We start from the raw sequence: 72089 nt of genomic DNA on the forward strand, positions 1-72089 counted from the left end.
TATCATATGGCTCTTTTTTGTGTTATTTCTTTCTTTCTCATCTTCATAATTGTCACTGGGTTAATTTTTGGTCTTAAAAATTAACCTCTTAATCATTCAAATTAAATTATATAACAGTGGCAAAGTGAGTTATCCACATCCACTTTGGGTGAATAATTTTTCGGCAAAAAAAATGTGAGGGAAAAAAGTAGGATGTAGAAATTTGGAAGAAAATTGCCAATGTTAGTGGACGACTTGACTCTGTACAGAAGTCATTATGGACACGTGTCATAATATTAATCATTAAAAAAGAATAATTCAATAACGCGTTGTAAAGGCATCCACAACCGGATAGTTAAAATTGTTTGTTAAAGTGTGTTATATAATAAAAAGTAATAAAATGGGATCCAAAAATGTTTGTTAAGATGTGTTAAGAGTTTGTTAATTTTAGAGAGTAAGTGGTGGTGCAATGGATGTATTAAGGGGTGTGTTAAGGTGTGTGTTAAATATATATATATATATATATATGTGTGTGTATAATAAATAAAATAAATAAATAATTTAGTTTAATAAAAAATTTGAAGCCCAAAATTAAATTTCAAGTCAAAAAAAAAAAAGTCCCAACATGTTTAAAAAAAAAAAAAAAAAAAAATTCTGTTGACTGGGTCAACCGGCCGGTCAACCCGAAAGACAAAAAAATGCGTCCCTTTGCTAGCTAAAACGCTAGCTGCAGTTAACAAATAACTTAACAACTGACGCTAACAAAACTCACTAAAACACACACTAACACCTCCATTGCAGCCCCAAACACACACCACTGCTAGCCAAAACTTGGCAACTGACACTAACAAACACGTTAGTGTGTCCATTGTGGATGCTCTAATCACGTTGGCGTTCATGCATGAAGCGGTCACAAAGCTTGTAAATGTATAGAATTTTGAGTCTTTGTATATTATTTATGGTAGGGGTGAGTAGCGGATATATCGATCCGTTAAAATCGATCGAATCGAATTAATCCGCCGCATTTTGGACGGATGCGTAATGAACAGTGGACGGTTGCAGAATGAAGAGTGGACGGTCCGAACCGCTAAACCGTGAGCAGCCCTATTAATTTGTAAGACTTTATGTTTTAAGTTTGTTTAAATATTCTGTTTGTGTTTTCAATTAAAAAAGAGTTTAAATATTCTGTTAAAAAAAAGTTTTCAACTTGAATATCTTTTTTGAATTGAAAAAAATAAACATATTATTTATCCATATTTTTTAGTTTTTAAACCTATCTCTAAAAATAATAAATGGAAAATATAATATATGCTGGTTGTTTTTGTTTTCAAAAGCAGATATAGATGTAACAATATAGAGACATACAATCTCTACTACTACTCTATTCATAGTTTTAGTGGTTTGAATTGTTTTTATATTTTAAGAACCACAGATTGTAATACTTTATGTGAATGAGACATGATGTGATTGTAGTATGTGGATGAGGCATGCAGTGATTGCGATATTCTAAAGTTTCAAACTTTCTTACTTTGGATGAGGCATGCAGTGATTATAATATTTTTTTTAAGTCATTGACCGTAATACTTTCTTTCTTTTTTTTTTGAAGAAGTGTACAAGTTGAATTATGATGAAAGAAATTTAAAATTTTAAACCGCCAAACCGATTCGCATCCATTCGCCAAACTTCCAATCCGCTCAATCCACATTCGCCAGATTGGCGGACGGATGCAGATTGATTTTCTTCAATCCGCCAATCTAGTGGACGGATGGCGGATTAAAGGTTCCGTGGCCGCAACCGACCCGCGCCCACCCTTAATTTATGGTGGAGGATCCGCCAGTCCGAAATCTAAATTGAAAGTCGTTTTTTAAGTTTGTGGCGTTCAATATGTTCTTGTTTTAATAATTTAAATTATTTATTTTATTGAATATTTTATATATTTTATTTACATAAAAAATTAGATTGATTTAATAATTATTACATTTGTTGCCAAAAAAATCTATACTTTACTTTTGAAAATATAATTGTCGTTCATTTTTTTAACGATAAATGCAATAAATTGAATATATTATAATTATCAGATTGATCTAATTTTTTATATGAATAAAATATACAAAATGGCCGATAAAATGAATGGTTCAATTATTGAAATAGGACCCATATTGAACCCCACAAGCTCAAACAACGCCCTCCAATCCAGATTTTGGACTGGAGCGGATTGTTTTTGTATAAGTTCAACTTTTTATATTTAGATCTCAACATGACAAAATTTGAGGGGTTTATAAAGCCTACTACGAATCCCGTTTCGATAATCCGAACTGTTTATTTTGTAGGATTCTCAATATATATTATCTATAAAAAAATTAGTTCAATTTAATAATCGTAATCTTTTCATTTTATTACATTTGCCTCTGGAAAAATGAACAGGAAAAATATTTTTGAAACAAACTATTCATTTTTTTAGAGACAAATACAATAAAATAAACATATTACTAATATTAGATTGAACTAAAATTTTTTATGAATAATATAAATTAAAGATCTTACAAAATGAATGATTTAAATTATCAAAACAGGACCCGCCGTGAATCCTATAAAACTTTTCAAATTCTCTCATATTAAAATCTCAAAATAAGAGAAGTTTAGGTACGGGTATCGAGTGTAGGCATCTAGGAGTCGGACACTTCAAAATTAGAAATTGAAGATACGTATGGATTCAAATTTAGATACGGGTATGGGGATACGTTAAATAGTTTTTTTTTAAATATCTTTATTATATGAAGATGAGTTTAAAAATAAAAAATAAAAACGAAGGAATAATAGATTTTGTTAAAAAATAATAATAAAATATAAATAACAAATAAAAATTATAAAAATTATTTTAAATATAAAATAAATTATGTTATATATAATAAAATAAGTTATTTTTATTTTAATAAAGATGTTGTGAGATAGAATACAAAACACTAAAAGACTAAATAAGCCCAAACTTATTTTACTTAGACCCAAAACACTAAATAAGTCAAAATAAAACACTAAAACTAAAAGACTAAATAGACCAAGACGAAATAGGCCAGATACAAAACATTAAATAGGCCCAAACTTTCATTTGATTTATTTGGGTCTAGCCCAGTAGCCAAACCTAGCAAAAATGCTCTCCAGCTGTATATCATTACCAGCTAGTCAAACTCTTTGTCTTCTTTCTCCTTTTTTCTCCTCTTTCCTCTCTTTGAAATACGCACGCACGATCAAAGCTATCTCTGTTCTCTTTCTTCTCTTTCCCACTTGGTGATTATGACTCTCTCTCTTTCTCTCGATTCTAACTCTAGATGATGTGGTTATTGTAGTTGACATTCACTCGTCGATGAGCTATGATACAACAAATCCAGATCTCGAACTCAACTCATCCATGTAAGTACCTCAATCTTCTTCTTTCTTTTCGTTTAGTCGTGTCTGAGAGAGAGGAGGGGAATCCGACATAGATCCTATACTCGCACCCATGTTGTGTCCTATTGACATGGGTACTTCACCTCCAACTACCAAGTCCATGTAACACATCTTATAATTATTGGGTTCGGCTTTGGTGTAGTCCGAGATCGGACTAGACCGTGCTGTTGGGCCGGTGGAGGACCACCCTGGGTCCCGTTTTGATAATTCGAACCGTTCAATGTGTAGAAATCATCGAGTACTATATGCTTGTGAAAAATCACGTTGATTGGATATCGATAGCTATGTGATCAAATCAGTTTTGTATAAAAAAAAAATGGACGGTGAACAAACTAACAGTTGACCAAAAACTGTTTTGATCACATAACTATCGATATCCGATTAACGTGATTGATTACAGACATATAGTACTCGACAAGTTCTACACATTACACGGTTTAGATTATCAAAACGGGACCTATGGTATGCCCCACAGACCCAACAACACGATCTAATTCGCTCTTGGACTGGACCAAAGCCAAACCCATAATTATTAATCTATCTTTCACCGAAAATCTTGATAATCTTGATGACAGACGTATAATTGACTCCACATGGCCATTATGTTGTGTCCTGTCGACACAGGTATTTTTTTTTTTAAATATAATTATTTTTTTAATTTTTTATTTTTAGGTTTTATTAGATTAGATGACGAGAAAATTTAAAATATACATATATATATATATATATATAGACAAAAAGTCTACTAATTATATACGACAGAGCCTCTTTCTATTATTGGAAGTCTTCAATGAAATTCTAAAAATTTTATTAATTAACTTTAATAATATAATTGAAGACATAAGTTTTCAAATAATTACGTTCTTTTTTTTCTTTTTTTTTTTTTTTTTTTTGCCGAATGTTGCTAGGGCTGGTCCAGAGACAAGGCGGACAAAATCACTGCCTTGAATCCCTGAATTCAGTTTAAATAATAAGACACCAAAATAATTTTTGATCTTAAATTATATTTGATTCATTGAAATGAAATGGAATAAAATAATTCTATCATAATGTTCATCTTTACATTTAATTTACTGAGAATAATAAAAAATATGACAAATAAAATCACCATCTACCATTGTGAGGAAATAGTCATTCTATAAAGAGACTAAAGAATAACAATTCCATTCTATTGAATTTCATTTCAATAAACCAAAGTCATATTATACTATTAGCAGTTTAAAAATGAAGTTTATGAATTATTTATTTATTTATTTTAAACAATTGAATTGGTGGATTACCTAGAAATAATAGATGGTTGCTTGCCAAATGTATGAATTGTTTAATAGAATATTATTTGACTATACCAGTAAAAATTATCTATGGAGAAATTTAAAATAAAAAAAAATAAGTTGAAATTGATTAAATTTTACAATCTAATCCTCTACTTTAAGGAAAATTATGAATAAGTTAATAATGTTAACAATAAAAAAATATTTTAAAATTTATCTCAATAATTATGATTTATGTTAATGTCAATAACTATGATTTATATCAACCATAAAAATAATATAAAATTGCTTAGCAAATATAACTCCTGTGAAAAATAAATTATAATTGATTTAGTTATTAATACAATATTTCAAAATTGGATTTCTCACTTAATATTTATAAGTGATTTCCATAAGGAAAAAAATTAGTAATTTTAGTTTTTATTTATATAAGCAAATTTTGTGTAGGTACAATCCAAAATAAAAATGAAAAATTAATACTATTTTATCAATATATATTTGTAAAAGTATGTTTGCTTGTAAATCAATTCTCTCATTATAAATTCATGATTAGTTTCACAGATGACCTTCCCTTCAAATATAATACTCCATCTCTTATTAATATATAATGCATTAACAGTGACATTTATGTTGTGTTTGGTTGAGAGATTTGAAAAGGAATTTAGAAAATAAAAGGAAAAAATTGTGTGAAATTAGGTGAAATGTGTTGGAAATGGTTATAAAATTCTGGATAAAACCAGAATTTTTTTCCTAAGTTCGGTCTATTTTTTAGGTGGGCCCCGAGTGTCGATTTACTCGGGTCAAAGTGGTAACGCGTTCTATGCCGCGTTGTGATTCACGTGGTATATTTGGTTGCTCAAAACCATTACCGAGTGAATTGGAAATTGAAGCCAAAGTGTGCTCCATGGAAATGGAGTTTTGGTGGAAATTCCTTAAGGTTGTAAATTGGCTTGTCCCACATTGATTTAGTGGGAAGTTTTGAAAGGGTTTATAAGGCTTAGGGTGAGATACTTGGAGTGTGCCCCAAGGGGTACCCAAGTGTTTTAGAGAGAGAGAGTTATGGGCAAAATGGGCTAGACCCATTGGACCCAAAAATCACCACACGCGTGCCACCGTCCGGTCGGCTGGGCCGGGCCGGGCCGGGCCTGGGCTTGGGCGCGGGTGCGTGGTGTGTGGTTGGGTTGGGCTTCTAATCTTTTTGGGGCAAAAACATTTGAATTTAATTTTATTTTTTATTAAAATAAAATCCAGAATTCAAATTAAATTGGTTTGGATTTTTTGTTCATCCAAACAGGGCCCTTCCCGTTTTCAAACAGAATTAAACGGATTTGGATTTATTGCTCATCCAAACAGAGCCCTTCCCGTTTTCAAACAGAATTAAACGGATTTGGATTTATTGCTCATCCAAACAGAGCCCTTCCCGTTTTGCTATCTGTTTGAATTCAAAACCAACAGGTATCATACCTGTTCAATTCAAAACAAAGAGCCACATACCTGTTCAATTCAAAACCAAAAGCCACCTTCACATCTATAAATAGGACCACCCTCATTTGATGTTTTCCATTCAGAAATTTCGTATTTCACTTCTGCTATTTATATTCTTCATCTTGCTGCATTTTATTTCCGAAAGAAAGAGTGTAAACACTTAGTGTGTTCGTAAGGCAAACAATTAGTAGTGCTGCTATTGTTTGTGGTAGATCATTTCATCATGGGAGATAGACGTCCGAATTCTGAAAGCACCGTGGAGAGGACGAATCTGTCTTAAGGACACAGTGTTAAACACTAGTCTTGATCAAAAAAGTTATTCAAATAAATTAACCAAGTAAGTTGTTTAATTTTATTCTGTCTTTATTTGTTTATTTAATCAGATTTTAATTTTGTTTTTGTAACAAAATAAAATCTGTAGTTTTATTTATTTATTTTTATTTCGAGTTTGATTTTTGTAATCAAACAAATTCTCTCCTTTTATCTATTTCTTTTATTCTTGTTGTTGTTTTGTACACAACAGAATTTAATCTATTTAAATACAGTGAAGATTGTCCAACAAAATGTAAGTATATTTTATTTACATTTTAACTACTTTTTCTTTTTTCCTTTTCATATCTCTTTCCAAATCCCCTAATCAAACAAACGTTATAGGGACATGTCCACCTGCAGCAAATGGTTTCACAAAAATAAAAAAATAATAATTTTTTTTTGTTTAAAAATAAATAATATTTGTATATGCATTTTTAGAATAAATTATAAATACACTTCATTAGATTTGTTTAAAATACAAATTATTCTTTACAATTTTAAAAATTATAAATATTTCCTTGGACGAGAGAAAATAATGCGAAATGACCCTGACCCCCAATCTTTAACATATTTGCCATGCAACTGCTATTGAAGCAGGTAAAAATTGACGAATTGCTCCGAAGATGACTTTTGAATTTGGACTGCTGGAAGTATCCTGCAAAAACCAATCTTTGACATATTTGCCATGCAACAGTCAAACATCTTCTAAAGATAAACTTTGATCTTTGTACATTATTTTTTAATTTTTTGTGTATAAATTAAGCTTTTTGTTTGGCAATTAAAACTATTAATCAAACTTTCACAGAAATTGTTGATGACAGCCATATAATGACCCCATATGGCCACTACCACTTGTAATTATAAAATCACATTCCTCCTCCTTAATTAGCACTAATTCAGTATTATTTGCAGTGTCTTAGAATCACAAAGTCTCTCAGGTCATGGCTTCGACACAACAAAGGTTGAATACGGCTGCTGAAGAAGGAGACATCAATGGCTTGTACGAGTGCATAAGAGAAGACCCACATATTTTGGATAAAATAGATAACATTCCTTTTGCTGATACTCCTTTACACAAAGCCGCCGCTGCTGGAAGTACCGATTTCGCCTCAGAAATGATGAACTTAAAGCCATCATTTGGTATGAAGCTGAACCCAGATGGGCTAAGTCCCTTGCACTTGGCTTTGCGAAATCGGCACTTTGAGACTGTGAGACAGCTCATAAGTTTTGACAAGGAGCTCATACGCGTCAAAGGAAGGCAGAGCTACACTGCTTTGCACTACGTAGCCCTACGAAATGAATTTGATTGGTTGGCTGAATTTTTATGTGCTTGTCCGGCAGCAATAGAGGACCGGACAATTCGAGGGGAGACTGCATTGCATATTGCTGTGAGAAGATCGAATTCAGAAGCTTTTGAAGTGCTGTTAGGATGGATGCGCAGAACCCAGAGACGAAAGATCCTAAACTGGACGGATAATGAAGGCAACACCGTGCTACATATTGCAGTGTTTACTTTACAACCCCAGGCATGCTATCTATCTATTCTTCTGTTTTCATACTAGTTAATTTTATGGATCAAATTCGACATTTAGTGTCAAATTATTATTCTTTTAGGACTAAAATTATTATTATTATTATTATTATTTTATCAGTAAAGAAATTTTTTTATTAGAATAAGAAGGAGAAAATACAAAGAAGGAACAGAGAACAAGAGGAAAGATTACAGCAACCATTTAGGGACAACCCTCATGGTTACAAGAATTGATTTCTAATTTTTTTTTTTAAATAAAATTTTTACTTTTAAAAACAAAAATACATTATCCCTAAAATTTTATATATTGTAGCGAATAGTTTAATCTCAATGACATGATTTTTCTAAAAAATTTCTATCCACAAATTTTGTGCACTAATCTTTACTATTAAGGCCTATTTTGAGAAGTAGGTAAAAAAACTAATTTTTAGATTATTTTTTATTTTTTTTTAAATATACAAAAAATAAAAATAAAAAAATGATGTGTCTCAAAAAAGCTAAAAATCCAATAAACTCCCACTCAACCTAATTGCCAAAAGAGACCTAATACACAAAAGTCAATAGATTCCTGCATTATTAATGTAGGTTACAATAATTTTGTGTTTTGTAATAATAAAAATGTATATGTTTATGTATAATATTATTTTTATTTTATTTTTTATAAAATTTTTGGAAGTATGTTCACCTACAAGCAGGTAAAAACAAGAAGAAAACAAAAAGGTTTAGGATTTTGTATAAAACCATACCTCATAATATTAAAATTGAGAGTTGGGTTTCTCTCCGGTCCACAAAGTGAACTGGAGGGTAGTGTTAGGCCCGTGGGACCCCACTATGGGTGCCATTTTAATTATTCGAATTGTTTAATGTGTAGAGCTCGTCGAGTACTTCATCTTTGCAAAAAATCATATTGATCGAATATTACTAGCCCCTTGATCGGAACACATTTTTGTTAACAATTTATTTTTCAAATTATATTTACTATTGATAAAAATGTGTTCCGATCAAGGGGTTACCAATATCCAATCAACATTATTTTTTCATGGATGAAATAATCGATGAGTTCTACACATTGAACGGTTCGAATTATCGAAACAGAATCCGTAATGAACCCCATAGGCCCAACAGTATGCTCCAATCCACTTTATAGATTGGAGAGAAACACATTCCTAAAATTAAACGCAATTGAGTTGTTAAGGTGCCGTTTGGTAACACTTACGTTTTCAGTTTTCTGTTTACATTTACAAAAATTTTAAAAACTCAAATAAAAACTTGTTTGGTAAATTTTTGATTTATAAATCAGTGGTCTCAGTTTATGAATTTGGCCAAAAAATGTAAACTAAAAAAATGTGTTTCCATTTTGAGTTTTCAGTTTTTTTTTTTTTTTTACCACCCAACACTAGCCAACACCCGCCACCATTTTCCACTATCGTCTTCCGCCACCACCACCCACCCCCCACTACCACCTACCACCACCACTCACCACCCACCCACCGCCTCCACCACCCACCACCCGCCACCACCACCCACCTGCCACCCACCAGCCACCACCAGTCACCATCACCCACCTCTCGCCGCTGCCACCACCACCACCCACCACCTACCTGCCATCCACCCGCCACCACCCATCACCCACCACTACCATCCACCGCCCACAACCACCACCCGCCACCCACCTGCCACCGCCACTACCACTCGCTACCCACCTACCACCACCATCCACCACTCGCCACCACCAGCCACCAGCCACCTGCCACCCACTCATTACCACCCACCACCCGCTATCGTCACCCATCCACTCACCACCACTACCACCTACTCGCCACCACCCACCACCACCCGTTATCCGCCACCCACCACTACCACTACCACTACCACCACCACCCACTCGCTACCACCTGCCACCATCACCCACCCACCCACCCACCATCACCACCCACCACCTACCCGTCACCACCACCCACCCGTCACCACCCACCACCACTCGCCACCACCACCACCACCACCCACCATCGTCACCCACCCACCTACCACCAGCACCCGCCACCACCACCTGCCATCCGCCACCCACCCACCACCACCACCCACCACCTACCACCACCACCAGCACCCACTCGTTACCACCCATCACCCGCCACCGTCACCCACTCACCCACCACCACCACCTACCACCACTTGTTACCCACCACCCACCATCACCACTTTCCATCACCGTCTTCCGCCGCCACTTGCCACCACTTGCCATTTCTTACTCTTTTTTATATTTTTAAATTTTTTTAAACATTTTGCCAACTACCAAATGCGTTTGTGGTTTATGTTTTTCTAAAATAAACAAAAAATAAACAAAAATCAATTTGTAAAATTTTTGTAAATATAAACTGAAAACGTAAACGTTACCAAACCGACGCTAAATGTTTTTTTTATTGTTTCTCATAGATAAATAGACCCTTATGGAAAAGAAACTCAAGAGAATGGTATATATTTTCCAAATAACTACCTATTTGCAAATGTTTTTGTTTCCATGATTTTCGTATTTGGTTTAGAGCATTTTTATTAAATTAGGTTTTTTTTTTTCTATTAAAATAGCGAGAAAAACACCAAATTTCACTATCATCAAACTATCCATCAAGTTAGTCATTTTAGTTTGGATAGTTTTGATGCCACAAATATAGCTAGTGGTTTTGCCTAATGAAACATTAAAAAAATATAACCTCAAGGGACTGGTTCAGTGGACACAACTTAGGGTCTAGAATTATACTCCCTGTTAGTCTCAGGTTTAATATTCACTAGCTGTAATAAGTTCTTTTGGGGCCAGTACATACGGGGTATTTCCTCTGACTTTAAATGGGCTTTCGTAAGTAGGCGGTGAGATTGGTTCCCCATGATTAATGAAGATCGGTTATCAAAAAAATATATTTAAAAAATATACTTTTCATATTTTAGAATTAATTGTGTTAGGTTTGTAAAAAACAATTCTAAATTAAAATGAACAAAATTAATATTTAAATAGTGTAGAGAAATAATAGAAAGTTTGTTAGAGAATATTTAAAAAGATGTATAGACAAAATTTAAAAAATAAAAAAATAAATTAAAATTAAAATGTAATAAAATTTTAACTAATTGGATGGAGATGTTCTTATATTAAAAATATCTAAGAGCACTAAAAGTATAGTTCTAATAAGAGCTCTACTTATGTAGCAGTGAAAAAATAAGACACATTCATCAAATTATTCATGAGTAAAGTCATTGTTAGAATTTCAAATTTAAAGTTACGAATGAATTCTTTTCTTATATTGTAAAATGCCAAGTCATTGCTACGGCAGTGCTAAGTATCAACATAGAACCACGTGCTATTCACATGTTCATGTGTATCAACATTTTAAACACGTTTGATTTGATTTTTCAAAATTTATTTTTAAAAAAATTAAAAATTAAAAATTTATTTGGTGAAAGAAATTTAAAAAAAAAAAATACTTATCATTTTTATTTTTTGTGAGGTTAGAAATAATTTTTAAAAATTTAAAAATAATTTTTGATATTTATTTTTTTTAAATTAGTTTCCATTTTTTGAAAAAAAAAATCTGAATTTTTTTTCCCAAAAACAAACCGAACATATAATAAATTAGAAAATTGTTGTATGTCACTATTTATTTATTGGAAATAATTATTAATACATTAAAACAAACAAATAATATCTTATTAAATCAATAATATAAAATAATAAAATAAATAAGTGTGGTTAATAAATTATTGATTTTGTGCACATCTGGTTTGTGCAGATTGTGAAGTCAATACTTGACCAAAACTACATTAACAGAAATGCACAGAATTTCGAGGGTTTGACGGCCAGAGACTTCGCTATTGAACTTGGTGAAAGTGAAGCGAGAAGAGAAATTCTTGATATGTTATTCCCAGAATTTTTACATGGTGCTAATATTAATAATACGTATAGTCTGGGTGATTTTTTAAAGTCGGGCGATGGTGTTTTGGAAGGAATATGCGGATGGATTTTTAGAATGCGAAGTGGTTTGTCATTGGGGGATCCATTTCTCAGTTTGGTACGACTAGTATTGAGTGTTTTGGAAGTTATACATGGATGGATTGCTAGATTGGGACGAAGTATGAAATCCGCAATTTACAAACGCCCACTCATACCAAATTTACTATTGGTAATCTGCATGTTCCCAGTTCTAATCAAGAATTTTAACACCATCACGTCCACTTTCGGACTTAGCCTTCCAAGCAGAGTCCTTGATAACAATCATAATCTTCCTATTTCCAACACCACTGCTTACAACATCTCGAGTTCAAGTCACACTTTAGGGTCACTTGAGGTTTGTCCGGTCGTTAACTTCAGTCATACCTTAGAGTCACTGGAGGTTTGCCCGGTTGTTAATTTCAGAGCTCCGAGATTAGTTGAGGTGATCGAAAGCTGGCTCGGACCCTCGGATATCAAAAAGAAAAACACCTCTAATGGAGAAGCTGTTACATTCGGAAACAACTTCTCATTATTATTTCATAATGAAGTTGCATTCCGCATTGCGTTGTTAATCATGATGTCTTTAATTTTCAGACCAAGTATTGTCTTCCTATACTGTTTGACGACTATCTTGAAGATATCAAATGACTACATATCAACATCATTCTCAGCCGGTGACATTATTGACAGACTACCCCTTTCTGCACTTTTGGCTTGTGTATTTAGTTTCTTTGTCAGTTCATACTGGAATGAAATGATAGACCTGCCATCCCATCGGATGAAACGCTTTCAGATGTTGCAACGTTTGTTTGATGAATTAAATTAAAAAAAATTCATTGCATCTGTGGCAAAATCAGGTGAGCCGAAGAATATATATGGGAGTGGTGGTCCATAGATTCTTCAACAAGCGTTCATCTCTGATCATAAGTTGCTGCTGCCTGTAATTGTCTCCTGTAGATTACCATATGTCTTTTTTATGAATTGAGTTCTCCGCCTCTCCTTATTGTTGGTTTATCATTATCCTCTTTGTATTTTGATATTTTTATCAATAAAGTTTGTTTTTGTTGATAAAAAAATTGAACTCTCAATTTGTGCTTCACCGGGGGCAGTTTATATGATTTTTCTATTTTTTTATTTTTTATTTTTTTTTTAAAAATAGAAAAAGACCCAAATGGACTATAGATTATCATTATTTTTTATGATAAATGTAGACAAATAGTGAATAACAAAAAATAAAAGTTAATTGAAAAAATTATTTCACAGCTTATTTAACAAATACCACTTAGTAACTTAAATCTATAATCCAACAGTTACACAAAACAAATTAATAGCTCCTCATTAAAGTCATAGTCTATAATCTGTTAAGCTATAATTTATAATCTGTTTTAACAGCTATACCAAACAGGGCCTTAGTTTCTTAGTTTTCAAGAGGACCAAAAAATCCTCATTTTTAATGTAGGGTTTGGCTTGAGTATTTGAGTTTGGTAGACTCATTTTGAAACCGATTTCAGTGATCTGAACCGTTCACTCTTTTAGATTCATTGGGTAGAATATTTATATAAAAAATAAAGATGATTAAACATTAGTAGTTATATGTTTGAATCATATTTATTTTTAAAAAATAGACAACAAATATAATTTCAAGAATAACTATCCATTTTTTGTAATACAAATTTGATTTCAACATATAGCTATCGATGCGATCTCATCTTGATTTTTTGTAAGAATATTCTACTTAATGAGTCTTAAAAAGTGAACGGTTCAAATTATTGAAACAAGACCTGTGGTAGGCTCTACAACTCCTCATTAGAGAGGAAAAAAAACAGAGCGACAAAACTTTCATCTGTCATCTCTTCCTCATTAGCAACAAAAACTAGCAATGCATATCATAGTTCTAAATATCGGCCGATACGCTACGTATCGGCCGATACGTATCGGAAAAATGGGGTGCCGCGACGGATACAGGCCGATATACCACTGAGATTAAAAATCGCAGGAGTATCGGCCGAGTCCCGATACGTATCGGCCTGTAAGCGTTACACAAGCCGTTACACAAGCCGCGACGGGCCGATACTCACCGGTTCGGACCGGTACGGGAAAGAAAAAGTTGAAAAACCTTTGAAATGATTTTTAAAATTTCACCACCGCGACACTCGATTCCCGATACGTACCGATCGATACTACCGATACCGATACTCCGCGATCGATACCGTTACGTTACCCGATACCGCGATTTAGAACCTTGATGCATATTATTATTAAGGAATTATATGAGTCATGCTTCCCAACCCCTCAAGAGGGTGGCACGTGCAACTCGGCTCACTCCCAAAGTGAATGTACACATACGAAGGTTGCATCCATGGGTACTGCACATCGCCTTGATTTCATGAAAAGTTCTCCTCAAGTACTTCTCAAGCTCATGGTTCACTTTCTCCTCATCCCACATGAACCCTTGAATGTTCTGCAGTACACACACACACACAGAGATCAAATTATGTCATGGACTTAATAGTTGCATAATTTAAAACACACGAGTAGATTTTCTGGCTGTTCGTGTTACCTGAACCCACTTGAAGTAACTCACAGTCACACCACCAGCATTTGCATATATGTCAAGAAGTACAACAACTCCTTTCTTGGATAAAATCTGCATAGGAGATGTATTATGAGATAGTCTTTATATGTTTGAAATGTCGTGCCTCTTCACAAGGTATGTACTAGAAAGAACCATGGATGCATCATTACCTTATCAGCTTCAGGGTCAGTAGGATGATTTGCAGCTTCTATAACAAATTTTGCTTTCACATCAGCAACATTGTCCCTTCAAACAACAAAACTTGTGTCATTAGTGGTTGACAAACAAGTCAAAACTAATATCTACAAGACATTCTTCTATTCTAGTAAATGAGAATTTCAAAACATGTATCACTGACAAGGATATACTAAATCATTTTTTCTTGTTGGACAGGCCATAGGATATGTTTTACTTGTGATAATTTATTTTTGATGGATTATGTAAAGCTAAAGAAGCACTAATGCACCTATGCAACAAGGAAGGAATAAGCAAAGAATACGGGTTTCATAGATTGGCAGAGGACATACTTGATGAGAACGCCACCTAGAGCACATGAAATGAGAACATCACATTCTTGAATTAGCAAGTTGTTTGGATCCATAGCATCTCCACCATTGAACCCCTTCAAACTGTTCGTGCTCTCCTTGTGTTTCAGGAGAGCCGGAATATCAATCCCGTTGGGGTTCTCAACTACCCCAGTAATGTCACTTACTGCCACAATCTTTCCACCTCGCTCATGAATAAGCTTTGGCTGCCCAAGAGCCCATATTTCCAAATCCCTAAGAAATTAATCATTGTAACAAAATTAATAATTAGCATTTTTTTTTTGATCAACAAAAAAGAACCTTTATTGATGAAAAACTATACAAGAGATGAGATTACATCAAATAAAGGGAAGGAATTTGGTGAGGAACCAAACCCGAAAGGAAGAGGATCAAAACAGAACAGAAAAACTAAACAGTACAAGCACAACACACACAGCAGTAGGAAGGCCTACTATTGCATACAAGAACCTAAGCCAAAAACAATTCAACATGCAAGCTTAACCCTTTGTCATCAGCCCAGAATTACACAGCAGATTCAACCATAGCATATTAGCAAACCTTAGCTTAGCAGCCCAGAGTTCACCAGCAGACCACCAATAGACCAGCAGATCCAAACAATGTAACAACAGACTACCAACAGACCAGCAACATAGCAAATCAGATAAACAGCACCATAGCAGAACACCATATCAGAACACTAACCAGGACTTATACTTTTGCAGCCAATATCAAGTTAGAATAGCTACTGTTTGTGGAATTGCTACAACCTAACTAATCAAAACCTCAGAAGCTTGATGGCTATTGCACAAGCACACACTGATGATCCTACAAATACATAAATACACTGATGATCCTTCCCACTATTAGATCCTTCTCATATCACAACCTCAATATCTTGATCCTTCTCATTCTGCAAACTCAGTAGAATTTAGTGAGCTTCTGTTTTGAACTCCAGTCAATAACCCAGCACATTAAAATGCACCATACTAGAACAAAAACCTTCACCCTCCATTCTTGATACAATATTTCACCTGAGGCAGATTAAAGACCAAATCATTAATGGAGAAATCAACCTGGATTTTCGATGCTTTGAACCACATAGCAACTCTAACCTTCACTAAATCACACAAAGCTTCCAGATTTTGTTGAGAGCCATCGAAGACACACTCATTTCTGTGCTTCCATGTGGACCAGAGAGTGGCCAAAGGGATGGCCATCCAGATTTTCTTCTCCAACCTCTGCATCACACATCCGGACCACCATTCCAGCAACCCATGCACAGAACCTGGAATCACCCACTGCAATCCCCACCAACAAATAATATCTGACCAAAGCCGCCACACAAAAGGGCAGTGGAGCAAAATATGTTCCACAGATTCAACCTCAATATGACAAAAAACACAGCCAAGGTTTACATTACCTGTGAGAATTCCAATTCTATGAAGAAAATAAGAGGTTTTAACCTTACCAAGCCAAGCTAACCACCCGAAAAATTGCACTTTTGGAGGCGCAAAGTTGTTCCAAATTGAGGCAGCCATTGGAATTGCAGATCCCAGAGAAGATTCAGTCCATTTATAAATTGATGAAACAGAAAAGAGCTTAGAAGGGTCTGCACACCAAAGAAGCTCATCAGGTTTGGTACTACACAGTATTGGTGCAGAGCTAAGCAAATAGGATAATCTATATGCTTCTTCCTCCTCCCAAGCCATCAAAGTTCTTCTAAATCCCAGGTTCCATCCACCATCCTCTGCCCTTCTTTCAAAAAACACACTAACCACACCATCTTTATCATTAGATAATAAGAAAAGCCTTGGAAATTCATCCATTAAGCAAACATTACCCACCCACTTGTCCCTCCAAAAAAGAACTCTTCTCCCATCCCCCAGAACTATCTTAGAATTATTCATATAGAACTGATGCAGCTCTGGATTGGAATGAACAACATGAATTATATCAGTCCAGAGTTTTGAACCTCTACCAAACAGCTTTGGGAACCATCTTCCATCCACTGGCACATATTTTGCACAAATCACTTCCTTCCAAAACGATTTATTCTTCACACCAAATCTCCACCACCATTTTAATAGTAAACATTGATTCAAAGTTATAATCCTCCTCACACCTAACCCTCATAATTTCTTATTTTTAGTAATTACCTCCCACCGGACCATGTGAACTTTTCTTCTAAGATCAGAGCCACCCCAAAGAAAAGTTGATTGTAATCTCTCAATCTCCTTAGCCACTCCAGCCGGAATTTTGAACAAAGATATATAATAGATTGGTAAAGAGGACAATACATATTTGATTAAAGTTAGGCGCCCGGCAAAGGATAACATCCTTCTCTTCCATGTGGACAATTTCTGTTTGAACTTGTCAAGAACGGGTTTCCAGGTGCTCCTCCTGCTAGGATTTGCCCCCAAAGGTAGTCCCAAATATTTGAGAGGCAACTTTTGGTGAAGACAATTTAAAGAGAAGGCAAATTCCTGCACTAATTCCTCATCCACCCCAACCCCACAGATGACACTCTTGTGGTAGTTAATTTTCAGACCCAAAACAATCTCAAAACATCTTAGAATTCTTTTGATATTGGTCACCTCCACCCTATTTGCATCACAAAACATAATCGTGTCATCCGCAAATTGCAAATGAGTGACTCTAAGGCCATTAGAACCCACCTCGGCCCCTTTAATTAGGTCCAACTCCTTAGCTCTACTCAGTAAAATATTGTGGCCCTCTGCTACAATGTTGAATAAGAATGGTGACAGCGGATCTCCTTGTCTGAGACCTTTTTGTGGACAAAACTCAGATGTTGGTGACCCATTTACTAGGACAGAGATCTTGGCAGAGGAAACACAAGCTTTCATCCATCTAACCCACCTAGAACCAAAGCCAAACTTTGACAACATATCAAATAAAAATTCCCAATTAATCGAGTCATAGGCCTTTTCAAAATCCAACTTGAGCACCAAACCTTTTCGGTTAGATCTCTTCCACCCATCCACTACTTCATTAGCTATCAGAATTCCATCTAAAATATTCCTTCCCCCCAAAAAAGCTGACTGGGCCTCACCAATAATCTTGGGCATCACCTTTTTCAATCTGTTAGCTAACACCTTAGCTAAGATTTTGTACAAAGATCCAATCAAGCTAATAGGCCTATATTCATTCAAGCAAGAAGGGCTTGAAACTTTTGGAATTAGGGCGATAAAAGAGCTATTAATTCCACCAACCAGACTAGCATTCTGATGGAACTCCCTCATAAACTGTAATACATCAACCCGCACTATTTGCCAACATTTCTTAAAGAAGGACATGTTGAACCCATCAGGCCCAGGAGCCTTATTACCATCACAACACTTTATAGCATTCCGGATCTCCTCCTCTGTAAAACCTGCCTCCAATTGTGCCACAATTTGAGCTCCTCCTATACTCTTAAAAGGCCCAGACAATTTGGGACGGACTTTCCAATCTTCCGAAAATAGCCTCATAAAATGAACTTGAACTACATCCCTAATTTCCGAAGGCTCTTCAAGCAACATACCATCCATTGGTAATGAACACAGAGAATTCCTACTATTTCTGCTACATGCCATTATATGGAAGAACTTAGTATTTTTATCCCCTTTAGCCGCCCAACCTGAAGGGTTTAGGACCCCAGTCCTTCTCATCCTCCATTAAGATAATAGGACAATGATCAGATAACAATCTAGGAAGTCCCCAAAGTTTGAAGGAAAAATTCTACACCCATTCATAATTAAGCAAAAATCTATCAATTCTGCTCTATTTCTCCCTTGCTTAAGAATTACACAACGTAAACTTTCCCTAACAAAGGCATATCTATCAGCTCTAATTGATCAATCATATTATTAAAATCCCTCATTCCTCTATCCCTTCTCGAGCACCCTATCCTTTCTGAAATACTCCTGATTTCATTGAAGTCCCCCCCCCCCAGACACCATGGCCCCAGAAAACTGGCTTTCAACCTTACTAAAGAGTCCCACGTCTCTTTCTTTTTGCCCACCTCATTAGGCCCATACACATTTATGATAACACAATCAAAACTAGAAAATAATGTACCTGATAATAGGATGAAATTTTGAGAACTACAACAAGCCTTCAATTGAAATACCTCAGGGTTCCAAATACATAAGAGTCCTCCAGCTCGACCAATCGCATCTACACCCATGAAATCAAATTGATCCCCAGGCCACATAGATCTAACCAAGTCAGAGTCCACTGCTGGCTTCTTAGTTTCTTGAAGTAACACAATATCCACTTTCCTATCTAGAAGGCTTTTCTTGATCCTCCTCTTTTTTTCAGGTCTTCCAATCCCTCTCACATTCCATGATTGTATCTTCATAAGAATGAAATTTATTCTTAAACAGCTGGATATAACAGACTAGCTTTTCACTCCTTCCTTCTTCTTAGCTCGCTGTTGATCTTGAGCTTCCAACTCCTCTAACTTGCTCAGCACCTTCTCTTCTTTATCTTCACATTCTAGGCCCAGTGCTTTACCAATTTGTATAGAAGCCTCTGCCTCCGATAACAATTTCCGACCTCTACTATTTCCACTTGCCATGGATAATGAAATGGAAGCTACAGCTGACCTGAAGACAGCTCCTTTCCTTAAATTCAGAGATGATGCCCCCAATCTCTTGTTCACCCCGAACTTCCACATAGTTGGCTTTTTCTGAAGCTGAGGTCTTGATACTGATCTGTCTTTTGCCTTCAGTTTCTCTTTGCTAGCTGGGCGAGAGGAAATTTGTAAAGGGTGGGCCGAATAAATAGATGAGCCTTGTGGGTTATAGTGATGAAATTGAACCTGCCCAGCAGAACTATGGGCTAAATCCTCAAATCCTTGTTGAGGATTATTATGATGAGATTGAACCAGCCCATCAAATCTAAGGGCCGACCCAGCTAGACCACCTGCTAATTGGGCCCGATTAAGGTCCACTTCAAGATGAATACCTTGCCGATTACAATCGGACCCACTCAGACTTCTGATAAACCCCTAGGTGTATACTTCATCGTCTACCCTACGCCTAGCACCATCATCATATTGCTCATAGCTTAACCCTACCCCTACTGGTTGACTTACGCATGCGCCACCTTCCTCAGACCTATCATTCATCATATCTGTTTCAGCAACAGTAGAGACATCACTCAATCTTTCATCCCCGTCCAGTTTATCTGAGTTAGCAGGTAAGACACTGTTCCCCTCTCTAACCACCTCATCTCTTAAGTCTTCTTTCTTGCCCAGCTGGATGTCCACATCATCATCTTCTACCTCATGTCTACTGTTTATGTCTGTAAGTTGGTCATCTGCAAGTGCCTCTGAAATTTTCTTCCCTGCGTTCTTTCATTCAGTGGGTTGAGATGTACACTGATCAGACGTTGATTTAGAAACTATTATTTGTTCCTCACAACCCTCACTGGGTATATTGTACCTTTGCACTCCAGGTTTATGATATGGTTTATAGACTCCATACTGGACGTGGCTATCTTCACCTTACCACAATGAAGTGAATTAAGCCGAAGTGTATCCTCATCAATGGCGAGCACTGCTCCCCAAGTTTCCCCAATACTACTAAATGTTTTAAAACTCCATAAATTCAACGGGACACCATAGCAACTAAGCAAGACATATCTTTCTTGTTCAATAGCCAACCTTTGTCGCCATTCTTGGACTGAATCACACCAATCATTGAGCCAAACCTGCATTCTCTGAAGTTTGTCCTTCATATCTGCAACTGAGTTGAATGAGAGAACGACGTCTCTTCTACCCCCCATCTGACCGTTACTTCCCCAAAGCCTCTCCTAGCGATGTCCTCCTTAAAAGTATCCATTGATGAGGATGCTTTTAATCTTACTACCACACTTTCATACAACCAGCCATTACCTTCCTCATAAGCCTTAATGGTTCGGATTGCATTTGTTTGAGCTCCTCTGCCACTCACAACCTCAGCAAAAGATCTGTTCCTTTGATGGCCAACAGTATGTGTGATATTAGCAGCTATGACTTTTCTGGTCTGTGGTGCTTTGTTCAATCTGGATTGTGGACCAGACTCCTTGCCAAAATCTGCCATCTTAACTTTCAATGCTCTGTCATCACACCAAAGCCCATGTGCCTTTTGAACTGCTGTCTGCTGTTACAGAACAGTTATATCTTATAAACCCAAAGCGAGATCTTATCATCTTGCGTCTCTTATTTGGGATGAAAACGTCCATGACTATCCCATAATTAGAGAAAATGTTGTATAGCCCTCTGGTCCCCATGGATTTTGGAAGGTTATCCACAAAAATAGAATGTATATTTGTAACTGACTTACTGTTCCACTCACGCTGTCTGCCATGCCGACATACCACTAGTTGCCATCCTCCACCTTCAATCCTTCTTCCATGTTGGTCCGCCATGTGCATATATAAGTGAAGATGCAAGCAAGAAGATGGTGTAGACTTTGATATCACTTTGATATCGGACTCAACCAGAGAAGCCAGAGATGCCCCAATCCAGAGTGTATTGAAGTTAAAGTGCAATAATCTCACATATTAATAAGGTTACACTATATAAACAGTCATGTAGGGCAAGACAACCAAGAAAGGCAAGCAAAACATCCCAATCGGTATTTTTTAACTTTCAAGTGCATACAGGAAGCACTTTGATACATAAGCACAATGTGTCATCATGCAAACGCATTCAAAGATGGATGTAATTAATAATTAGCATATTAAGCACATAGATGAATAGAACTTCATGATGTTAAAAGTACCTGGATAGCAAACTTCATTTTTGAAATTGACCCCCCATAATCATCGAGTAGAGCCTCAATTGCAAAAATCACTCCAAAATTTGGATAATTAAATATTAAATTATGACTAAACCCCAATTAATATTCCATCATCCAAATCCTAGGAGTGAAACAAAAAAACTATACACCAACCAAACCATCCACCATAATTTCACAACTAACCAATACCTCCAACATTAAAATAACAATAAATAGTCAAACTAACTTAAATAATGTACGGTTACAAATCATGCCAATTTATCCCAATACTAAAGTCATAAAAAAATAATAAATACATAAACTAATATCAACCCTAAGCTCAAGAAAACAAAAGAAATCTAAGAGATATGCCCAAAAACTATAGTTACTCCATGTCACCACCGTAGCCCCAACTAATCCTGCGAAGGAAGCTCGACTGCGCTCAAACAGAATGCACCCGAGTTGCCAAAAGACAAAACGGATCAGTATACAGGTATACTGATATGAGAATAAGATTTAACACCCACGTGTCCACCAAACACAATCAAAAATATATTTAACCTTGTTACGGGACAAGACAAGTAGTTCCAACCGCACCGAGACGAATAAGTAGTTTCTCGAGATACGGTGGCATTTAGTTTCTTACTCGTAAACAATAAAATATAAATTGATTATAAAATAAACAAAATGGAAATAAAAATATGGTGGGCCAGCCTTGCATAAAAAAAAATTAGTAAGACCCACCATCCTACAAAAAAATAAAGTTACTATAATTTAATCATAAGTAACTTACTGAAAAAGTATAAAAATGCACCGTTTCATGCTTAAATAATTCGAATTGACCAAAACTCAAAGAACGAAAGTTTTACAGAATCAAATTTTGTAAAAGACATCGTGAACGAATTTAACAGAAACTGAACAAGTTGAGCAAAAAACTTGATAGAAAAACCTAAACGGAATTCAGCCGAAAAATCTGAAGTTGAAACGAAAAGAAACTACCCTAAGATGATTTTTTTTCGGAAAAGTTCAAAACATAAAAAGTGTTTAGAATAATGTTTTACTTCAATTTACGTGAAACCAATAAAAATGAGCTCGTTCCGTGGGTTAAAACAACCTCTAAAATTTGCATTACTAAAATAAATCAAAACTACAATAACCAAAATCATCCGATTATAAGTTCTAATCAATTTTTTTAATAAAAAGTTAAAACACAAAAGTTGTCTAGAATCATGTATACATGCCTCTGCTCAAATTTCATAATTTATCGATGTTGTTTACTATTTTTCAAGATGTACAAATCAATACAATTCACACTATAACAATAAACTCATAATTAAATTATTTGTACCTTAATTCCACCACTCCCGCCCATCACTTCCGGCCTACACATATATCACATGTGCCTCCCGTATACCTAATACCGCTCCGAAGCCAAACTTGCATGGGGATATCGTCCCGAGTTTGACTCACACTCCCCGGACGGTTAGCATATACGTACGGGCGTAAATCAAAGCACTCGTCTACTCATGAGAATAAGACAACAATATATATATATATATACAAAACATCTCACTCATGAGAACGAGCATAACAATGTCAAGCCTAAGGCATTCGAATAAATCTCATAATCCTCACTTTTTTTCTTATACACTCTTTCTCAACATCACTTCAAATAAAACAACAATCCATGGAGTCATGGTGGAGTATAAGGAATTTATCTATGAGTTCCTAATTAATTTTAATTTCATATAACCATGGGTGTGATTACAACCATAAAATAAATCCATATAAAAATCCTAAATATGACATATACAACTAATCAAAATAATTAAAATCAATCAATCAACTAATAACCCTAAACCTTACATACACAACTAAACAAAATAATTAAAATCAATCAATCATCTAAAAACCTTAAACCTTACATACACAACTAATCAAATTAATTAAAATCGATCAATCATCTACATGAAAATATGAAATCAATTCAACACAAATAAATAAAGATAAATAAATAAAAACAACGAATTAAATATAAATCAAGGGAAATGAGTTTTGTACTCATAAATTTTTTTTAAAGATCAAATAATCACTTAAAAAATTAATGGAGCCACCAAAATAAAACCCTAATCTTTTTCTTCCTTTTTCCTCTTCTGTCTCTTTTCACGCCGCACAGCACAACTCTCTATTTTGATTGCGCTCTCTCTCTCTCTCTCTCTCGGCTCTCTCTGCCGCAGCAGAGCACTCTTTCTTTTGTAACCTAATTTCCTATCAATGCAACATATACAAAGAAGGACTAAAGAAAGTAACATATACACACTCCAAATCCAACATAACCGTATTTACTATAACTTAATTTGACAATATATTATATTTTAATTTATTAAATAACTACAACATATATGAATATATACTATATATTTTTTCAATATATAAAACATTTTTTTTATAAATATAAAATATATATAAATATATAAATATCTAGATTAATTATATATAATTAACTATCACATTAAATTAATTAAATATCACATTAAACTAATTAAATATCACATTAACTAAACAACACATTAAATTCTCATGTAAACCACGCAATTAATAAAGTCAAAAATAAAATAAAATAATAAAAATAATATGTAATGATTTCAGAAAATTAAGGTCGCTACACCGAGTCCAGTTGCAGGCCTCCCTACCAAGCGATCCTCTAAGATCCTAAAATGCCAAACAAGCACTAGTAAACGTTTTTCACTTACATCATATCGATCACAACTTCTGTTTCTATTTTGTTGCCTTTTCAACATTGATTCTCCTACTTACAACAGGCTTTCCTGTAACAACTACAGGTGAATGTTGTTCCAACCCACATGCATGAAAAACATGGGAACCAACCAAGTCAAGCTTGGCAGCCACCAACCATAGCAAGGGTCAAGAATGGAGGCTACCCAAGTCAAGAATGAAGGCTCTCCCACCTACTCTTTTTGTGTATAAATAGAGACGGGAGGGAGAGGATGTTAGATATCAGAAATTGGAGAGTGAGAGCTGTGAGTTGAGTGAGTTTCATCTCCTCCTCTGTATTTTGTATTTTGCTCCATTTTAGTGAAAATTCTCATTTCTGTCCGTGGATGTAGGCATTGGGCCGAACCACGTAAATATTGTGTTCTCTGTGTGTGTGTGATATTTTTCTGGGTGTATTTGATCCTAACAAAGTGGTATCAGAGCCAAGTTTTACGTTTTTCGGAAAAACAGAGTATTGTTTCGAAACTGCCCAGAAATCGTATTGCTCGAAATCCGATTTTGAGCATACCAGGAGCAAGGACTCGACGAGAGGAGTCCAGAATATAAAACAGACACCAAACGGAGGCTGCACGCGCTTCCACGCGCCCCTGGAAGTTGGCGAGTGATCCCACTCTCAGACACGCGCCCACACGCGCCGTTCAGGCACCCGGCGCGTGATCCCACTCGCAGACACGCGCTCCACGCGCGGCTCAAGGAGGAAGACGACTGAGGAACCAGCGCGTGCCTTACACGCGCCATCAGCACGCGCGCCCCAAGCCGAGCCGTAGCCGAGTTGACCAAGCCGCTGACCAAGCCGCTGACTGAGCCGCTGACGTCAGCAGAACCGGAGGAATAATCTGGTGCTTCGCAGGCGCACCAGATTCTGCCCATCTGAACCATTCAATCTGTTTTGGCTTGATCTAAGCCATTTGAGATCCGATTTGGGTGATCCAATAGTGGTTTCCGACTATTTGGAGTATTCCGGACACATCCGTACGGTCAGATTTTGCAAATAAGTTTTGAAAAATTTGAAGTTTTTATTTTGGCAATCCGAAGTGCTTTTTCGGCTAATTTGACCAGTCCGGACTCCACAGCAAAACTTGTTTTTCAGCCAACGATCATTATTGTATGATGGAGGAATCAACGTCGACTTCAGGTTCTATGATAAAGTTAAATGCTTCCAATTATGCCATTTGGAAGCCTAGAATGGAAGATGTCTTGTATTGCCGAGATTTGTTTGACCCCATTGAGCTTAATGGCGTTAAACCACCAACGGAAAAAGACGAAGACTGGAAGCGGAAGAACCGAAAGACCATTGGCCAGATCAGACAATGGATTGATCACAGTGTCTTCCACCATGTCGCCCAGGAGACTGATGCCTATGCTCTCTGGATAAAGTTAGAAGGCATGTACCAGTCGAAGACTGCTCGGAACAAAGCCCTCCTGATGAGGAGACTTGTGAATTTGAAGTTGAAAGGCGGTATCTCTGTTGCTGAACATACCAGTGAGTTTCAAAATTTGGTGAACCAACTAACAACTGTCAAAATGGAGTTAGATGATGAAATGCAGGCCCTATTGCTGCTCAGTTCTTTGCCAGACAGTTGGGAGACATTGGTGGTGTCTCTCAGCAACTCTGCCCCAGAAGGGAAACTGACCATGAGCATGGTTACAGATGCCTTATTTAGTGAAGAGGCAAGAAAGAAAGAAATGGGTGGAGATCAATCCCATGCCCTCGTCACAGAAAATAAAAGCAGAGGCAGGGGCAGGGGAAGAAGCAAAAGTAGAGGACGCAGCAGAGGAAGATCTCAAGACAGAGGGAAATTCAAAGAAGGAACGAGCCGGCCAAGGTTCAAATGTTACCATTGTGGCCAGGAGGGTCACATAAAGAAGTATTGCTATGCCTTGAAGGGAGAACAACAACAAGGCAATAGACAGCCAAAGACCGAAGATGGGACCACTGCAGTTTCTGTCTCAGAGGATATTGCATTATTCTCTGTTGAAGAAGAAGAATGCCTCCATATGTCAGACAACGACACCGAGTGGGTGGTAGATACAGCAGCTTCCTACCACGCTACATCCCAGAAGGAGTTCTTCAGTACGTACCAAGCTGGAGATTTTGGTACAGTGAAAATGGGTAACTCCAGTTTTTCAAAAATTGTGGGAATTGGTGATGTTCATATCCAAACCAAAGTTGGGTGCACGATGGTGTTGAAAGATGTCAGGCATGTTCCCGATTTACGCCTGAATCTTATTTCAGGGATAGCCTTAGATCGACAAGGCTATGAGAACTACTTTGGCAAAGGCATATGGAAGTTGAAAAAGGGATCTCTCGTGGTAGCCAAAGGACAGGCAATTGGCACACTATACAAGACTCATGTGGAGGTGAATTCAAATAGTCTCAACGCAGCAGAAGATGAGACGTCACCAAATTTGTGGCACAAAAGGCTGGGTCACATGAGTGAGAAAGGGTTACAGATTTTGGCAAAGAAGTCACTTATTCCCTTTGCCAAAGATGCAAAATTAAATCCTTGTGACAACTGCTTGTTTGGGAAGCATCATAGAGTAGCTTTCCATTCATCATCCAGAAGACAATCAGAGTTGTTGAGCAGAGTACACTCTGATGTTTGCGGTCCCATTGAAGTGGAATCTTTGGGTGGTAGAAAATACTTTCTGACATTCATTGATGATGCATCACGGAAGGTATGGGTTTATGTCTTAAAGACCAAAGCTGAGGTGTTCCAGCATTTTCAGACATTCCATGCTATGGTGGAAAGGGAGACTGAAAAGAAGCTGAAATGTCTCCGAACAGACAATGGAGGCGAGTACACGTCAAAGGAATTTAAAGCCTACTGTGCTACTCACGGCATCCGGCATGAGAAGACTGTTCCTGGAACCCCACAACACAATGGTATAGCCGAGAGAATGAACCGAACCATTGTGGAGAAGGTCAGATGTATGCTCAAAATGGCAAAGCTACCAAAGCCATTTTGGGGAGAAGCTGTTCGTGTTGCTTGCTATTTGATCAACAGATCGCCATCAGTTCCACTGAATTTTCAGATTCCAGAAGAAGTATGGTCTGGAAGGGAGATCTTTTACTCTCACTTGAGAGTGTTTGGGTGCAAAGCATTTGCACATGTATCCAAGGAGCACAGACAGAAGCTGGATGACAAAGCCACTCCATGCATCTTTATTGGCTATGGAGATGAAGAATTTGGATACAGATTGTGGGATCCGAAACACAAAAAGGTCATTCGAAGCCGAGATGTGGTGTTTCAAGAAGGCCAGACCTTTGAAGACTTTGGGCAACCAGCCAAACCCAAAGTTGATGATGTTTCAGAAATTATTCCAAACCCTGCACCATCACAGCATGCCACTGATGAAGAAGAGTTACCGCAGCATGCAGTCAATAATGTAGAGTTGCAGGATGGATTTCTAGAAGAAGAAGATCCAGAAGCAGAGGGTGTTGAGCAGGGGGAGCCACAACCCCCTCTACCAGAGACTGTTGGTCCACAGTTACGAAGATCAACAAGAGAATTTAAGCCGTCAACCAAATACCCTGCTTCTGAGTATATTTTGCTTACCGACGAGGGGGAGCCAGAAAGTTTTCAAGAAGCTCAAAATCATAAGGAGAAGAGTAGCTGGCAGCAATCTATGCAAGAAGAGATGCAATCCTTGCAGAAGAATCGGACTTATGATTTGGTGAAACTTCCCCAGGGTCGAAAAGCATTGCAGAACAAATGAGTGTTCAAGTTGAAGAAAGATGGCAGCGGAAAGCTAGTCAAGTATAAGGCTCGATTGGTTGTCAAAGGTTTTGGGCAGAAGAAAGGTATTGATTTTGATGAAATCTTCTCGCCAGTTGTGAAAATGACATCCATTCGAGTAGTTTTGGGACTAGCAGCTAGTTTGAATTTGGAACTTGAACAAATGGATGTGAAGACAGCATTTCTCCATGGTGATCTGAAGGAAGAAATTTACATGGAGCAGCCAGAAGGTTTTGAAGTCAAAGGGAAAGAAAACTTAGTCTGCAGATTGAAGAAGAGTCTCTACGGCCTCAAACAAGCGCCGAGACAGTGGTACAAGAAGTTTGACTCATTCATGGTAGGTCATGAGTACAAGAGAACTGTTGCAGACCAGTGTGTTTATGTCAGGACATTTCCCGGTGGAAACTTTATCATACTTCTACTCTATGTTGATGACATGTTGATCGTTGGACAAGATGCCACAACAATCAGATCACTGAAGAAGGAGTTATTACAGTCCTTTGACATGAAGGACCTAGGCCCAGCACAGCAAATTTTGGGCATGAATATTGTGCGTGACAGGAAAGCCAAGAAGTTGTGGCTGTCACAGGAGAAGTACGTTGAACGAGTGATTGAGAAGTTCAACATGAAAGATGCCAAGCCAGTCAGTACTCCGCTGGCTAATCATTTCAAGCTGAGCAAGAATTCTTGTCCCTCCTCTACGAAGGAAAGACAAGAGATGGAGGCGATTCCCTACTCATCCGCTGTAGGGAGTTTGATGTATGCAATGGTGTCCACCCGACCAGATATTGCTCATGCGGTTGGAGTTGTAAGCAGATTCCTTTCCAATCCAGGAAAAGAGCATTGGGAAGCAGTCAAGTGGATTCTGAGGTACCTCAAGGGTACAACAAAAATGTGTTTGTGCTTTAGAGATGCTAAACCAGTCTTGGAAGGCTATACTGATTCAGATATGGCAGGCGATCTTGATGGTAGGAAATCTACATCAGGATTGCTGTTCACTTTCGCAGGGGGAGCTGTGTCTTGGCAGTCCAAGCTGCAGAAGTGTGTTGCTTTATCCACAACCGAGGCAGAATATATTGCCGCAGCGGAAGCCGGGAAAGAAATGTTGTGGTTGAAACGGTTTCTCCAAGAGTTGGGATTAAAGCAAGAAAAGTTCACGGTACATTGTGATAGTCAGAGTGCCATAGACCTGAGCAAGAATTCGATGTACCATTCTCGCACAAAGCACATTGATGTTCGGTATCATTGGATACGCGAAGTGATGGACAAGCAGTTATTGGAACTGACCAAGATCCACACAGATAAGAATCCAGCTGACATGCTTACAAAGGTTGTTTCGAGAGACAAACTCGAAATTTGCAGAGACATTGCCGGGATGGACTTCAAGTGAGAAGTCAGTCATGCATATGGGTATGGAGGGGGAGAATTGTTGTTCCAACCCACATGCATGAAAAACATGGGAACCAACCAAGTCAAGCTTGGCAGCCACCAACCATAGCAAGGGTCAAGAATGGAGGCTACCCAAGTCAAGAATGAAGGCTCTCCCACCTACTCTTTTTGTGTATAAATAGAGACGGGAGGGAGAGGATGTTAGATATCAGAAATTGGAGAGTGAGAGCTGTGAGTTGAGTGAGTTTCATCTCCTCCTCTGTATTTTGTATTTTGCTCCATTTTAGTGAAAATTCTCATTTCTGTCCGTGGATGTAGGCATTGGGCCGAACCACGTAAATATTGTGTTCTCTGTGTGTGTGTGATATTTTTCTGGGTGTATTTGATCCTAACAGTGAATGCCAATGAAATTTTGAGTACTCATCTAAAATCCACGCCATTCTCTGTCCAAATAAAGGATAAAGTAACAACAATTGCATTTGAAATATAAATATATATTTGTGATTTTTGAAGTGTTAAGAATGACAAGAAGGGGGTGACACTTGTGGATTAGTTCCCACGTCAGGAACAGGAACATCAGCGTGAATTCCTCTAAGATCATGGATCTTTTGGGTGAACACTCGAGTGAGACGTTCCAGCTCGCTCTTTGTCAAGTCCATTGGGTTGCAACCAATACCACCTTTTGCTCCACCATATGGAATATCAGCTACTGCTGTTTTCCATGTCATTAGTTGAGCTAGAGCATTCACTTCATCCGTGTCAACCTTGCAGCATATGCTTTGAAATTTTTTAATCAAGTATGAAACAAAGAAAACCTTAAATGTTTTAGCTTTCATCATCACCCTTATGCGTGATTATTAACTTCTTGTAGATAAGCATGTATAAGGAGGTAATATACTTTCATTCTAATGTGCATAACTATTGTAGGATATTATATATAAGCAAGACAAATATTGATTTTTGAATAGAAAGACGAATTTTGTTAGGAATTCTACCATGTAAACACGAGATCAGGACCGCAACATCATAGAACTTTTTTCTGTCTTAAAGAACAATTGAAATAATTATTAATATAGATTGATTATAAGAATTTGAGAAGCTCAATGGGTTAGACCAAAAGGTCCAATGAATTGATTAACAAGATCCATTGACCAATTAGTGCTATGTTTCCTTCCCACAATTGATGTGTATTTTAAAATAAATCCAATTTTTTTTTTTCATTTTGTTTTTTTATTGATTCTTCCAAATTACATTTCGTATTATTACAAATTAACTAAAAAATGGCAAAACTATAAATTGAAACAAATATCAAAATCAAAAAATGATAAAATAAGACGTTGTAAATTATATGTTATAAGCATGCCGAGTATTCCTTCAGAGATTCAATATTGTATCATATTATCCACTAAAGGATGCAAGATGACAAAAACACATTATGATCATATGTTTTGATTGTAAAGAGTAATTGACAATAAGTTTTAGAATTCTATTTTTGTAATAAAATAGTCCATCCACTTAAACAAAAAAAAGGGATGTACGAGGAAACCATTTCGCAACAAAAGACACCATTATAAATGGATATGCTTGATGACTTTTCCAAATACCGATGTACAAATACCGTTTATACAGTTAAACAGCCAGTTATGTACAAATATTGTTTCTGTAATTTCATTCGATTTTATTTAAATGATCGGTCGTTTTTAAATAAAAAATAAAGAACTAAACAAAATACTAATTCAGTAGAACAGTGGATTGTTCACATATCATACCATGAGGACTTTGGACTAAGTTGTATCAATTCGAGTGGTAATTTTTAATTTAATTTGAAGAAGAGGGGATGATTTGATTTTTGCTAATAAGAATTTAAATTAAAACTAAAATAATTGTAGAAATAAAAAGGATAATCTGAATATGAAGAGAGACTTAGGATTTCAAATTCACTACTAATCTCATATCATGTCATTAAAATATTCGATTCTTATAAATCAATGGTCCGAATAACATTGATGTATTGTGGCTACAAGCCCCAATATCATTGTCAAGAAGATGAGTATATTCAAAACGTAAGCATGAATCATTTTCGGTCGGCACGAATCGTCTACAGTAAACTAAGGTTGCAGCACAATTTGTCTCCTCTAAGCATGACTCGTCTCGTGATTGATCGTATATACAAGAAAGTAAAACAGATGTATGATCATGCATTCTCAATCATAGAAATTGAATACATAAATCGAATAAAAGATTATTTGAATAAAAGATCTAAAGATGATCATACAACAATTATCCAATTCCAAAGACAAATTAGAATTAAAATACAAAATTACATGATACTTGATTAGAGTTTCATCTCAATCCTAAGGAGAAATCTTAGCCACTCATGGAGAGGTTGGACACTTTGAATGTTGAAGAGAAAGCCATGGAATGATGATTGTTCTTCTTCTCTAGTTTCTAGTTGTCTTCTCTAGGGTTTCAGATCCAAAAACAGGTCCCCAAAATCTCTTTTTATAACCTCCAGTCAATTTTGATTCAAAAATATGTGCACAAATATCGAGGCAAATTCGCACATACAGTTCAACTCAAAGGTGGAATGGTCAGGGAAATCCGCTCGTGCGGATTTGCAAATTCTGCTCGTGTGGATTCACTCAGTCATGGATTTTTCGCTCTTTTTGCAATCCTTTTGTCTCCAAAGTGATATTAACATGAAAGGAAAGAAAAACATATTATTGTATCAAATATCATAAGCTTAAAAGACTAAAAACATAAGATATGGAGCCTCAAAGTGTAACATTTCAACTCAGATCACTTCACATGATCTAGATCCTTAACCACCACCTTTCCAACTGCAATAGAGTTCAGTGCATTCCTGTTCTGCCTATTACTTGCCATGACATGAAAAAATCTAGTGTTCTTATCCCTTTTTAGATTCTAATCCAACATTAACTTTTGCAACCATGACCACTCTAGCATTCTACTGAGCTTCCATATTTCACTTCTTGTTTCTCTTTTTAACTTCAGTTTAGCTTCCACCAAAGGTCTATCTTCAACCAATAAATCTAGAGAATTAAGCTCATTCTCAACTTTTTTAAGTTTTTCTGAAAATTTCCAAACACCTCTTTGCTCCATTGCTTTAGTGTCATCTACAATGCATGTAATTTCCTATGCAATATAAACCCAACCCTGCCATATATCTTTGTCTCTTTCCAAACTTTTTCCAAGAAGGGAGCAAAGCTAGGATGCAAAGATCAAGCATTTATGAACTTAAAAGGTTTTGAGGCCCAGTCTCTTTCATCCTCCATTAAGATTAGAGGGCAATGATTAGAGATAATTCTAGGCAATCCCCAAAGTTTGAACTTAAATCATTCAATCCACTTAGGGCTGAGTAAAAATCTATTAATTTTACTCCACTTATTCCTCCCAAAGCATTACACCAGGTGAATTTCTTCCATAGCATTTGTAACTCAATCACCTCACACTTATCTACGAAGTCATTAAAATCTTTCATTCCCTTTTCCTTTCTTGAGCATCCTACTCTTTCACTCACATTTCTGATTTCATTAAAATCTCCATCTATACACCAAGGCTTAGGGAATTTTGCTTTCAAGTTCAATAGGATCTCCCATAATTTGGCTCTCCTTACAGTATCATTGGGAGCATACATATTAAGGATGACATAATCAAAGGATTTAAGAGCATTACTTTAAAGCATAACGAAATTTCTGTTGTAGCAACAATCTGAGAGTTGAAACACTTTAGGGTCCCAAATTGGTTAAAAATTAGGAAAACGTTAAATTTCTTAATTGATAATTCAATTTTGGATTATTCATTGTAAAATTTTTTGCTTCACTTACTAAGGATGAAGATAAAACGTACTACTGCATTTTTCCCCGCTAATATTAATGGAATTAGTGTTACAATTAAGTTAAATTCACATTAGGAAAGTACTCCAGAAAGATGTTGGGACATTGGGCCAATCTGGTATTTATCAATGCTAATAATCTATTGGACTAAATTCGCAAACACCCTCGTCCATTCATCCTCACTCCACTTTCTAATATGGCCGAATTACGTATTTTGTTGCTATTAGTTACAGCCCTATTGGGCATTTGGGCCTTGACCCATAAACTTTCTTCAATTACACAAAGCCAATTCAGAAAAATTCCCGACTTCAGATAACTTCAAAACTATAACTAATAGAGGGTGGCATTTTACACGGGGATTCTATTTGCACTTAAAAAATTAATTAGTACACTTTATTTTTAAATATTTTTTATTAAATTATTTAAATAAATAATTTACTTTCAAAACACCTTATATCTTTTCACAAATTATTTTTGAATAATATAATATTTTAATTTTGTGGTACATTCAAATAATAATCTTAATATAAAATCAACTCAAAAAAACTTTTCCTCTTCTCTTCTTAGCCATTCTCAGCCACGACATCTTCTTATCAGCCATTCTTAGGCACGTCATCGCCACATTATCCTTTTTTCAATCTTTTCATTGTCAATTACTGAAGAAGAAGCACATAGGGTCCAAGTTGAAGAAGGAGAAGAACGAAATGAAAATTAGGTCCAAGTCAGCTTGTTCGGCCTTCCAGTGCCAAACAAGATTGTTTTATTCGGACTATCATATCCAAACAAATTCACTTTGTTCGACACTTCGGAGTTGGTCACTACTATCTTCTTATCAACCATTCTTAAGCACGTCTTAGCCACGTCATCTTCCTCTCAGTCTTTTCATTGTCAATTACTGAAGAAGAAACACATTGGGTTCAAGTTGAAGAAGGAGAAGAACGAAACGAAAATTGCATCAAAGTCAGCTTGTTCAGCCTTCCAATTGCAAACAAGATTGTTTTGTTCGAATTGTCATATCCAAAAAAATTCACTTTGTTGGGCACTTTGGAGTTAGTCACTACTATCGAGAGGTGAATAAATGTACAAATTTAATGGCCAATATTGACAAGAACTTGGCCATATGATGTACAAATTTAACGTGGAAAAAATCATAATTGGAGTGCCTCCAATTCTGATGAAAAAACAAATCACAGACCACAGCTACAAAACAATTCACTAAGGAGACAAAAAGAAATTACACAATTATACTTTCAATTACCTAGCAAATTCACGCCCAAATTGAATCGACCCTGATGTTCCTCTTCTACCACTGTCTTCACTTTGGAATTGTCTTGTTCAATGTTGAATCCACAATGCCGATGTCGAATTGTAACGCCCCAAAAATTTGGCATGATATATCTATTTATGCAACAAAACCCACCTAATAGACAAACACATATATATAGCTAACTAATCCATACACCCATTTTCATTAAATCCCAAATGCCAAATACATGTTGTTCACATCTCAATGCCTCAGTTCCAATCCCAAACATGCATTTTACAACAAGTATGAAATGAAAGCCAAACAGATAATAAGTGCCTTACAGGCTTACAAATTTATCCAAGAACATTCTTGGTTACACAAATGGAGTTTCAACTCAATACAAATATAGCCCTGGGCTTACATTCAACAAATAACAATAAAACGAAAATGAAGCCTCAGCTCCGAGTCCTCCCAAGTCAATGCCTTGGCGGAGGCTTAGCACCTGTACCTGAAATGATTTCCCTTATAGGGTGAGCCATAGCCCAGTAGAGATATACTTCACAACATATGAACAACGACAAGACTAAAGAAGAGTATGCTCATGATAAAACAGTTCATCTTTTTTTTTTTATAAAGCATGCAATATTGAGATGCAACAACAAATATAAAATCATTTCCATTTTAAACCATATCTGTTACATGAATACGGGCCCTGTGAATCTCTCGGTGAGTGTCTGCAAGTAGGCCTAAATGCACTACCACTATCATTTTTACTAGTAAACTGGAAGGCTCGACACCTAATCGCACGATTTTACACCCCCTACCCAGATTCACCAAGTACTTATCTTTTCGCAAACAAATACATTTCCAAACATTTCTCAAAAACAGATACATTTCCAATGAAATGAATGCAATGCAATGTCCAATGCAACAAATGAGGAATGTGGTTCAATTTACCTAAGTCTCATGCATTTCTACAACAATCATGGCTATCCTCCACCGATAGCCCAAAACAGATATTTCTAAGCGAATATTTAAACAATTAAATTCTAAAAAAAAATCCAATAAATACAATCTATTCCACATCTCATCAAATATGAACAATTACACTAGTTTTCATATCATAATCACGTCTGGTAACCTCTCAAGGTCCATTTCTAACCGTTTTGGTTTTATTCCAACAGATACATTAAACAAAATAATACTGTTAATGCCCAAGAAAATATCATTTTCTTTTCAAACTCATTCTCCAAGCATTATTGTAGACGTCCCCGAACGCCCAGGGGAGGAACGAATCCCCCCCGTTCTGTTCATATTGGGTCCACTACAGTTCAGGACTCTCAAATTGTCACGGTTCTAAGTCTGAACCAAAGAGTCCAAATTCGGCAAATCGTTTTGAGAAAACAGATTTTGAAAGAAGTGCCAAACATGGACTGCTTTGCCAGATACAGAGTCGCCACCTAAATGTTTTATTTTAGGGAAATTTAGGAAACCCTGACTCGTTTGCCTAAGGCCACGTGTCTGTCATCACCAAAGTTGCCTCAGCTCGGGAACTTGGGTACGATTGGGGAAGGTCACTTCGTGAGCACCCCCGCTCGCCCGATCAAAGATCGGCCTCTACTAACCATGATACTATTTTTGAAAACATTATGCGTTCTTATTCCGATTATTAGCTTAGATTTACTATGTGATGCGCACAACATACAAGTATAGGCTGGATCGCCTGAATTGGAACAAAACATTTCATGTTTGTTTGTTTGAAAATGGTTTGATGGTGCTACTCGCAAGTAGGCTAAGACGTGGATTTGCCACCCTCAGGTGGGCTTAGAAAACATGATTTTGCCACTATCTAGTGGGCTTAAAACACACAGTGAATGAATTATTCCAATCCAAATAACCCAACCTTCACCCACAGGCATTCAGGCAGTTATATCACATAAGCAATTAGCCTCATGGTAAGCATGTTATCATGGCAGTCACTCACACGCATGCAAGGATGCCAAAGCATAAAACTTACCGAGTACTCCAAGCCAAAACAGAAGCTAATTAGAAATCCATGCATGATCCTAATTATACAGAAATGCCTAATGCAACACATGCAAAAATGCAACTATAGCAGGCTTGGCTATTCTAGACATGGCATATGAAATGCTATAGCTAACATGTATTCAACTTGGAATTGAAAATACAATGCAATTAGTATGATGCGCCGAGCCCGGTGCATGCAAAACAGATGAATGAATGCAAACATGCTATCATACTGTATGCTAATTGAAACATGCCCTAATCTAACCATCATAAGCGGGTAAATAAAAGGGAGAAAGACATGGGGTTGGAAGACATACATCACACACACGCACACTTATTACAGTTGTGCCCTCGCTCGGAGGGTCCAAATAAATAATATACAGTCCCAAATGAATAATTATAGTCCAAATATGTACAAAATCCTAATTAATTAACAAATTAAATTAGGAAAGCAATAAATTGGCATGCAAGCCAGGGACTGCCTCAACTCTGTTTCGGATGATGGATAATGCATGCTCGGGTTACCTTGTGCGGAGAATCCCTCGCGATGCCCCAATTAGCCTCTGTTTGCAATTGTCCTCGGAATGCGTGCCAGGCTCCGAAAGGCTGTCGATTTCTGATTTACTACAACAGAGAGCAACAAAGGGGCATGGCAAAGTATTTTCACATATGTATGCGTGACTACTCTTCAGGGAGTGTAGTCCTCGATCCTCGTGCCACCAATCACGCATCTCGATGCATGATGGCTGAGGAGCCGATTTGCCCGACTTAATATGAAATGAATGCACATATGACACCACAAGGCCTAGACTCCATCATGGATAATCCAGAGTGTCGGCGACTGGGAATTGAGACACGTTTCGTCACTCAAAGTACGAAACGCCCCTCGTTTCCCGTGCTCGGGCTAACTCCTATCCCAAGCACAATGCAACATACATGACATGCATGAATGCAACTAATATACAACCTAGCATGCACAATGCTATGAAATGGCATACACGATGCACGAGGTAACATGGCATACACAATGCGCTAACATACAACCTAGCATACACAATGCTATGAAACGAAATGGCATACGCAATGCATAATGGACTTACACCAACATGAGTGGACCTCAGCCACACTCACATCAGTAGCCATGAGATGAAAAATGTGACACTCGAAATGCGTGCACACATGCACGCAAATCGAGGACCGAACCTAAGGCACCAAATGCCACTCTAACAAGACATGGCAAGGCATGGAATATGACATACTAGTATGCAAATTTCAGTAGCAAAACATGATGCAAAACAGCCCCAAAACATGGCAATATGGCACCCGATGCATGAAATGAGACCCGAAACACAAAACTAGGCATGCGCAATGACCTATAGCTATGCAAAGCATGCATTATTTGAACATGAAGTGTGAAGAAAGAATTGAGACAGCCCCAAACCAAGAATATTTACAGCTTTAAGCAAGGCCAAACAATGGACACAAATAGGACTAAGCTAGCATGCAAAAATGGCCCCGTAAGGGAAGTAATGAAGCAAGTAGCAGCTTCTGGCCCTAAATGGCCAAGATCCCTTCAACAAAGTTGAAGAGGGGCTCAACATAAAGCACTTTACAGTTTGCAACAAGCCACTGATCTAAACACAAATAGACCTAAAACATGGTGCAAGAAATGAGTCAAAAGGGAGACAAAGAAGCAAGTGATGGTTTCTGGCCTCAAACAGAGGAGGGCCCTTCAACAAAGTTGAAGAGGGGCCCAAAAAATGGTATTTTACAGTTAGTGACCAAACCCAAAACAGTGCACATGCAAGCTTAAAATACTATGCAAAATGAGGCCTAAAAAGAGGTTTAAACACAAAGAGCAAAAAGGAGGCTCCAAAAAGCTAAATATCCTTGATCAAACATGAAGAGGGGGTCAAAATAAGGCTATTTAAAGTTTGGACCAGAGCCCAAAAATATAAGCACAAGGGGCTAACAAAACATGCGAAAATATGGCCAAAAGAGGGATAAAGAGGCAAGTGACATATGGAAGCCTCAAAAAGTGAAGAGCCCTTCAACAATGTTGAACAAGGGCTCAAAATAAGACACTTTACAGTTTATGACAGAGCTCAAAACAGTTTACACGTAGGCCAAAAATACTACACAAGAAATAGGCATACAAGAGAGGTAAAGAAGGAAGTGTAAAAAGGAAGCCTCAAACAGTGAGAGGCCCTTAAACAAACATGAAAAAGAGCTCAAAAAAATGCTATTTTCAGTTAGGGTCGAAGCCCAAAAGTGTAAGAAAGAATGGCTAAGAAAGCATACAAAAATGAACTCAAAAGAGGGGAAAAATGACTCACCCTTGTAGACCAATCTTTGACAACCTCTTGGCACAAGAAATGGTGCTCCTCAGCTCTGGAAAGCAGCTCCAAGTGGCTGGAATGGAGGTGGTGGTGTGGTGCTAGGTGGTGGTGTAGAAATGGTGTAGGAACTTAAGGGTTTTGAGGGTTAGGATGTAGAGAGGGAGAGATACAAGGCAAGAGGCTTGAAGCAATTTTTTTAACCCCCTAAAACCATCTGGGAGTGCTGGTTATATAGACAAAAAGGGTGGAAAAGAGGGGGAAAAATGGGGGGGGGGGGGAAAAACAATTCAAGTTTCCCTCCAAAAGGCCAAACCCTCGGACATAAGGCCTAGAGGAAAACAAAATTCACTTCTAGGACACACTTGGGGAGGGGGTTATAGATGGCTAGATAAATAGGGCAAAAAATTCATTTTACCAGCTAGGTGGCCGGCCTGCTAGATTTTCTGGCCGGCCTGCTACTTTCAGGACAAAAAAATGGGCTACCGGAAAGGAAAGTGGCCGGTGGGTGATTGGGAAGTCCAATGGTGGCCAGTCAAGTGTCCAAATTGAAACCCCGAAAGTTAGCTTTCCAATGGCACAAACCTTGCATTAAAATTCCTCCTGTGAAAAAAGTTATGCCAGTTTCCGTGAAGCCGTACAGATTCGGTCCCAACCGGAGTGATGCCCTACTTCAATCAACTATATCTCCCCCGTTCGGAATTGGATTTAGGAGATTCTTGAGTACAAAATGAAGCCCCAGAAGTATTATTTCCAACGGTGGTGGCCTCATAGCTTGATTCCAAGTGTGTAAATGAATAAGCCCGATTTGGCGAGAGCTGCTCGACTCTTTCTTAACGGTTCATGCCCATTTTCTCCCCCAACTGGATTTCTTCCCTCTTCTCCTCTTTTCTTCAACTTCAAACCCCTAAGCAAGGTGTTTTGAAAGATTTTTTCAAAGATTTCATCTCTCTTTCATTCTTTTCCACTTTGTCCTTGCTCGGTTTACCGAAAAGCGCAACATTTGACAAAATGCGATCCTCGGAACATCGTAAAAACTTTATTTCAAAAACGTTTTGAAAGAGTGGGTTTTACGGCTAAAATCTTTTGATCAAGATTGTTTTGGTCCAAAAAGGGGTATGAAGTTGAGCTTTGACTCTCTCCTTGCTGAAGAAATTGAACCTTTGCCCTGCACATCTTCCAAAACCATCAGTCGCGTCCGAGTCTTAAAGGTGGTCAAAAATGGGGTGTCTACAGTTGCCCCTCTTTGACAGAACTCGGAAGTCAAGAAGTGACGGGAGTGAATGTCAAAGCCCAGAGACGACCCATTTTGACAAGGCCGAAGACTTAGACAAACAAACAAAATATAGATAAATAAATGGTTGTGCCCGCAGGCTGCCTACGTATCCTTTTTGCGAGGAATCAAACCAGCGTAGTTCAGGGGCAGGATGCAAAATGATATGCAGAAATATTTTGAAGATTGGACTTATACGCTACGCGAAGCCGGTTTGAAAATTGAGGACTCATGCAATGCACTGCAGTGTAGTGGCTAAGATGCAATGTAATAGCTAAGAGGTAAAGGTATCTTACAGGGGTAATTGGTAATGACTTACCTCGGCAATGTCCTACCTCATGCTGATGTGGGAATCTTCCTCTTCTTCTCAGTTGAACCACATCACTACAACAAAAGTAACCTATAGTGACGAAAAGTAGTGAAGAAAATAAATTTTGTCACTAAATAAGAATAATCCGTGACGAATTATAAAATTTTGTCACGTATAATAAAAAAATAAAAATAATAGGTGACGAAATTTATTTTTGTCAACAAATACTTCTTTTTAGGTGAGGAAAAATTAAGTTTCGTCACCAAAAGTTTTCCCGCTAATATTTTTTGAGTGGCGCCAAAAATTTAGACTTTTGGTGAGAAAAAAATTTATCACCAATTATAAAATTATTAGCGAGGAATACATTTTCGTCACCAATAATTTTATACATATATTTTTTGAGAAACTTGATTTTAAATGTTTTAAGACCATTTCGTGAGAAATATATTTTTATCACTAATAATTTTTAATATTTTGAGACATTTTAGTGAGAAAATTATTTTGTCAACAATTTTAGAGGAAAAATTTTAACATATTGGGCGGTAATGGAAAAAATAGACTACTAACTTTTTTCCTCCTTTTATTTTTGTTTATCAATTTTTCTCTCCTCTCTCTCTCTCTCTCTCTCTCTCTCTCTCTCAAAACAAAAACACAAGTTAATTAACTCTCTAAACCTATGGTGACGGAAAGTAGTGAAAAAAATATTTCGTCACTAAATAAGAATAATCCGTGACGAATTATAAAATTTTGTCACATATAATAAAAAGTAAAAATAATAGGTGACGAAATTTATTTTCGTCAATAAATACTTATTTTTAGGTGAGGAAAAATTAAATTTCGTCACCAAAGTTTTTTCCTCTAATTTTTTTGGGTGACGCCAAAATTTTGAGATTTTTAGTAAGAAAAAAAAATTGTCACAAATTATAAAATCATCAGTAAGGAATATATTTTCGTTACAAATAATTTTAAATATTTTTTTAAAGAAATTAATTTTAAATATTTTAAAACTATTTCACGAGAAATATATTTTTATTGTCAATAATTTTAATATTTTAAAATTTTTAATGACAAAATTATTTTATCCCCAACCAATCTTGAAGGGGGAACTTTGAGATTTGGCAGTAATGAAAAAAAGGAACCCTATTAATTAGGGATGGCAATGAAAATATTATCTTATGGGTATCATGGAGATCCAATCCAAATATATGGATTTTTCTCTCTTTTTTTAACCTATAGGATTAATTAAGTGGGTTTTTAAAATATCCATGGGAGATGGGTCGGGAATGGGTACCCGCCCATATCCCCACAAGTTAGGGTTCTCTTTCTAAATCTCACTCTCACGGTTTCTCATTCTCATTCTCACATAGCAGCGAAGGCAACAATCTCCATAGGTTTTGCAAAGGCAACGATCTAGCGACGGCGATCTCCGTCGGCGTTACCACGGTGGTTCTCCGGCGTGGTGAGTTTCTCTATCTCGTTCTCTCGTTCTCTCTTTCTCTCTTGTTCTGTGTGTGTTTACAAATTCATCTATTCGTCACTTTCTCAACTTCCAAACAGAGTTGTTGCTTCACAGAGTTTTTGGTACTCTTTTGCAGTTGGCGAAACCTGTCTAAGAGACTTACGCATCAATCAGCAGAAAATACGGTTAGCTTCACAGAGTTGTTGCTTTGATTCATGGAAATTTTAACTCAATGTTGTTTAAAGCTATGGATTTAAATCAGTTGTGAATTCAGATGCATTTGGGAATTGTTAGGTTTGAATTCTCATGTGGAAGATGAAATTGAATTACTTCTATTTATTTTCTTGGGACTTTGCTATGTTATGTTATGTTATGTTAAAAGGGTTTAGGGTCAAAATGGATTGCATAAAAGCTTTGTTACAAAAATGGCAATTGCCTCTGCAAATGATCAAGATCAATATAGCTACTCCTTAAGTTTTTAGGCAAATAGGTTATCTCTGTTTTGATGATTGGTTGCTTTATATAGTCAAAATAAAATGAGTGTTTTAACATTTCCATTGAATAAGAAGAGAAAGAGAAGAGAATGTTGAGTGGAAAATTGATCCCTTTTAGCTTGTAGAGACAGAAATATGGGTTTTTAGAGAGAGAGAGAGAGAGTCTTGGGATTTTAGGGATTGTTTCAGGTACTAATCCAATCTTTCAATTTTACTTTCATCAATTATTGATCAATACTGTTGAATTTTCACTTTGTTGTATTGATTAGCTGTTGAATTGGCTAATGCTCCTCTGTTCATGTAAAACTAATAAAAGAATGGATCAATTCTCCTAAGATCTGAAAAAATAAAATAAAATAATGAAAGAAAAGAAATAATAAGCCCCATAATTTTAGTGTAATTACACCGACATCTCTTTTAGTAAGGTAAAGTGATTGGAATTAATGGACATAATGGTGTGAAGACACAAATAAACAAAGTAAAGAGGGAATTTGACATCACTACCTCAGACTATGATGATCAAGAAATTGCAGAGAACATAGCTCATAATTGTAGAGTTAATGGAATTTCTCCCGTCCTTCCTCACATTAAGCGTGAGTTCTTTTTCTCTTTCATACGATAAGGAAGATAGATCCAAGAAAATATTGGTGAGGACTATCAATAAGATTTGATGCTTTTGACCTTCATTCTCATGATTGGTGGATTTTTTTTATTTTTTATTTTCATTGTAAAATTAGACTTAGGGAATGAACAATATGACATGATAGGTATAGTAGATCACTCATTTGTATTTCTTTTAACTTTGCTCAATTGTTTGATGGATTGGGATTTGGTTATTGCTAGTGATATTTTATAGTGTAAGTTCCTAATCTGAAATTGGCTTCTAAACATTTGGAAATGTACTTTACTATGAATAAGCAATCTGACTTTGACTCAATACACCAGTATGTCAGACATATTTTCATCACTCTATTGTTAATGGAAAGACATTAAAGAATATAGGAAGTCTGGAGAAATGAGCTATAACTTTAGAAACAACATCGTGTATATATTTTTCTCTCAATCTTGCTGTCATTGGGAAGGTGGATTCTCCATCTCCATCTGAAATTGGCTTCTAAGCGTTTGTATATATTTTTCTCTCAATCTGTTCTTTTCTCTCAGGTACAGTGGTCCCAAAGAGTGCCAATTCTCAAGCCAAAGGAAGGTGGATTCTCCATTGCCAATTACTTTCTTAATTAGGGGTATAGCTTCTCTTCTTAAACTGAAAAGTTTCCTCACTGTCAAAGACACATTAGAAGGGACTTGCATAGTCCTGAAGCATCTAGATTTGATAATATATGTGTGAATCCACTTTACCCATAGGATATTTGCCTTTTGCATATAGCCCAAAGAAGTTTCATAGTTGTAGCTTGATTCTAATGAATGATTGATTTAATTCACAGAACTCCCCCATTTTTTGGACAGAAAACTTGTTCCCAACTTACTTTAACATATGTTAAGTGGTTTTCAACCCCTAACCAAAGGAAGTCTCTCGTAATGGCTTCTATTTCTTTCAAGATTTGCTAAGGAAGGATAAAAACGAAGGACCAATAAACTTATATGCTGCTGAAAAGAACAGATTGATCAAGTTGGAGCCTACCACCATAAGACAGAAATTTAGTTGTCCAACTGTTGATTCTATTCATCATTCTTTTATTAAGTTGCTCACACTCTGCAGCTTTAGTTTATAGAAAATCAGAGGAAACAGTAAATAATTAACCGTCAATTTCCCTTATGGTATTGGCAAAATGGATAAAAGATCAGACTTAGTTAGATTCATTACTAACTCCACAGAGGAAGGGAAAAAGAAAACTTATGTTTCTGAAGATTAGGTTGTAGGCCAGATAGAAGATGGAACTGAGATAACATACTCTTAATGATTTGGAAAGAGCCCATGTTAGCTTCACATAGAATGAATAGATCATCAGCAAATGCCAATTGAACCTAACATTTCCAATGGAAAGTAAAACCACCTTCTCTCACTCTTTGCTGCAGCATTCTATAGAAACACTCCATCACAATTGAGAAACAAGTAGGGGGACATAGGATCACCTTGCCTTGGACCCCCTTTTGCTCGGGAAATAATCAACTAATTCTCCATTTATTACTACTGAGTACATAACAGTGGAAATGCACACCTTAATCCAGCCAACAAACTGAGCAGGGAATCCCATGTGTCATAGATACCAATAACAAATTCCAATCTACAGAGCCATAGGCCTTGATTAAATCAATTTTGAACACACCTTGTTGGTCCTTCATTTCTGTGATAAACTCTAACAACCTCTTGCATCAATAAAATGTTATCAAGTGAGTAGCAAGCTTATCCAGAACATAACTTTGGATGCTGCTCTAATCTTACACCTCATCCAGGGTGGAATGGAAAAAAACACATATATAGACATGGGAGATTTTGTTTCTTGTTTTTCCTCAAAGTTGTTTCTCCCCTTTTCCACAAACCTTGTCCCAGTTATTTATTTTGGTTGAGTCACAAAGTTGATTGTCTTTTAGCCAAACTAGAAATTAGACAAATTTGGGATGCAAGGAAGTGATACGTATGGCTGCATTTCTTTAAAATTATTGATATATTTTTAGCTCTTCTCCTTTTTGTCTAGATTAGAGAGGGGTTGTTGAAAATTGGATTGGCAACAAAACTGCAAGAGCCTCTATAGCTTGTAAATACCAATGTAATTCTTTTTCTAGTTTTCTTCTTTTTCTAAAAGTCAAAGTCAAGTCTCTAAAAGTATAGTTTTCATTTTGCATTTCAAGAAGATGATTCTATTTCTTTCAGGTTTCTGTTTGGTGGGTTTTGTGCTTTTTTTTTCTTCTTTTTGTTTTTGTTTGTTTGTTTGTTTGTTGTTTTTTTTTTTTTTTTTTTTTTTTTTAAGTTACTACAGAAATCTATCTATAGATTCTGTAAGTGTTTGATGCCATGTCTTTATGTCTGTTTTATTTTATTTTATTTTTGTTTCTTTCAATATTATTCATTTTGTGGAGTACCAAAGACTCGTGTGCTTATTTGGATGACTACTGAGCTTGTAGATCTGTGATTATTCTCCTGATCAACATAGAAGCTTTGATGGAACTAGTAACTCTTTGGTAAGTTACTATAAATATTTTCTTTCATATCAGTAATTTCGGTTAAAAAAAATAAATATAAATATATATTTGCAGTGCTGGTCATGGGTAGAGGATATTCTTGAGAGAGAGAGAGAGAGAGAGAGAGAGAGAGAGAGAGTAGCTGATGATGATGCATAAATTACTACATGAAGGTAATTTCTCTTACCCTTAATGTATGCACTTATTGCTATTGTGTGGTGAAAGATCCACCAATGAACTCTCACCTATCTTTATTTTTAAGAGCCAAAAAAATCATGAACATGTTTATAAATAAAAAATAAAAAATATTCCTTATCAAAGAGGATTTGATCAAGGTTTTTGTTGGGTACAAATTCATAAACAAGGCGGTCTGGACCTTCAATGGTACAACCCAAAAGTCTTACAAGGTTCTTGTGTTGAATTCCACTTATCAAATTTACTTCATTGAAGAAGTCATCGACCCATTGTCATGAATCAAATGTATCTCAATGCTATATTATATTTTCAAGCTATTAAATATATTCTGGCATTAGTGATAGTGATATATGATATTTCTGCAATCTTTTGGCATCTTCTGTTATCCGTGTTGCTTTATCATCAAGGATCAACTCAACACTTTAAAGTTTTGGATTGTTATATGCATTTCTACTAAATTGGTTTATAAAATAAAATAATTTATATGTGAGTTTAGATGTAATTCATAATATATTAATGTTTTCCTTGTTTAATTTCTTTGCAGATTGGTTTCTGATGACGTTTATTAGAAGCATACTTGCAAATCAAGATCAAGTGTTGAATTTTTTTTCTTGAACTGATACTTAGTTCTAGTTTTAAACCTAGTTGACTGCTATTTTTTTTGTTGGACTCCACGTTAGTTCATTTTGGAATTTGTTATGATGGTTTTTTTTATTATACTTAATGGATTATTATTAAATTTGTTTGATGGATATATTTTCATTTATGATATAAATTGTTTAGTGGATTATTTTGTGGAGTGGTGTATAATAGTTAGTGGATTTTTTAGTATATTTAAAAGGTTATTGGGATATGAGTAGGGATGTTTGTGAAATAATAATTTAAATTAAAATATAAAATATGGAACAAGTTTAGTGACGAATTTTTTTCATCATTTGTACTTGTTATTATGACAAAGTGATTATTCGTCGCTAATAAACATTTTTTGTGAGAAAATTTATTGTGGTTTATATATGAAATATTTCATTGATTTTGTTGTTTGGTGACTAAAAATTTCGTCACGTATATATATATATTTGTGGCGAAATATATTTCGTCATCCATGTATGACTTTTGAAGACGAAAATTTCGTCACCTTTACATCTTACTGTGACGAAATTATTTCCTCATCAATGATCAACATGTGTGACAAATTTATTCGTCAACTAAAGTTAAAAATATGGTACTGAATAATTATTTGGTGACGAAAAAGAGAATTTTTTATGACAAAATGTTGTTTTATTGGTGACAAAAAATTTCGTCACTAAAGTAATTTCATTGGTGACGAAATTATTTTTCGTCACGATGGTTTTTAGTGACAAACATTCAATGACGAAACCGGTGACGAAAATATTTCCTCACAAATATCTATAGTGACGAAATTAGCTCTTTGGAGACAAAAAAATTTCGTCATTTAAGACCCAACTTGTTGTAGTGCATGTACTACTTTTCTCCCTGACTATGGTTGTAGCTTTCCCTATTCTCCAACAGGGTGACAGACTAGGTTGGATCAGTATCCAGAATTGAGGTGCATATAGATGCTATCTCAATCTATGGGGCTGCCATACATATTTCAAGCCGAGGATATACCCCTGGGTATTTAAACCAGACTTTAGTCTCAGAAATCCCGAACCTTTGCGTTCTAGGCATAAGCCATTCGAACTCTAGTTTCCACCGTCTCAGTTGGTCTCCTAGGAACTCACCGCAAACACAGGCAGGTGGCTATACCAGACCACCAGAAGTCGTTCGGGCACAAAAAACACCAAAGGAATTGCACCTTTAGAGGATTTAAGGTCTCCTAGACCGGAAAGTGCACAAGACGGTGCGAATAAATGCAAGTGCGATGCGCAGAACAACGCGAATGATGATGCAGGATTTAAGGTCTCCTTAGACCGAAGGATTTAAGGTCTCCTAGACCAGGTGAGTGCACAAGACAGTGCGATACAGGTAAGGTGTGCAAGATAGCGCGAGTATAAATTGCACCAAACAGTGCGATGCACAAAATAGCGCAGTAAAATGCATGTACAATGCAAGTAATGGTCACAGCGCAAAATAGTGCGATGAAATGCATGCACAATGCAAGACTTAGCACACAGCTTAGGACATAGCATTCTACTCAGTTGGCACACAGCTCACACCATAACACTTTGTTCGTTTGGTCCACTGCTCACAACACAATATTCTGTTCATTCGGCACGCAGCTCGACACATAGCACTCTGTTGATCTGGGCACATAGCTCTTTCGGGCACACAGCTCATTCGGGCATACAGCTCATTTCGGGCACGCAGGTTATTTTGGGCACACAGCTCATTCTTTGGGCACACAGCTCATTTCTGGGGCACACAGCTCATTTTGGGGGCGCACAACTCATTTTTCGGGCACACGGCAGACCTCGGGCACACAGCTCGTTTGGGGGCACATAGCTTATTTTTGGGCACATGGCTCACTTCTGGGGCACACAGCTCATTCTTCGGGCACACAGCTCTTTTTCGGGCACACAGCTCGTTCTTCGGGCACACAGTTCTTTTTCTGGGCACACAGCTCTTTTTCTGGGCACACAGCTCGTTTTTGGGCACACAGCTCATTCTTCGGGCACACAGCTCAATTCTGGGGCACAAAGCTCATTTTGGGGGCACACAGCTCATTTTTCGGGCACACGGCAGACCTCGGGCACGCAGCTCGTTTGGGGGCACACAGCTTATTTTTGGGCACACGGCTCACTTCTAGGGCACACAGCTCATTCTTCGGGCACACAGCTCGTTTTCGGGCACACAGCTCTTTTTCGGGCACACAGCTCGTTCTTCGGGCACACAGCTCGTTTTCGGGCACAGCTCTTTTTCTGGGCACACAGCTCGTTTTTGGGCACACAGCTCATTCTTCGGGCACACAGCTCATTTCTGGGGCACACAGCTCATTTTGGGGGCACACAGCTCATTTTTCGGGCACACGGCAGACCTCGGGCACGCAGCTCGTTTAGGGGCACACAGCTTATTTTTGGGCACACAGCTCACTTCTTGGGCACAAAGCTCATTCTTCGGGCACACAGCTCTTTTTCGGGTACACAGCTCGTTCTTCGAGCACACAGCTCGTTTTCGGGCACACAGCTCTTTTTCTGGGCACACAGCTCGTTTTTGGGCACACAGCTCGTAACACTGCTCAATCTGAACACTTAGTCCATAACACAGCATTTGGTTTGTATTTTGAACACACAGCTCAAGCACTTGAATTTCTGAACACGCAGCTCAAACTTTTGGCGTGACCACGCAACCCACATTTTTGAAATCTGAACACACAGCTCGAACTTTTGTCGCGAACACGCAGCCCACATTTTCTTGAAATCTGAACACACAGCTCAAACTCTTGCGATGAACACGCGGTCCACATTTTCTTGAAATCTGAACACACAGCTCGAACTTTTGTCGCGAACACGCAGCCCACATTTTCTTGAAATCTGAACACACAGCTCAAACTCTTGCGATGAACACGCGGCCCACATTTTCTTGAAATCTGAACACACAACTCAAACTTGTTGTCGTGAACACAGCCCACAGTTTCTTGAAATCTGAACACACAGCTCAAACTTGTTGTCGTGAACACACAGCCCACAGTTTGTTGAAATCTAAACACATAGCTCAAACTCTTGCGGTGAACACGCGGCCCACATTTTCTTGAAATCTGAACACACAGCTCAAACTTGTCGTCATGAACACACAGCCCACAGTTTCTTGAAATCTGAACACACAGCTCAAACTTGTCGTCGTGAACACACAGCCCACAGTTTCTTGAAATCTGAACACACAGCTCAAACTCTTGCGGTGAACACGCGGCCCACATTTTCTTGAAATCCGAACACACAGCTCAAACTTGTTGTCGTGAACACACAACCCACAGTTTTTTGAAAGTTGAACACCCAGCCCAAACTTTGAGGTGAACACACAGCACACACTGGTTGAGAGTTGAACACGCAGCTCACTATCTTTGAAGTCTGAACACGCAGCCCAAATGTTGAGGTGAACACACAGCACACACTAGTTGAGAGTTGAACACGCAGCCCAAACTGTTGAATTTCTGAACACGCAGCCCAAACTTTTGAATTTCTGAACACGCAGCCCAAATTGATTGTGAACACGCAGCACACACTTGTTGAAAGAAGTTGGACACGCAGCCCGAACTTTTGAATTTCTGAACACGCAGCCCATTTTGATTGTGAACACGCAGCATACACTTGTTGAAAGAAGTTGGACACGCAGCTCAAACTTTTGAATTTTTGAACGCGCAGTCCAAATTTCAAGGTGAACGCGCAGCCCACTATTTCTGAAATCTGAACACACAGCTCAAATACTAGATGTTGAACGCGCAGCTTGCAAACACCAATTCTGAACACACAGCTCATATACTTCATGTTGAACACGCAGCTCACACACTTCAATTCTGAACACACAGCTCATATGCTTCGTTTTGAACACGCAGCTCACACACTTCAATTCTGAACACACAGCTCATATACTTCAATTTTGAACATGCAGCTCATATCACAACTCTGCTCGATCTGAACACACGGCTCATAACACAGTATTCTTTTAATTTTGAACACACAGCTCATTCTGAACAAACAGGATGCGACAACGGAACTTGCAGAAGTTGAAACAAACTTAGATGCTCGACATTTTTCCTCTTTTTTTTTTTTGCTTCGAAGTCTGGAACCTATTTAGCTTCAGATAGGTCCTACTTTTACTGTTCTCACATGACCTAGGTTAAACCCTGTGGTTTTTTTTTTTTTTTGAAAGAACAAAATCTTGTTTTGCACGAATGTGGAGAACGACACGGCACTCTGAGCACAAAATGATTTTTGAAATTGAAATGAGAAAAGGGTTCTCAACCGGGTATTGAGCCTACAACTGACCACAGCCAAAACGACTCAACAATGGAAAACAAAGGTAGAACAACCTAAACACATCTATTGACACTCGGAACGACTCAAAGCAAATTGAGACAAACAAAACAAAACAACACGACAAACAGACGTGTTACCAAGACGAGAGACCTCTCAGTTCGCGAGGAGCCAATTTCTCCGGGTATTGTTCCTACCCTTTCTTACTTTTGATTCTCACATCACTCGGCCCTCAGGCTCGACTTTTCTCACAAAACCCTTTTCCTCACTTTTTCTCTCATCGCACATCTCTCTATTCTTTAATCTCTCATTTTTTATCCCTCCCCTGGGTGGTTGATGGATAAACAAGAAGTTGCGGGCTCTTGTCCCCAGCATTCTGCTAGATTCTCTTTCTTCTGTGCATAGCTAGTGAATTCCTCCCACAGAGGAGTTGCGCTACAACTGGGTGTGTAGCAAATCTGCAGCTGACATCGGCTGTCGATGCTCTGCCGGGGAATTTGGATGTGGTTAGATCTGCCCAAATGAGGGAGTGGGATATCTTGATCCATTCCAGTTCGTGCTTCACACTCGGCTTGATACCTCGTTGTTTGGAGGATGAGAGAGCTTTCAGCTCCTTTGTTGACAGTTTCAGCTGTGCCCTTTTCTGGCAGGGAGAGTGCCCTTCTTGGCCAGTATGGTGCCCTTTCTGGCAAATACACTGACAACGGGGGGGAAAGACAGGAAGCCTGACTCAACTGTGCCCCTAGTTCATTATTTTGACCATTTTTTGTTTTTGATGTTCTGCTAAAACAATTTTGACCAACATGAGAGTTAGATTAACACACTTATTTGATTTTTGATTTGAAATCATGCAAGTCAGGTTATGAGCACTGAAAATTTTCCTTTTTTGGGTCCAAGAAATGGTCTAGTTTGGGAAAATGAAATAATTTTCGAGAGAAGATCAGTTAACCCTAGTAAAAATTCTCAAAAACTATTTTTTTCAAACGACCACCGCTCAACAAGCATAGAACCCACTCTCGAGATGCACAACCTCAGATTCGAAGGAAAATTGCCCCTTGCTTGAGGGGAGCTGCATGGCAACGGACAATCACCCCTTGTTTGAACGGCACTGCAACGCATTGAATGGCAACGGAAAGTTGTCCCTTGTTTGAACGGCACCACAGCGCATTGAATGGCAACGGAAAGTTTCCCCTTGTCTGAATGGCCCCGCAGCGCATTGTAGTCAGTCCTCAGAGTGACGAACACAACCAAATTCTCGGATACAGAGAAAGCGAAGAGGATCAAAACGAAAGCGAAGAGGATCAAAACCATTACATGGGCCCAATCAATTTGAAGTGTTTTTACTGCTGGACTTCAGAATGAAGTTGCCTACGTATCCCAAAGATGGGAATCAAGCCTTACGTAGTTCGGGGTTAAGGTACACTCGGGTATTAACCTCTCCTTTTTAGGCTCTAACTTTTGCCAAGGCGCCCGTTGCGGGTTTTCGACCTTGCGAGCTTTGTTCTTCTTTTCTTTTCAATTTTTTTCATTTCTTTTTCTCTTCTTTTTTTTGCATTTTTTTTTCATTTTTTTCCTTTTCTCTTTTTTTTTTTCCTTTTATTCTTGTTGTTATTTTCTTTTCCCTTTTTTTTTTGTTCTTTTCTCTTGCTTTAACTTTTGCTTGGGTCACCCTTCCGGGTTTTCGGCCCAGCGAGCCTCTCAAAGGGTGAAAGTGTAACAAGTCCATGCCAAATGGTTTTAGGGTTTTGCAGCCATCTGTATCCAGGAGAGTGGCCGTTGCGTTGATTTACTGAAGGATCCATCTTCGGCTCTTCGAGCATATCGGACATTTTTGCCCCTAGTTCGAGGGGTGCTTCTGATCTGGCTCTGTAAGCTTCTTTTGACGACGCATGACCTTCTTGATCTGACTTTCTTGCCCCTAGTTCGAGGGATGCTTCGAATCTGGCCACATAGGCCTCACATTGTAGTTGACCATTGAACATTTTGAATACAAGTTCAAGGTTTGAAAGCAAGGGGTCGAGTCTCGAGGCTGAGAGTGATCCTAGGCTGCACAATCTCAAGAGCGATTCCACACAGGCCTTCGCAGGACCGCGCAAAACATTTTTTGAAATCTTTTAAGAAAACGACAAATCGCTCGCGCTGAAGACAGTGTAGGACCGATCTGGATCAAGCTAGGATCCTTCCCAGTACTCACATTAACAAACATGATCTCATTCATTAAGGGCTTAGCACGCCTCTCTTTCTCTCCATTGATCAAATTTTGCAAAACCCGAGGAATTCCTCCCTCTTCGTTTTTTTATCACAGTGTTAGAAAAGTTTTGAAAAACATAGGTCAATGCAGTAATTTCAGAGCACAAAAGAGCAAGTGGAATGCACTGCTGTGTCATTCAAGCTTCTGGCATAACTGGTGCAAGGCGGAAACAAACACAAGAGTGTGAAAACTACTGTTGTTTCATTGAGATTTGTTGACACAACTGGCTCCTCGGTAGAAACAGACTCAAAAGAAAGCAAAAAGACAAACACAAAACAAAAATAGTGACGTCCGAGGTAACACCCCCGGAATCACCCGACTCCTATACAACAGGACTGACTCGATACAATAAGACAGACCTGAAACAAAAGGACTGGCTCAGGACAATGAGACAGACTCAAAACAAAACTTACAGAATTGATTCAACACCCAAGTCAGAAATTATCAAACTAGCATTCGCAAACGCTCAAAAAAAGTGCGTTCCATACGCCACATCTAAGGTAAACCAAGCGCCGCCCGCAGGTGGTCCTACCCCTGATCACATACTCATACTACCCTCAAAATTTGCTGACCTAGTGATGGTGGACTTCGCCTAGCTCGGCGGGAGGACAACCCTATTGTCAGACAGATCCTGTACTTCATGACGAAGACGGAAGCAGTTGTCAGTGGCGTGACCAGTCTGTTGGTGGTACGCACAGTACTGGGTACCATCATGCTTAGCTGGAAGGGGACTCGGGAGAGGCCGAGGCTCGAGGGGTTTGAGATTCCCTTCTTCGACGAGGATTTGAAGGGCCTTAGACAAAGGCATGTAGAGGGCATGGAAGACCCTCCGACCTCGGGGCAGATATTTCGAAGTCTGCGAGTTTTTGCTAGACGCACTCGAAAAGGGATCCGCAGATGCTGCCTTGGCTCTCTGATCTTTTCCAAGTCCAGGGTTAGAATTGGAAGGAACTGTTCTGGTATGACGATCCTCATCTCGATTTTCTCCCTGGTTTGAACTGCTCTCGTCTTTAGTGGGGAAGATGTCATCCACAATCTTAGCCACAACTGCGAGTACTTGTTGCTTATTCAACCCTCTGGCTTTCAAAGCCTCAACAGCTTGCTGGAGTTGTTCATAGGGATCAATGTCCATCTTCATCTTGTTCTTTCCACTAGCCTCAGCTTGGTGGAAGGTTTGGGTTGCTTGACCAGTACAAAGTCCGGCTGTTGTTGACATATCATTGCTAGAGCTTGAGACAGCTTCAGGTTGGCTGAGCTCAATTACAATTTGACCCAGTAGCGGGGGCTCCTGCGGTATGAAATTCTCAGTATACGATGCGTTTGGTGGCGGAACCGACATTCCGCAGGCTAGATCCGCCACAGACCTTTGAAGGTCACCAATCATTCCCATCAACTCGAATGTGGTGGGCTCGCGGGTTTGAAATAACTGGGGTTCCCAGATCGGATGTGCGGCAGGTGACCTGGGTGGGTGTGGCACTTCAACATCGGTATCACCCTGCAATGTGATTCCTTGGTCTGCCATAACCATAATTTCTTCCGAATTTTGCATCATCACGAGTTTTGCTGAACTGAACAGAGGTGATGTGACTGGTGACTGACGGATCAGATGGACCGGACTGGTGACTGACGGATTAGATGGACCGGACTGGTGACTAACGGATCTGAAGAATCGGTGAGCCTTTTCCTGTCTTGCCTCAGCAAAGGAGAACACTGGTTACTCTGAACCGAGTCTTTGAACTAAAAGAGAAAACATGCAGTATCTCAGCCTAATCCCACTAATACAGACATGAACATAACTGAATAACTGCATTCGACCGTTGATCACTGTTCCCAAAATTACTGCCCCCAAAACTGAATCTGATACCCGTAGATATAACTGATTCCGAAAATACTGAACTGGTGCCCGCAGGCCTAATACCCAAAATACTGAACTGGCGCCCGCAGGCCTGATGCCCAAACTTGTAGACTGATACATGCATTCCTATAGAGACGCACTCTAAAAGAACATAGCAGACAAGTGACAGCCAAAACACCCCTATGTTGGGGTAGGGTTTCCCTGTCCTATTTTGTCAGGAGCTAGGGTTTCACTACGCACGCAGCGGTTTCAAACAACCTACAATCGGCTAAGCAACCTGTCCTAGTTTAGAATGGTCACTATGGATTCCGAATATGCACTAGGTCGAATGGTCAAAAAGGGTGCCCCGGTAAAACCAGGGTTTGTGTTCCCATACTGGCAGAGCCTACAATCGGTCAGCCTTATGGTTATGCCTTGACAAGACAAGCCTCCGGCAAACCGTTCAGGAATGGCAGATGGCAAACACGGTGTCCTAGGCGCACCAATGCACATGCAATGCAAAGAAACACATAAGTGTAGTCAAAAACAGATATCATGAGTTCAAGTCAAGTTCTCTAACTCCCCAGCAGAGTCGCCAGAAACTGTAGACGTCCCCGAACGCCCCGCGGAGGAACGAGTCCCCCCCGTTCCGTTCATATTGGGCTCACTACAGTTCAGGACTCTCAAATTGTCACGGTTCTAAGTCTGAACCAAAGAGTCCAAATCCGGCAAATCGTTTTGAGAAAACAGATTTTGAAAGAAGTGTCAAACATGGACTGCTTTGCCAGATACAAAGTCGCCACCTAAATGTTTTATTTTGGGGAAATTTAGGAAACCCTGACTCGTTTGCCTAAGGCCACGTGTCCGTCATCACCAAAGTTGCCTCGGCTCGGGAACTTGGGTACGATTGGGGAAGGTCACTTCGTGAGCACCCCCGCTCGCCCGATCAAAGATCGGCCTCTACTAACCATGATATCTATTTTTGAAAACATTATGCGTTCTTATTCCGGTTATTAGCCTAGATTTACTATGTGATGCGCACATCATACAAGTATAGACTGGATCGCCTGAATTGGAACAAAACATTTCATGTTTGTTTGTTTGAAAATGGTTTGATGGTGCTACTCGCAAGTAGGCTAAGACGTGGATTTGCCACCCTCAGGTGGGCTTAGAAAACATGATTTTGCCACTATCTAGTGGGCTTAAAACATACAGTGAATGAATTGTTCCAATCCAAATAACCCAACCTTCACCCACAGGCATTCAGGCAGTTATATCACATAAGCAATTAGCCTCATGGTAAGCATGCTATCATGGCAGTCACTCACACGCATGCAAGGATGCTAAAGCATAAAACTTACCGGGTACTCCAGGCCAAAACAGAAGCTAATTAGAAATCCATGCATGATCCTAATTATGCAGAAATGCCTAATGCAACACATGCAAAAATGCAACTATAGCAGGCTCGGCTATTTTAGACATGGCATATGAAATGCTACAGCTAACATGTATTCAACTTGGAATTGAAAATACAATGCAGTTAGTATGATGCGCCGAGCCCGGTGCATGCAAAACAGATGAATGAATGCAAACATGCTATCATACTGTATGCTAATTGAAACATGCCCTAATCTAACCATCATAAGCGGGTAAATAAAAGGGAGAAAGACATGGGGTTGGAAGACATACATCACACACACGCACACTTATTACAGTTGTGCCCTCGCTCGGAGGGTCCAAATAAATAATATACAGTCCCAAATGGATAATTACAGTCCAAATATGAACAAAACCCTAATTAATTAACAAATTAAATTAGGAAAGCAATAAATTGGCATGCAAGCCAGGGACTGCCTCAACTCTGCTTCGGATGATGGATGATGCATGCTCGGGTTGCCTTGTGTGGAGAATCCCTCGCGATGCCCCAATTAGCCTCTGTTTGCAATTGTCCTCGGAATGCGTGCCAGGCTCCGGAAGGCTGTCGATTTCTGATTTGCTGCAACAGAGAGCAACAAAGGGGCATGGCAAAGTATTTTCACATATGTATGCGTGACTACTCTTCAGGGAGTGTAGTCCTCGATCCTCGTGCCACCAATCACGCATCTCGATGCATGATGGCCGAGGAGCTGATTTGCACGAATTAATATGAAATGAATGCACATATGGACACAACAAGGCCTAGACTCCATCATGGATAATCCGGAGTGTCGGCGACTGGGAATTGAGACACGTTCCGTCACTCGAAGTACGAAACGCCCCTCGTTTCCCGTGCTCGGGCTAACTCCTATCCCAAGCACAATGCAACATACATGACATGCATGAATGCAACTAATATACAACCTAGTATGCACAATGCTATGAAATGGCATACACGATGCACGAGGTAACATGGCATACACAATGCGCTAACATACAACCTAGCATACACAATGCTATGAAACGAAATGGCATACGCAATGCATAATGGACTTACACCAACATGAGTGGACCTCAGCCACACTCACATCAGTAGCCATGAGATGAAAAATGAGACACTCGAAATGCGTGCACACATGCACGCAAACCGAGGACCGAACCTAAGGCACCAAATGCCACTCTAACAAGACATGGCAAGGCATGGAATATGACATACTAGCATGCAAATTTCAGTAGCAAAACATGATGCAAAACAGCCCCAAAACATGGCAATATGGCACCCGATGCATGAAAGGAGACCCGAAACACAAAACTAGGCATGCGCAATGACCTATAGCTATGCAAAGCATGCATTATTTGAACATGAAGTGTGAAGACAGAATTGAGACAGCCCCAAAACAAGAATATTTACAGCTTTAAGCAAGGCCAAACAATGGACACAAATAGGACTAAGCTAGCATGCAAAAATGGCCCCGTAAGGGAGGTAATGAAGCAAGTAGCAGATGCTGGCTCTAAATGGCCAAGATCCCTTCAACAAAGTTGAAGAGGGGCTCAACATAAAGCACTTTACAGTTTGTAACAAGCCACGGATCTAAACACAAATAGACCTAAAACATGGTGCAAGAAATGAGTCAAAAGGGAGACAAAGAAGCAGGTGATGGTTTCTGGCCTCAAACAGAGAAGGGACCTTCAAAAAAGTTGAAGAGGGGCCCAAAACATTGTATTTTATAGTTAGTGACCAAACCCAAAACAGTGCACATGCAAGCTTAAAATACTATGCAAAATGAGTCCTAAAAAGAGGTTTAAACACAAAGATCAAAAAGGAGGCTCCAAACAGCTAAAGACCCTTGATCAAACATGAAGAGGGGGTCAAAATAAGGCTATTTATAGTTCAGACCAGAGCCCAAAAATATAATCAAAAGGGGCTAACAAAACATGCGAAAATATGGTCAAAAGAGGGATAAAGAGGCAAGTGACAGATGGAAGCCTCAAAAAGTGAAGAGCCCTTCAACAATGTTGAAGAAGGGCTCAAAATAAGATACTTTACAGTTTATGACAGAGCTCAAAATAGTTTACACGTAGGCCAAAAATACTACACAAGAAATAGGCATACAAGAGAGGTAAAGAAGCAAGTGCAAAAAGGAAGCCTCAAACAGTGAGAGGCCCTTAAACAAACATGAAAAAAAGCTCGAAAAAATGCTATTTTTAGTTAGGGTCGAAGCCCAAAAGTGTAAGCAAGAATGGCTAAGAAAGCATGCAAAAATGAACTCAAAAGAGGGGAAAAATGACTCACCCTTGTAGACCAATCTTTGACAACCTCTTGCCACAAGAAATGGTGCTCCTCAGCTCTGGAAAGTAGCTCCAAGTGGCTGGAATGGAGGTGGTAGTGTGGTGCTAGGTGGTGGTGTAGAAATGGTGTAGGAACTTAAGGGTTTTGAGGGTTAGGATGTAGAGAGGGAGAGATACAAGGCAAGAGGCTTGAAGCAATTTTTTTAACCCCCCAAAACCAGCTGGGAGTGCTGGTTATATAGACAAAAAGGGTGGAAAGAAGGGGGAAAAATGGGGGGAAATTCAAGTTTCCCCCCAAAAGGCCAAACCCTCGAACATAAGGCCTAGAGGAAAACAAAATTCACTTCTAGGACACACTTGGGGAGGGGGTTATGGCCGGCTAGCTAAAAAGGGCAAAAAATTCATTTCACCAGCTAGGTGGCCAGCCTGCTAGATTTTCTGGCCGGCCAGCTACTTTCAAGATAAAAAAATGGGCTGCCGGAAAGAAAAGTGGCCGGTGGGTGATTGGAAAGTCCAATGGTGGCCATTCAAGTATCCAAATTGAAGCCCCAGAAGTTAGCGTTCCAATGGCACAAACCTTGCATTAAAATTCCTCCTATGGAAAAAGGTATGCCAGTTTTCGTGAAGCCGCGCAGATTCGGTCCCAACCGGAGTGATGCCCTACTTCAATCAACTATATCTCCCCCGTACGGAATTGGATTTAGGAGATTCTTGAGTGAAAAATGAAGCCCTGGAAGTATTATTTCCAACGGTGGTGGCCTCATATCTTGATTCCATGTGTGCAAATGAATAGGTCCGATTTGGCGAGGACTGCTCGACTTTTTCTTAACGGTTCATGCCCATTTTCTCCCCCAATTGGATTTCTTCCCTCTTCTCCTCTTTTCTTCAACTTCAAACCCCTAAGCAAGGTGTTTTGAAAGATTTTTTCAAAGATTTCATCTCTCTTTCATTCTTTTCCACTTTGTCCTTTCTCGGTTTACCGAAAAGCGCAACATTTGACAAAATACGAGCCTCGGAACATCGTAAAAACTTTATTTTAAAAACGTTTTGAAAGAGTGGGTTTTACGGCTAAAATCTTTTGATCAAGATTATTTTGGTCCAAAAAGGGGTATGAAGTTGAGCTTTGACTCTCTCCTTGCTGAAGAAATTGAACCTTTGCCCTGCACATCTTCCAAAACCATCAGTCGCGTCCGAGTCTTAAAGGCGGTCAAAAATGGGATGTCAACACTTATTCAACTATGACATCCTATTTTGATAAATGTAATTCCTTTGTTTTCTTTAAAAATGCTCTTTTGGTTACAAACCGGTAACAATTTCAAAACCAATCGAGTCAAAGTCCGTTTTTGTTCAAATTTAAAATATACCTCTTTCATAACCTTACAAACATATTTCAAGTTTATACTTTCGCAATTTGGGTATCAATTCTTTATTTTTCTCAAAATTTTCCTTTTAAGCAAATAAATTACAAATTTTCTAAAAATTCTAATTAAATTATATACAACTCTAAACTTCATATAATCAAGTAAAAGTGCATAAAGAAGTGTAGAAAAAATCCTTATCTCAAGCTTAGAAGAGGAAAACAAGCAAAAATCTAAATTTTCGATTTTGCCGAATTTTGATCTCTACCGATCAAAATGTTGCTCTCACCAAACTCTTCACTTTGGCCTCAAGAACAGATTAAAGGAGATACCACTTCTACAATGTCATTCCCAAGATCCTTTCCACCCATGGAGAGGGCGTTCATACATGCCATGTAGGTGTTTTTATCCTGCCAATTACCGAAGTGTGTGTCTTTAACTTGGCATCTACCCAAGTAATAATTTTCATTTGGTGACTCCTTATCCTCACTCAAAGAAGCATTGGTTAGAACATAGGGAAAAAAAAACCACAGTGATGTTCCAAAAAGTACTGTACACCAGGGACACGCTTACATAAGCTTCGTAATCCACCTTGCATATTGATTGCATATATGGCATAAACCTTCCTCAGATGAAGTTCTCGAGTTAGAATTCACAATTATGAACTTGCCAACCTTTGTGCTTGTGATGTCCATACAAAAGCTGGAATCATTTTCTGTAAATATTGGAACATCAACGACAGAATCTGATCCCAGATTTGTGCATAGCACCCTGTAGGGTCGTTGGTTCTCGTCCGATACTATATAAAACAATGTACGACAATCTCGAGCCCATTCCAAGCTAACAACCCCATCAACCCTTAATTTTGGAAGAATATACATCGTTCTAAGGTCTTTCACTTGAAGTATGAACTTTTCACCACAAGTTATGTCAAGTGTGTATGCAAGTAGGTTGTGGTCTGGTGACACACGAAATGTGCCCACATGAACATACCCAGGGTCCCCAACGTTGAGGGGGAGTGGAAACCTGGGGTGGCATTCGGGTTGTGATCTCAGAAAACAGAGTGTGCTGTAGCATATTGAGAACAATCAGACCCATCTCTCTCTCTCTAGAAAATATTCTTTACACCTAAGACAATTCCATCCTTGCATTTGATGCCGACAATAGTCCCACTGTTATCGACATCTTTGGCAGCGTATTCGATCTGGAAAACACGGCCATCATGAGGGAAAGTGATGACTAAGAGATCGTAACCTGTTCCTATACTACTCATTCTTCCTTCTCTCTTCTTCTAGTACAGCTAAAATGCCTTCAGATTTCTATTATTTTTGTGTCCATTGTCAGCAACACCAGCAAACGCCGTCGACCTTTCATTTAATTCAAACAGAACATCTTGTAGATAACCAGTGGAGAAATCAGATTCTAAGGGAGAGAAAATGGTGGAATGGCTTCCATAAAATGAGACATATTGTCTGCGTTGAGAACTCCAAGTTGTGGAAATCCCAACCTAGGGAAAAGCTGCGGTGGTGGAGAGTGGTGCTGTGAGCAAGAGTGTGAAGGTCACCCATTTCTCTGGATATGTTGTGTTGTGTCCTAATTCTCATGAATGATGAGAAAGTGGTTGTAACTAAGAAGACAGAGAAGGAGATATATTAATATTCAAACCCATCCTCCTACTCATCATAACCCACGAGAGAGAGAGATAAGAGATAGTGTATTATTTTCTCTTTAATCATTTTCTTCTACCACTGAAAACATCATCATGCATATTCCACCCTCTTTGTGCTTTCTCTTTCCCCCAAAAATTCCCTGACTGTAACATTCTTTTTTTTTTTTTCAATTTTACTATTTTTATTTTTTCAAATCATGGTCTAAGTATTCAAAATTAACATTTTAAATTCTGCACTGACTATTTTTAAAAAAACAAAAGTTTGGGTCATCACACGAATCCACGACGATGAGCCAGTTCAGAATCTATCAAAGTTTCATGCCTAAAATTTTCGAAATCCACCAAAGAACAACTCTCTCTTTTGTGAACGAAATAATAAGAACAACCCTTGATGCTTGACAATTTGCAATTCGTTGATCAATCGATCATCTTCTATACACCAAGGAAACTCATATAAAACACCATCCAATAGAAAACACTTTGTCTTTTCTTTTCTCTAAAATTCTGGACGGCTTAAATCCTAAAAATAACCAACGACGCACTTTATAGAAAACAGGATCGCAAAGACTACTGCTTGAACGCACACTTCACTGCTCGAGCAGTATGAGTAAAGGTGGTGCAAACATATAGGCCGACCACTCAAGCGCAACTTTCACCGCTAGAGCCCAAAAGTTTAGGCGCTCTGCAAAAGTACTAGATAATGCCATTCATCGCTCGAGCGGTCAAACAACAGCTCAATCCTCGTACATAGTTAGCGAAGTGGCAAACGGGAAAGCCTCGAGATCACAAACTCATCTACATAAGTACAATTCGGGTTGGATTTGCATCTAAAACACTCACATCCTCACTGAAACAGAAGAGCAAATAAAATTACAACTGAAATGAGTTTTATCAAACGAGATTGCCAATTACAAAAACCTAACATATGATACAATTTTGTTCTCCATAATAGATTCATATAAAATTGGTGTAATTGAGTTTTTGGAGAGGCTCTGTGTACAACAAATTCATTATCTTAATTAAAAATTACGTCAAATAAATAAATTGTAGAATACATAATCTTAGAGAAGGCCAATGGCAAGAAGAACATAATAAATTGAGTTTATTTATTAAATCTGCTGTTTGTTTAGCGTAAATCTTACCCTTATAAATCCAAAAAAAGAAAATATATAATGTGACATATTTTTGGGACCAATTCCTGCACATGACATGACTTCTATTTGCAAGTTGCATCGAATTGTTGAAGTTTCCTTCTGCAGAATATTGCAAGTAATGTTGATACATCAAATAAATAAATTGTAGAATACATAATCTTGGAGAATGCAAATGGCAAGAAGAACATAATAAATTGAGTTTATTAAATCTTTTGTTTAGCATAAATCTCAACCTTATATAACCAAAAAAAATAAAATATATAATGTGACATATTTTTGGGACCAATTATGTTGGGTGTACCTTCTTATTGGAGTATGGAACTCAATTGGTTTATTTAAAGAATTTAATTTGGTTGTGTTGGTTATAATATATTTCAATATATTATATCTAACTTTTGGAGGCCTAATGGATATTTAATATTTAGTTTGGTAGCAGTTAGGGTTTTGACAAAAAGCCCCAAAAGATTTTGTTTATTGTTCCAGATATTGCAGAGACTGTAAGATGGAATATTATATTCGGTTGGGTTTTGTTTTGCTCCACAAAACAAAGTGCTTTTCAGCAGTGTATTGCCTAAGTCTAAGATGGAGTTTTCTGCTACTCTGTTTGTGCTTCAAAGCTTCTCTGTTTAGGTACATCTTCGGTTGTTTTGGTGAAGTTGGTTTAGGTCTATTATTTTGGGTCTTTTACAAATCTATTTCGAAGACTTTTGTTCATCTATTTGGTGAAGTCTTTCCTCTTATTTATTTGTGATTATTTGGAATTCACCTAAAGGTGGTTTTGTGAGACCATTCGTGTCTCGTTTGTAATTGTTTGGAAACTTTTTGGTTGATAGTGGAATCGAATTTCGATCCCGTAGACGTACCTCACATTGAGGGAACCACGCAAAATTTTTGTGTCGCTATTGATTTAATTTTTTCGTATTAGTTTTTATTCTCATTGATTGATTTACTTGTAGGAAATCATCTTTTTTCCCTAACAACTGGTATAAGAGCTTACGGTTTATTTAGATTTATTTATTTGTGTAAATCAATGGAAGGGAATGTGGATCGTATGTCTAGCTTCAATGGAAGCAATTGGGTAACCTGAAAAACTAAAATAGAAGACCTATTATTTTGTAAAGATTTTTATGGACCCATTAAGGATGATAGTGGCAAACTCAAGGGTATGAAAGATGATGAATGGAAGAAGCTTAATCGAAAAACCGTTGGTGTTATCTGTCAATGGATTGATGACAGTGTGTTTCATCATATGGCTACTGCATCTTCGACACATGATTTATGGAAAAAATTAGAAGGTCTTTATGATAGAAAATTAGCCACAAATAAAGCTTTTATGTTTCGTAAGTTGGTTAATTTAAAATATAAAGATGATAGTCCCATTTCGGAACATTTGAATGAAATAAAGAGTATTATTAACCAACTTGCTTTTATGAAAATTATTTTTGATGATGAGTTACAAGCTTTGATGCTACTTAGTTTTTCCCAAAAGTTAGGAGACTTTGGTTGTGACAGTTAGTAATTCGGCGCCTGATAGAGTTGTCACAATGAACTAAGTCACTAGTAGCTTGTTGAATGAAAAAAGTATAAGAAAATCAACGAGTTCTTCTCGTTTGGAGGCATTTTTTGTGAGAGTTCGAAGCAAAACAAGGGGGAGAAGTAAGACTCCTCATGGTCGTGATCAAAGCCGTGACAAATCAAGAGATGATTCTTTTTCAAAGAAAGACATTGAGTGCTATTATTGCCATGAGAAAGGGCACATGAAGCGGGAATGCCGAAAGCTCAAGAACAAGGAGAAAAGGCATGAAAAAAGTGTGGATAGGAAGCAAGAAGACACAACGGCGGTTACTACCGATGATCTCATGGTTGTTTGTGAAGATGATTGTATCAATTTTGTGAGCTAAGAGAGCAATTGGGTGATTGATTCCGGTGCTTCTTTTTATGTGACTTCTCAAGTTGATTTCTTTACTGATTATGGGTGTGTTCGAATGGGTAATGAAGGTTTTTCCAAAATTATTGGCATGGGTGATGTTTGCTTGGAAACAAATTTAGGCTGTAAGTTGTTACTTAAAGATGTGAGGCATAATCCAGACATTCGCATTAATTTGATCTCTACCGGGAAGTTAGATAATAAAGGCTACAATAACAAATTTGGCAATGGAATATAAAATCTCACAAAGGGTTCTTTGGTGGTGGCTAAATGCAAGAAGACTCATATACTTTATTCGATGCAAGGAAAAAGTTGTAAAGGTGTTGTCAATGCACTTGAAGATGATACTTCTACTGAATTATGGCACAAACGGCTTGGTCATATGAGTGAAAAGGGGTTGTAAGTTTTGTTCAAGAAAGAACTTCTACACAGTTTGAAAGGTACACATCTTAAAACTTGTGTTCTTTGTTTGGCGGGTAAACAACATAGAGTTTCTTTTCAAAAAAAAAAAAAAAATGTTGCTTCTAGAAAAGAAAATGTTTTGGAGTAGATTCATTCAAATGTTTGTGGTCCTCTAAAAGTTAGAACACATAGTGGTGCACTTTATTTTGTTACTTTCATTGATGATTATTGAAGGAAAGTTTGGGCTTTTGTACTAAAAACTAAAGATCAAGTTCTAGATATGTTTAAGTATTTTCAGGCCATGGTTGAAAGAGAAACATGACAGAAATTGAAGTGCATCTGAACAGACAACGGTGGTGAATACATTAGGCCATTTGATGAGTATTGTTGCAGCCAAGGGTTTCAATATCAAAAGACAGTTAAGAAGACCCCTTAACAAAATAGTGTTGCCAAGAGGATAAACTGCACCATTGTGGATAGAACAAGGTGTCTGCTTTCACGTGTTAAATTGCCAAGATCCTTTTTGGGGTGAGGCAATAAGGACAGCAGTTAACGTGATCAATTTGTCTCATTCCTATTATTTGAATGGTGATGTTCTTGAAAGAGTTTGGACTGGCAAAGATGTGTCTTATGAGCACTTGAGAGTGTTTGGTTGCCAAGCCTTTGTGTTGAAACAATCTTCTGTGTAAATAAAATAAATTGAAATAATTCAAACAAAATAAAATAAAACTTACAGAATTTATTTTGTTGAACAGAATCAATAATTAGACCAAGTCGAGTGTGTGACACTTTGTCCTTAAGATAGATTCGCCCCGCTATGGTACTTATGGTTGAGTGGCGTCTATCTCCTAGGATACAATGATCTTAACCAATTTGTAGTAGCACTTCAAAACAAATTGTTCGGTGAACCAAAACCTATGAACTAACTCTCTAAATATTTATTCTAAAACTAGAATGAAGAAATAATGCAAAAGAAAAATCTGGACAGCAAGAGAAAAGATTTTCAGACTGATTTTTTGGATGTCTCTTAGTGTAAAGACTGCTGGAATAGAATCTCAATTTATAGGTAACATAGTCCCCGAACAGGTACAACAATTTGAATGAACATATGCACTTTTGAAAGAACAGGTGCGATAGTTGAATTCAAACAATTCTGATTGTTGTACATGAACACTACTATTCAAACATTTGAAAAGTGTCCGTTGGTGGACAAACAAAGGAACTGTTAGGAACTTTATTATTAATAACTATTTGGAATATATATATATATATATATTAAACTATTTGAATATATATATATATATATATAGTAAACTAGTTGAATAGTTTAATAAATAAAGGAAGAGGTACAAACTTTAGGAAACCACTTAGGAATCCAAAATTTGAATTTAGAATTAAATTAAATTCCCACAATTACAAACTTTAGGAAACCACTTACGAACCTAAAATTTGAATTTAGAATTTAAATTAAATTCCCACAATATTTTTTATTGAAAAAATTCAAATGAATTTTATCTAAAAAATTAATGGTAGACCCAAAAACGACGTCAACTTCCCATTCACTCATAAATGGTTTTGACGTTCCGTTTTCATCGTGTGACTTGCCACGCGGCAAGGAACACTTCACCTCTTCGGACCCACCCCAAAAGACATTTGGTTATATTAAACCATTTTTCCAACACTTTGTTCACATTCCAAAGGATGAGAGGTCCAAACTTGATAGCAAGTCAAGACAATGCATTTTTCTTGGTTATGGGCGTGATGAATTTGGTTATAGATTGTGGGATTCAGTCGACAAGAAAGTTATTCGAAGCCGTGATGTTGTCTTTCTTGAAGAAAAAACAATTGAAGACTTTGGCAAAGCTGATCAACCGGAGCCAAAAACTAGTGATCTCATTGACATGGATTGATCTCCTTCATCTTCAGTTGATGATGAAAATGGGGGAGATGTGCAGCCACTTTATGAAGATGTATATGATGATGTTACTCCAAATGAAGCTGAGCTAGAAATTGAGAAAAAGTATCCAAGTCAAGAACCGCCACCACAACTTAAGTTGAGGAAATCTACAAGGGACCGACAATCTTCGAGAAAGTATTATCCTAACGAATTTGTATTGATATCCAGCAATTGAGCATACAAAGAAAGGTGATTGGAAAAAGGCTATGGAAGAGGAATTGAATTCCTTACTTGAAAATCACACTTATGATTTAGTGAAGTTGCCTAAGGGGAGGAAAATTTTGAAAAATAAGTGGGTTTTCAAATTGAAGAATGATGGCAAGAATCTGAGGTTCAAGGCACTCCTTGTTGTGAAAGGCTTTGGGCAAAAGAAATGTATTAACTGTGATGAAATTTTCTCGCTAGTTGTGAAGATGTCTTCTACTTGGGTCGTACTTGGCATGGCTGCAAGCATGAACCTTGAAGTTGAGCAACTTGATGTGATGACCGCATTTCTTCATGGTGACCTTGAAAAAGAAATTTATATGGAGCAACCAGAAGGTTTTGTAGAGAAAGGGAAAGAGAAATTTATTTACAAATTGAAGAAATGTTTGTATGGCCTCAAGCAAGCCATCCGGCAATGGTACAAAAAATTTGACTCTTTCATGATAAATAATGGTTTTTCTAAAACCACTTCGGACTATTATGTGTTTGTGAAAAACAAATTGGATGGTAAATTTATTATTCTTTTGCTTTATGTTGATGACATATTAATTATGGGCCAAGATTACGCTATGATTAACAGATTGAAATTGGAGTTGAGCAAGTCTTTTGCTATGAAAGATTTGGGACCAGCAAAGTAAATACTTGGTATGAAAATTGTTCGTGATCGCAAAAAAAGGCTGATTTGGTTGTCTCAAGAAAGCTACATTGAGAAAGTGCCTGAGAGGTTCAATATGGATAAAGCAAAGCCAGTGGTTGTCCACTTGCGAGTCACTTCAAGCTTAGTTCGAATCACTGTCCTACAAGTGAGAAAGACAAGGAAGAGATGCTGAAAATTCTTTATGCTTCAGCGATTGGTTCTTTGATGTACGCCATGGTTTGTACAAGGCCGGATATTTCTCATACTGTTCGTGTGGTAAGTCGGTTTCTCTCTAATCTGGGTAAAGAACATTCGGCAGCAGTGAAGTGGATTCTAAGATATCTTCGAGCGACTTCAAAGGTGTGTTTGTGTTTTGGGGATAGTAAGTCGATGCTTGATGGGTTCATGGATTCTGACGTGGCCGGTGATGTTGATTCTAGAAAATCTACTTCAGAGTATTTGATGACATTTGCTGGGGGAGCTGTGGCATGGCAATCTAAATTACAAAAATGTGTTGCTCTCTCAACTACCGAAGCTGAATTTATTGCCATTATGGAAACTTGCAAAGAAGAGTTATGGTTAAGAAATTTTTGCAAGAGTTGGGTTTAAAGCAAGAAAGATATGTGTTTTATCGTGATAGTCGAAATGTTATTCATTTGAGTAAAAATTCTCCTTTTCATTCGAGATCGAAACACATTGATATAAGATACCATTGGATTCGTGATGTGTTAGATTCGAAATTGTTGCAACTCGAAAAGGTTCACACAGATAATAATGTTTCGGATATGTTGACTAAAACTTTTTCGAAGGACAAACATTTAAAGTGTCAAACTTTGACGGTTATGGTTGATATCTCCACCTAAGTCAGTAGGGGAGAATTGTTGGGTACACCTCCTTATTTGAGTATGAGACCCAATTGGTTTATTAAAATAATTTAATTTGGTTTGGTGTTGGTCATAATATATTTTCAATATATTATATCTAACTTGTGGAGATCCAATGGGTATTTAATATTCCATTTGGTAGCAGTTAGGGTTTTGATAAAAAGTCCAAAAGATTTTGTTTATTGTTCCAGATATTATAGTGGTTCTAAGACGAAATATTATATTCGGTGGGGTTTTGTTTTGCTCCACAAAACAAAGTGCTTTTCGGCATTGTATTGGCCTAAGTCTAAGATGGAGTTTTCTGTTGCTTCGTTTGTGCTTTAAAGCTTCTATGTTTAGGTGCATCTTCGGTTGTTTTGGTGAAGTTGGTTTGGGTCTATTATTTTGGGTCTTTTACAAATCTATTTCGAAAACTTTTGTTCATCTATTTGGTGAGGTCTTTCCTTTTGTTTATTTTTGTTTATTTGGAATTCACCTAAGGGTGGTTTTGTGAGACCATTCGTGTCTCGTTTGTAATCGTTTGGAAACTTTTTGGTTGATAGTGGAATCGGATTTCGATCCCGTGGATGTACCTCACATTAAGGGAACCACGTAAAATTCTTGTGTCGCTGTTGATTTAATTTTTCCACATTAGTTTTTATTCTCATTGATTGATTTATTTGTGGAAAATCATCTATTTTCCCTAACAACCCTGCACATGACATGACTTCTATGTACAAGTTGCATCGAATTGTTAAAGTTTCCTTCTGCACAATATTGCAAGTAATGTTGACAAATTTGCTTATCATAAATTCATGGTTGTTGGTAGATCACGTGCATCCTGGTTTGTCTCTTTCACACATTATTTTAAATGTGAAGATAAATACATATTTGCACTTGCAACTAATGTTTAACGTTTGCTTTTGTTGAATGTTGCAAGTAATGTTCAATTCTCTTATTATAAATTCATAGCTGGTTCACAAATGGAGATAATTTTCAAGGCAACAGGGTGATATAATACTTCATCTAGTATTAATATACAATGCACTGAAGATGACATTTACCGAGACATGTCCACTTGCTTACAGCTAATGGTTTTCAAAGTTCATTGCAAGCTAGCAAGGTTCATTTTTTTTTTTACTTTTCTTTTTTAATTTTTGTGTGTGTGCGCAGAAGATAACAGTTAGTATGTCAGTCATTAGATTACCATACATGCCAACATCTCTTTATAGATTTGAACCTGAAATCTCACGACTAATCCATATTTGCACTTGCAACTAATGTTTAATGTTTGCTTTTGCTGAATGTTGCAAGTAATGTTCAATTCTCTTATTATAAAGTCATGGCTAGTTCACACATGGAGATAAATTTCAAGGCAACAGGGTGATATAATACTTCATCTAGTATTACTATATAATGCACTGAAGATGACATTTATCGGGCCATGTCCACTTGCTTGCAGGTAATGGTTTTCAAAGTTTATTGCAAGCTCGTAATGTTCAATTTTTCTTTTTTACTTTTTTTTTTCTTTGTGTGTAGAAGATAACAGTTAGTATATTAGTCATTAGATTACAATACATGCTAATATCTCTCTATAAATTCGAATCTGAAATCTTACTCACTTATTAACACAAATTTTTTGTTAATACATATATGGATGGTAGCTTTTTCTTTACAAAAATAAATAAAAATTTTATTTATTGAAAAATACTATTCTTATATAAATTTTTATATAGAATTTGATGTGGTTGCATTATTTTCTGTAATTATGTGTTATTTTAATGGGCACTTTATTTAAAAATGGCAAGTCTTAATACAATCACATTATTTTGTTTATAAATTTTGTATATATGTTTTCTGTTTATATGTATATTTTTTCCGAGTTTGGGGTGCTTGCTGTGCTGGGGGCACAGCAGGCACTGTTGTGCGGCCTTATGGTCTTATTTCGAGGTCCGTTTTGATAATCCAAACAATTCACATTTTAGAGTATATAACATACCTGTAAAAAATTAAGTTAATCGGATACCGTTAACTATTTGATCCACTCACATTTGTATCTTCAAAAATATATGACATTGTAATTTAAAGTATTAAAATGAATACGATTAACTTAATTTTTTACAGGTATGTTCTAATCAGTATACTCTAAAATGTGAATGGTTTGGATTATCAAAACGGATCCCGAAATAAGCCCATAAGGCTGCACAACAATGCCTGTTGTGCTGGGTGCACAGCAGGCACCCCAATTCCTATTTTTCCTCTTCTTCATTTTTTGCAAATAAAGAGGAAATGTTTTGCACATATTATGAGCTCAACACAAGCAAGTTTGGGTATTTTGTGTGTGTGTGTGTGTGTGTGTGTGTGTGTTTGTGTGTGTGTGTGTGTGTTTTAGAGGACCACTGCTGCACCATCGAGTCAGCAATTGCCTGGATATGTGTTTGATGGGCCCCCTTCAGATGTGCATGGTTTGGTCACAAAGAAGAAGAAGAAGAAGAAGAAGAAGAAGAAGAAGAAGAAGCAAGTTCATTGTATTGATTAGTGATGGATTTTCCTTTTGAGGTTGTGATGACAGGAGTTGATTTAGCTATTATGATTTAGGAAAAATAATCAACGAGCCGTATTTTACTTTGAAAATTACTAATGAATCTTATCAAGTTTTTATATGAACAACTAAATTCATAAAAGGTTTCCAAAAGATTCATTGCTCCATAATAGTGTGTCTTATCCCAATTTTACCCTTCCTATTTAATATGAACAATAATTTTATAAAATTTCTAATAAATTAAAATTATTTATGAAATTTTTGTTCATATTTTAATAAAAAATATAAAATGAAAATAAAATATACTATTATGAACAATTGAATCTTCTGATAACAATTTATAAATAAAAAAAGATTTATTTGTTAGTATTGAAATTTGATATAACTCAATAATAATTTTCAATAGAAAATAGAATTTATTGATAACTTTTTCATTATGATTTATGATTTTTTAAAAATAATATCATGTTTTTTACAATTAAAAATATATTATTTTACTTAGATAAAAA

General features: G+C 37.5%; 1 protein-coding gene, 1 long non-coding RNA gene and 1 pseudogene across 3 annotated transcripts; 2 read left to right on the forward strand and 1 right to left on the reverse strand.

Moving 5' to 3' along the window:
* The first annotated feature begins 3087 nt into the window (after positions 1-3087).
* Positions 3088-13074, forward strand: LOC114256083 (uncharacterized). Of its 2 annotated transcripts, XM_082902228.1 has the most exons (4): positions 3163-3387; positions 6392-6516; positions 7404-8017; positions 11799-13074. In XM_082902228.1, exons 3-4 carry the CDS (start codon positions 7433-7435, stop codon positions 12822-12824), a joined length of 1611 nt encoding a protein of 536 aa, XP_082758354.1. In that variant the 5' UTR covers positions 3163-3387; positions 6392-6516; positions 7404-7432; the 3' UTR covers positions 12825-13074. The 2 variants fall into 2 exon arrangements, with proteins under 2 accessions (XP_082758353.1, XP_082758354.1); XM_082902227.1 differs by lacking the exon at positions 6392-6516 and having other exon boundaries at positions 3088-3387.
* A 1174-nt stretch (positions 13075-14248) lies between these two features.
* LOC114256082 (glutamate dehydrogenase 2-like) lies at positions 14249-30545 on the reverse strand (annotated as a pseudogene).
* Positions 30546-42175: 11630 nt separating this feature from the next.
* LOC114315903 (uncharacterized) lies at positions 42176-46936 on the forward strand. Its single transcript, XR_014348850.1, has 6 exons — positions 42176-42319; positions 42456-42504; positions 43975-44054; positions 45895-45951; positions 46027-46124; positions 46691-46936. It is a non-coding gene; the product is annotated as an uncharacterized LOC114315903 (long non-coding RNA).
* The last annotated feature ends 25153 nt before the right edge of the window (positions 46937-72089 follow it).

This window comes from Camellia sinensis, chromosome 13, assembly GCF_055761805.1.
Source record: "Camellia sinensis isolate YWXY chromosome 13, ASM5576180v1, whole genome shotgun sequence".
Lineage (NCBI taxonomy): Eukaryota > Viridiplantae > Streptophyta > Magnoliopsida > Ericales > Theaceae > Camellia > Camellia sinensis.

Bases quoted from the DNA above. Each gene is read 5' to 3' on its own strand.
- LOC114256083 (XM_082902227.1), top strand. From the start codon at position 7,433: ATGGCTTCGACACAACAAAGGTTGAATACGGCTGCTGAAGAAGGAGAC. The intron at 8,018-11,798 runs GCATGCTATCTA...TGGTTTGTGCAG, and splicing joins TGTTTACTTTACAACCCCAG to ATTGTGAAGTCAATACTTGA.